Source organism: Carassius carassius, chromosome 34 (assembly GCF_963082965.1).
Source record: "Carassius carassius chromosome 34, fCarCar2.1, whole genome shotgun sequence".
Taxonomy (NCBI): Eukaryota; Metazoa; Chordata; class Actinopteri; order Cypriniformes; family Cyprinidae; genus Carassius; species Carassius carassius.
Window position 1 is genome coordinate 23797632 of NC_081788.1, and position 66750 is coordinate 23864381.

Below are 66750 nucleotides of genomic sequence, written 5' to 3' on the forward strand. Positions count from 1 at the left end.
TGCTTCAAAATGTTCAGTGGTACTTTACAGTATCTTGTGTGACCCAAAGACAAACCTGCTCCGCATGAATGTGACCAATTATGTTCTCATACAGTATGTTGCACTTGAAAAAGTACCCAAAATGATGAGATGGATCTACGTGTATGTAGGCGTGGACTCTGTCTAAAAAAAAAAAAAAAAAACAGAAGAAGAAAAAAAAGAGTTTATTTGGGGATTACTCCTTTTCAAGCCTTTTAGTTAATAACAGTATTGTTCCAGTTATGATAGTGGTTATATTTCTGCTCAAACTACAGCAATTAATACTCCAGTAATTATACTCCAGTTATGATATTTCATCGTTTAGCTTTATATAACTGCGTATGTTTGTATGTATGGCACAAGTCTGTATGTATGTGTATTTGTTTGTTTGTTTGCCGTTGTTAAATTCCGTGTCTATGTTCTCATTGGTTCCACACGTGCCCCTCTCTCTGTTATCTGTGTTAGAGTGTGATGTGTACGTTAAATTAAAATAAAATGAAAATTAAATAACAGAATATATATCAGCAGCATAAATAAAACAAAAACATAACAATTGGAGGAAAATACTACTAACAATACTTGCTGGAAATGACGGAGGAAAGAGGCAACGGTGCAAGAGCATTGTCTCGACTTTGAGCTTCTCACCTATTCCTGAAAACACGACATATCCCACTGTTCAAAAAGAAAGGAAAGACATTTTCAGGATTTAGGAAATATCAGTTCATTTTTTAGGATGTCTTATGTCAGTAAAACAGATCAGCAAGACGTAAATCTGTCAGAAAATAAATGCTTAGAAAGTGTTTGTTGGGAAATATAAATTACTTTCCCAGCAGTCAGAACGGGTGTCTATGTGCTTAAAATGGGTCTATAAAATGTTCAGATACATAGGCAAAGATTTTTGATCAGATACATGTGGAACTCTTTAATCTTTTAAAATCATTAGAACATCTGCATGATTTACCCTAAGTTTGTTTATGCCTCACACTGACTGCATTATTCCAGCTCTTTCTCGAGTCATATGGAACAGTGCACATATTCTGCCAGATTCTTGTCAAGCTTGAAGGTAAACTAACTTTTTTTATTACTTCTCGGTTTAAAAACAAGAATATTGTAAATGGGTTAAAACTGTTCTGGAACATTTGCTTTTTTAACTTTAACTATTATAATCAGGTTATGATTATGATAATTAAATCAAATATAATTTACAAAGAAAACTTGGCCATGGAGAGCTAATTACTTCCATTATTACCAACCTGCTAAACGACAGAGAGAAAAGGAAAGTAATAAAAGTATTAGGTAGAACTACTGAATAAACTGGTAAATGACATAATGATTTATTAACCCTTTAAGTGCCATCCCCCATTTTTGAATATAGATGTGAAAGTACAATATTAAAACATATAATTCATGGATGCTTTGGAATACAGACCTAAAGTTCGACTCTCTTTTAAGAAGTCAATCTGCAGATTATTGTAGCTCAATTGGTAGAGCACTGTGCTATCAAGCACAAGTTTTGGGGGTTCGATTCCCCGGGAACACATGATATGTAAAAATTGATAGCCTGAATGCACTGTAAGTGGCTTTGGATAAAAGCGTCTGCTAAATGCATAAATTTAATTTAATTTCAAAATATTAAAGTATCAAAAAATATACCAGAAACAGCCACCGGGTGCCATCAAAGCTCCGTTTAAATTTTTTCTGTCTCGTCTAAATATCTATATAACTTCTATCACGAAATAGGCCAAATATGGAATCTTGAGACTCTGACCTTTCCGATGATATGTATTTTGTCACGATTATAAAAAGTTTTGATTCTAAAAGACATACATTTTGTAATATGACACCTACTCCTCCCACTAAGTGGAAGGAAACTGCCAAAATATAATAAAGTACCATTTCCATAGTAACCCAATGTCTGATTTCAAAATGGTTTCCACAGGAGGAATTTTGAGGTTTTAGGTTTTCAAATGATATGTAAGTCATGAGTATTATTGAGATTTTTGACAGAGAAAACAGACAATGAAGAAAAGAGCGCCAACAGGTCCACCGGTGGGCCGGTGGCACTTAAGAGGTTAAACGTTTACCAACAGTTTTAGTTTTTGTCTTCGTTCTACTTCTGTATCGACATTAAACTTTTACAACAATGATTTTTATTTTGACATCAAACTCCGGAAGTTTTCTCCGGTAGTCCTCGCTGAGTGGAAAGAGTTGTATCAAGCGGCAACCATAGACTGTAAAGAGTTGTATCCACTGATTTGCTCATGGCGTCATTAAGTGAAGCCGCTGCGCCGCCATATTGGTAATCCCTAGTGTGCGTAAATGTTCCATTGAATTAATAGGAAATTGTATGATTCTAATGAGAAAACATCACCTAACAAGTCAGCGTTTATAAATATGAAGTATCTCTGTACATTATTACAATGCAAACACCCTAGGCATGTAAATGGTTATTTTTTTAAAGGTCGCGAATTTCCCCTACTTATTAAAAAGCTACGTTCATTACAGTAGTGAGCATCATGAACATGATAAACAAAAGACAGACATGACCTCAACATATAAAACAAACGACAAAGTGCTCTTTCTGAAATCTGAATTTATTCAGAGAAATAACTGACCATATACAGTACGGATTTAAAGACATAAAGCTTTATTTCCCAGATAGTAAGTTAAGCTTTTCAGTTATAGAGCAATATTAACAACATTATTATATTATCCACTGTAATATATTCAAATCCATTTCCGATACTAATACTCATGTTTAACAATTCCTGAAAAATTATCTTCATCAAGAAAAAGGCTATATTTTGTGTTGGATCAGTTACCTGTGTAGTCAGTGAGCAGCACACACACCCACCTAAATTATTTGAATATATCGCTTATACTGCCCAAAAGACCGTAAACACTGCAGATAACATCTGAAGTAAAGATGAATTTACATACACATAACATAAAAACGAATCCCATTTGACTGATTTGTTCAAATACAGTTATTTTAGGACAGCGGTTTGAATGTAACTCAATGGTGCTCTCTGCTGGTAGGGATTAGTAAGATGGCGGATCGAACACTTCCGGTGGCTTCACTGTCTGTTGGCAGTTTAGAACGCGATGAGCAATTCAGTCATAGATCGTTGGTTGTATCTGTCTCTGTGCATATATTTAAAAAAAAACGGTCTTTTTTTTGGTCGTGAATTGCATTTGTTGTCTTTGGTGTGAACATGAATGTACCGCTTATATTTCGAGTCAAGTGACAATTTTTAGGTAACTTAAGTTACATGATAATTGTTTTTATTTTGGCTTACTATATGTTTCCCATATACATTTGTCAGCTGATTGATCGTTGGTCGTTCTTAACGATAAAATCACTCTGATAACAGCAGTTTCAGATAAAATATCATACAGTTGACACTATAAAATTATAATAAATTAATACACCGTTGTCTTTAAAAAGTCATCTCGCAGTCGGCATACATCTGCGCATTTTTCTCACTAAATAACGTGTAGAGGTCTATATGTCAAGTATTTAGTGAAAATTCGCATTTAAAATACTCACACAGTAACAGTAGGCTGCAATAATATGAGAGCTTTATTCAACCAGTCCCACAGGTTCAGACTCTTCTGAATGTCATGGAGAACTTTGTGGTTTACATTCCCAAGGAAGCATGTGTCAAATGAAAAACATGCCTCTGCAGTCCCTGTCCAGCTCCACATCCAGGAAGATCAGTGTCCCTCCGTCTCAACATGGATCAGAGAAAACAATCCAAACAGTACAGTACCTATGAATCTGTATAAAAACAAATCGTTCACGACTTTAAAAGTGATTAAGTAATGCTTTAAATCTTTCAAAACCTTTGTGAACTTTGAATGTTTATTAATAATAAATTTTGCCTTTGAATTCACAGGAAGAGGAGACAACATCAGAGTCCAGGTCACGGAGTAGCACACCTAAATCTCCTGAGGGTCTGCTCAGGAGACGTCTACATCCCTGCCCAGTGTCCTCCAGCACTCCCAGATCAACATCACATCTTCTAGCATCTCAGAACAGCCCCAAGAAGCAGCAGGAGGATAAAGAGAGACATCTGACGATGACAATGAGCGTTCAGAGAGTGCATTGCTCCCCAGGGCTGAGAGCTGTCTTGCGTTTGATTTTGAACAGTTGGCCCAGGAGGAGAGAATCAACCACTTACGAGCTCGGCTGAGACAGAAGGAAGCTGCACTCAGCATCTTCAACTTGAAGCCGACGGATCAGATTTAGAGGATCCGACTGTGCCAAAGATGTCTGTTCAGGAGTTATAAAAGTTCCTTGTGCATCATATTATTTGAGCAGCAGAAGAATGTCATAAAGCTTAAAGGAACAGTTCACTCAAAACTGAAAATTCTGTCATCATTTACTCACCCTGAAGATGTTCAAAATCTGAATGACTTTCTTCCTTCCGCTGAACACAAAAGAAGATATTTTTCTTTTGTTTTCAGCTGCAGAAGAAATTTATGCAGGTTTGAGACAACTTGAGGGTGATTAAATGATGACAATTTTCATTTTGGGGTGAACGATCCCTTTAAGATGAATAAGTTTGTTAATTCAGTTGTTCATTATTTGACAGCACAGATATTGTCATTTAATTAAAATATAAATGCAAAATAATAATTTTCACACCATAAGAGACACATTTACGAATATTATCTGTTTGTGCAATAAATACGGTGAATAATTTGTGAATAGCAATGTTTGATTTAGCTGCTAATAATTCATTCTCGGTTCAAATAAGAGGTTTTATGTCATACTGAGCATTAGTCATTTCATTATGTAAATCAACTGCTGTACATCGGACCTCCAGTTAATAATGTACCCACACATCTGACTGTTAACATAGCGTTTTGTCTTTATTTTATCTGTAAGTGTGTTCTACTTGATTGGCTCTGAATGCATTCCTACATCTATCTTTGTTTCATTTATCATTCCAGCTGAAGCCTACACACTCCAAAATCACTTCACCGGCTTCTTGCTGAGATATACTCATGATAACTTCTTCCTCTATTGTCGTCACTCTTAAGATGGATTTCAATGTCATGCTGCAGAAAATCTCGAAACCGACGTTATAAGATAATGATGACAGTTCAAAGCTGTATATGCTTGTACACAATAAATTAATAATATCTGTCAGATAAATTCATCCCTTTTAGCATACTGAGCTATAAAGGCTCAAATGGATAACATTAGGATATCAGTTTTGGTTTGTTGTTGTTTATTATTCAGATTTCTTTTGTAGTTTCATGCGTCTCCTATAAAAGACAAGATTGGCGATTAGGAGCTGTCTGTGAAGAGGAAGGCTAGGATGTGTGTGTGTGTGTGTGTGTGTGTGCAGTTGGTCCGTCCCCTCCTGGTCCTCCTATAAGAGCACACCCGAGTAGGAACGTCAGTAGCTCTTTAGAGAGACCAAACTATAAAAAAAAAAAAATAAGACATGCCATCAGACGGAATGGCAACCAGTCATGCCAGACGGCTTCAGATTCTTAGAGGATTCCTGCTGAAGGTAAGACTCCACATGCACTTGTATAGAAAAATGGTATTGTAGTGGGAGGCATCAGGATCAGGGTTTCATATAAAGGATCACTACACCTGTTGCACATTATCTTGGTGTAGAATTATGGGAAAAGGGCCACTTCATGCTGTTTTTTACTTTATTTTGGGGCATTTAGACTCAATGCTCCATAAAAGTCAGTCAACAAAACTTTCCTTTTTTGTTAAATGACTAGTTTCCATGGATGAGTCAAATTACCTTTTTGTGCCTAACAATTACTGCCCCCAATGCAGGTTTGCATGTCAGGGAGCTATTATGACGTCAATTTGTCGTGTGGGATGTAGATGCAGTTTATGCTTTTGCAAAAGGTCATTTTCTGAGTCAGCAGTTTTTTGTCTTAAAATAAAGGTCCTTTAGACCCTGAACATCAATGGAACCTTTCCACTGCGCGAAATGTTCTTTATATTATTGAAAAAATCTGCAGAAAAAAGCAACGTTCTAAAGAATCACTGCAAAAACACTCTTTTGGAACCTTTATTTTTAAGAGTGTAAGGCAACATGTAATCTGTATTCAAAGCATCGTGCAGGGCAAAGCCATCTGGACTTTTCATACATGCATTCAGATCAGTGAGGTTTGCAAAACAAAATGTATTCAGAGCGTCATTCGTCAAGCACTGTATCCGTTGCTTTGACAGGAGTGTAACTGTCCGATAAGATGCAGGTGGCTGAGAGTTTGTTTCTGGTGAAGCAGGTGCCCAGCTGGCGAAGTGTGTGTGTCTTCTGTTCCCTGTACTGCGTCCTGATCCTGCCAGATGCCGGCGAGGCTGCCAAAGCACGCTGTGGACGAGAACTAGTTGCTGACCTGGAGTTTGTGTGTGGGGACCGTGGCTTTTACAGAGGTGAGAGTCACTTACAAACTTCATCTTACACGTCTAAAATCCAGTGTTTGTAGAAACAATTCTGGTTTCAAAGATGTGTGTGTTGATTGTGTGAGTCAAACCCTGACATGGTTACTTATCATGTACCGTTGGGGGGAACACAGTGACTTGTCTCTAAATCATTAAGCTCACTCATAACATTATATTCATAACACTTAATATCAGTGTATTAAAAGTGGCCTTGTCCTGAAGATACAAGACTGTTATCTGTTATCATTATGGTGTTGATGCAAATCAACCAACCAGTAGCAAACAGTTATCATCTGTAGTTGTAGGTTGTATGAAGTTATAGTTTTTGATATGAAACATTTAATAAATGACGTAAGTTACCACCCCAACATGTACTCTTGATTTGTGGGTGTAGATATCAACTTTTTTTTCTGCTAACTGAGGTCCTTTCACCCTGTTCCGTATCCAAGGCCACCTTGACACTTTTCTCTCCCATTTTCTCACTCCTTTTCTCAAAAGGAACATTATGACATGGCCTTACAATATCTTATTTCAGCAATTTGACAAAAAAAAAAAAAAAATCCTAATAGTGGGTTACATGAACTATATACAGCCCACTCAAGTTTTTTTAACTGATTAAAAATCAGTTAATTAAAAATAGTAAAACTGTCCACTATTATTACAATTTATAATAGCTGTTTTCTATTTAAAAATATTTTAAAATGCAATTAATTCCTTTTTATTTTTATAAATATTTTTATTTATTTATATATATATATATATATATATATATATATATATATATATATATATATATATATATATATCCTGATTATTTATATTTATTATTTTCTTGATATATTTATGTAAAAGTCTTAACTCACTTTTGAATCTTTACTGAATAAAAGTAACAATTTCTATATAAAAAAAACTTACTGACCTCAATTTTTTTACCTTTTGTTTGTTCAATTGTAGATTTATTAAGTGCATTATTTATTTTTAGAGAATACAAGGTACAATTTGTCTTGCACGACCACAGTTTTGGCAGTTTGATAGTTGCAGCTAACTCACATTAATGTAACTTGCATTAAAAGCATTTTGCTTTGTGTCTGTAAGGTAAACCTGGAGCAGCCCGCAGCGGCGGTCCTCGCTCTCGTGGGAAAGGGATCGTAGAGCAGTGTTGTGTGCGTGGATGTGACCTCCAGCATCTGGAGTTGTACTGTGCAAAATCCAAGAGGGTGCGGCGTGATGTCCCTGCTTCTCTGCAACAGACTCTGGTGAGACTTCAGTTCTACAGATACACATACAGATCCCATATAGCTGATTTGGCCTTTGTAAAGCATAGAGGAATAATGAAAAATGAAAGTCATCATTTACTCTCTAACCTATTGGACTTTTTTCTGTATTTTTTTTCATTCACGCACCTAACTACAGTTAATGGGAGTTGGATCTTCAAAAAGGAAGTACCAAATTATATTGAATTTTTTTGTATCCTTGTATAAAAACCTTTTATGTTTTATGGAAGAAAAAATATTAACATGTCCAATAGTTCCAGAAAGTAAAACCTTGCAGCTTTGAAACCCAGCAAATTACATGAAAATTATGCCCACTCTGCTTTTCTGTTTGTTGCAGGACGATCAGTTTTGGCTGGTGTTTCAGAGGCAATACCAGAAGCAAGCAGAGATGAACAGAGATGAGGAAGCTGCTTCTCAAAGACTTAGAGAGCGAATGCTTTACCGATGGCACTCCAAAGATTCAGTATTACTAACCAACCAACCCACCTCAACCCAACAGCATCTTTCCACTGAGACAGTGACATCAGGACCAACATTTATCCACCACATACGATAATCATGGCTCTTTTTGGATCTGCGTGGACCCAATGAATCACCTTCCTTTTCTAAAAAAAGACTATTCTGTCCTTGCTGACGTATAAACTGAGAACTATGTAAGAGAAAGTATAGAGGACAAAATGCCAAAGCCACTCATGCCATGAAAGTGAAGAGTAGGGTGTTTGTGATCGCTCATGGCTTGTATTAATTTCACTAAACACATGCTGAATTCAAAATGAATTGTATTTTTCCATTCAATTTTGTTTTCAGCTTCCCTCCGAGCATTGACTTCAGTTCTCCGATGCATTTGAATAAACAAGTTCAAAGTAATTTAAGGACAAAAGTTGAAAGTGTTTAGATGCTATACTGCTATATGCTACATTGATGGCTGAGGGAAGTCTTTTTGAATGTAAATGTGATGTTCTTCAATGAAAGATTACTGATATTAGCAAATATATTTTCTTATGTTTTTTACATTTAATTTATGTTCTCTGTGGTTGGGATTTTCTGATACTTGTGTAATATGTATCTACAAGCAGATTTGCACACAGACAGATTCCAAATCTTCTAGTGAGAGCTGTAGGATCCTGAAAGTCGCATGTTTCTAAGAATTTTTTGGGATTATTAGAAATCCCAATGACCTCTAAGGCAAAAACATTAGTCTGTTTAAGTTGAATAAATAATATCACCACAGCCTTGGTGTGTTATCACTATCTAAACATGGAATAAGTTTCTTTTTGGTATGCATTGGTGAAGTTTGGTGTTATGACTTGGATGATCTTCACAAAGGTCTTTAGAGTGCACGAGTGCAACACACAGCAACGATGAAAGAGTTAAAGGACCAAGGACAGAGAGAAAAAAACTGTTCAAAGATGTTTAAACCACAAAAAGAACTACTGTAGTGTTGCTTGTGTTTGCATGTTTGTTGGCTAAGTAATATTAAGGGGATTCAAAGCTTTTTTTTACAAAAACATATTCCATCACAATTCACAACCTACAGCTAAATTTGCCATAGGCTACTTTTGCAAACAAGGCAAAATATGTAATATTAGAATATTTACAATAAAGTTGTATGGGATTTAAATCCCATAAAGTTGCTGTATAGTAAAGTATTAATTAAGTCTAAAATTGATCTACATACTTCAGAAAACTTTAATGGAGATCAACTTTTGTGAAGTCATATGTATTTATATAAAATTTTAGCACACCTTGCTCGAGGTCCTGTAATGTAACACTGCAGAGATAAAGTTAGTCATGTATCGTTCTCTGTGAGGTTTGTCCAGCTGAAAACACTTCTCGCCCCTCTCTGCCCTTGAGCTGTGACAAAGAGTAGAAGCCCAAGAGGCTAAACTCAATAGAACGCTCCATAGCAACAGTTGTCCCCATGACGTGACGGCGCGGCCGCCATTATGGACTGAAAACTGAAGGAAACGCCAGAATAATAATCAAATAATGGGAGTCAATGGCACTGAAAAACTCAACATAACAAAAACTTAACAGAACTAAATTTTTTCTGGCCGTCATATCTAAATATGAAAACTATTTAAAATACATTAATGAGGATGACCAACGTTAAATGACGTTAAATGAGAGAAAATAAAATAAACGTCTATGTGTTGGTTATGCATGGCCTAATTAGCAATGTCATTTAGCAGGGAGAAAAGTGATGCACTTGACACTACAATTCCAGTTGTGTCTGCCAACACAAGGTTAAGAATATGTGCATAACACCAAACATGGACTTGTGCTGGTGCCTCTTGTTTGAGAAGTGCAGAAAATCCCTTGTACTGCCCTTGCATGTTTGCAGCCCCATCTGTTGAGTTGCCAATGCATTTCTTGATGTCAATGCCAATTTTTTCCAAAAGTTTTTTCAGCAAAACAACAAGATTTTCTACAGTAGAGGACTGACAGTCGATTACTGCAATTAGTTTCTCATTGATGACATTGGTCAAATATCTGAGTACAATTGCACATTGATTCTTCGATGTCAAATCTTGTGTTGTGTCCAATTGTACTGAATACATTCCAGCTTCCTTAACTTCTTCAGCAATGCTTTGTTGGATTAAGAGACTGATAACACTAATGACTTGGTTTACTGTTGTCTTTGACAGCAAAGTCACAAGGGATCCTCTTCCTTTACGTCCACCTTCATGCAGCTTTTTACTTTTTTCAATGCATTCACTGACATGTCCTTGCAGACAGGCATCATATTTGCTCAGCAGCAGTATTAATTCTAAAAAATTTCCATTATCTAAAGTCAAGTGTTCTAAGGAATAAGCACTCTCGTGTTCATCACCACACTAAGGTCACGCTTACCAATGACCTTGATGACATTAATCACACGTTCCATGACCTGACGCTTCTTCCTTACTTGATCTCGATGTGCTGATATCTCCCTTGTTTGCCCTGAGAAAATAGGCCTCTGCACTCTCTCTGTGGATTTTGCTCCCTTCATGCTCAGCAATCCTTTGATGAACATGCTTCCATGCACTCATTCCACCTTTGATAAATTAACTATCACTAGCTGAGGGTTTGGCAAATGCCAGACAAATGGACCAGTATAAAGAGTGTGACTCTTCACAGTATGTCAGCCACTTCCTGTTTATTTTGTCTTTGCTGTAGAAGATGTTAGGAATGGCCTGTTTTGGGCTTTGCTGTGGATGGTAGCGGAAGAAATGGTCTAAATCCTTAGGCTGGGGCCGTACAAAATAATTAAAGGCTTTCTCTTGAATGGTACCCTCACTTCCCTTTTCCTTCTCTTCATTTTCCCTAAGATCTCTCTGTCTTTCCCTTCCACCAGGATCATCAGCCTCGACCATTGCACCACAGCTAGTGCTAGGTTGACTGTCTCCACCTTCATTTGATTAAAAAAAAGAAGGACAATTTTTTTAAACCTCACAAAAGGGCAGACGTAATTTTCTAAATTGTCTAATAAAATGTTATTGCATAATTTTTTTTGTTGATGTCTGCACTATCACTACTGTCTCCCTGCTCCCATACCATATAAAATGTTAATATTTGTCTGTTAAATTACTAATGTAACTTTACACTAAATAATATTAATCTCCTTTAGCATACAGTTTTAGCATACAGTTTTTTGAGTGACGATAGTAGGCTAATAAGGGCTTACTACCGCTTACATTTGCTAGCAGTTCAATACTAAGTTAACGAAGAAAAAAGTACTGTATTTACAGATGAAACTGACCTGCACTTGAAGCCCTGAACAGGTCAGTAATTTTGCAACATTTTGCTGCTTCTTCTTGTAGTGCTTTTTTCTTCTTTGTTCTTTCCCTCTCTGCTCCACCTGGCCGTTTTCTCTCCATCATCGCGTGCTGCTCGCATTTTCTGTTTAACCGTTTGGCTGAGGCGTAAATTCGAATCGTAGCCTTGCCAGTCAAGACTAAAAGATTCATGATTTTATTTATTATTATTAATTGTATTGAATGACGAATCTGAAAATGATCTCTGTTAAAGGTAGTAATATATATATATATATATATATAAAAGCGCTGGCTGGCAGCAGGCCAATTTAGTCGCCAGGCCACCGGGAAATCTCCCGGTGCTCCCGATGGCCAGTCCTACAAACGCATGAAAGTGTGGGAGGAGGTCAGTGAGGACAGGAGACACAGACGTATTGCTCAAAAAGGAGAAACACGGTGGTGGTCCAAAGACCAAGCACTACGCAAAGTTTTTGGACATTTTGGAAATCCTGAGGGGGCACTTTTCATTGACCTTGTTACCACCATGGCGAAGATGGAGAAAGACAACACAATGCAGCCGATTGTGAGAGTGAAAGCCAGAGGTTACATGGAGGCATTACTCAGATATGAAACCATACTCACTGCGCAGATTTTCCTTCGAATATTTGCTCAAACTACACCACTGTCAAAGTACCTTCAGACGAGTGGCATGGACTTGCTAACTGCTCAACGCATGGTAATGGGAACTGAAGACAACTTGAAAAGGTTCGGCCGGGATTTTTAAGGTGTTTAAAACGCAGCAGATACATTTGTACAGTGGGCAAACAGCAATCTACAGGAGCAGGATTATTGGGACTTTGGAGTTCAAACTGCCCTCCCAGAAAAAAGGCAAAGAAAAAAGAAAGCCATGCCAGGTGAATTGGCAGAGGATGAGCCACTTTCAGATTCTTTGAAAGAATACGGAGTCAAAGTCCACAGCGTCATCATGGACACTGTCCAAGAAAGCATCTACCACCGATACACAGCAAGTGCAGGTCTGTGTTCAGATTTTGCTTGCATGGATCCTAAACATTTTGCTGAAATACAAAAAAATGGGCTCCCAAATTCTGCTCTAGTGGAACTTAGCAAATTTTGATCAACTTTGATGATCGTGCCACAGTGGAGACATTGCAGACAGAGCTGACAAATTTGGCAACACATTGGGAAAGGCTGAAGATGTCTACTTTGGATAGCTATAGTGTAAAGACAGTGAAGGAGCTCTCAGGAGAAGATGCCAACCTTACAGGTGCTGATGAGGACTTGGAGTTGGTGAGCACAGTTTGTTCAACTCTCAAAAACTGTGCAATATGTTGCCATATCCTGCTGTCTAAATACAACCTTCTCACTGATGCCTATCATGTCATTGGACTGGGTTACAAATTTTTGTTGACATTGTCTGTGACACAAGTAGCCTTCTCCACACTGAAGCTTGTGAAGAACAGACTTAGGACCTCTATTAATCAGGAACACCTTGAGGCCTTCATGTTAATGTCAACAGAGAGGGAGATACTTGTTGGAATTGACATTGACAAGATTATTGATAAAGTTGCTGAGAGCAGCGAAGTCTTATGCAACCTGCTGACCTTCAAAGCAAACATTTTTGTTTAACCTCTCTTCTGCAGTTTATACACATTTAAGAGTGAGAATTAGAGAGGTAGTAACAGCTTTGGACTTCTAGAGTAAATGCTTGTAAAACGTTATGTGCAGACCCATTTGATATTAGGACTGCTTTTCTTCTAGGTTGGTTGTTTATGTTTTTATGTTATAGTCATACTGTGAAATAAATGTAATTTAGGGAAAAAATAGGGTTGTCCGTGTCCCAGTCCGGCCCTGCTAATTACCCTTAGGAAAATAGTATTTTGGGACAAAATATTACTATGGAAGTACTATAAGACTACTATAGAAATACTATAGCGGCTCTAGGATATTATAGAGGTATTACAGAACATAACATACTTCTGTGATGTTCTGTAATACCTCTATAATATTTTAAAGCTGCTATAGTATTCCTATAGTCTTATCATACTTCTGTAGTATGTCCCAGATTACTATAGGCCTAGTATTCCTATAAGATTACTATAATATTTTGATTCCTATATAATATAAGATTCCTATAGCACTTTTTTGTAAGGGTATGTCCCCCACCGAATCGGCTTCATTAGCCTACCACTTACGGTTTGCAAAGATACAATTATAAAATTATTGCAAACCTTTAATCTATCAATATTTATGTTCTATTATGCATTTTCCTTGTTATATGAATAACAGAAATTCATGAAATAATATATATAGGCAGACACACAGTAATAAGATTTATTCAAATGTTGATTTTGACATTAGTGAACATCACCATCACCATATATATGATTTGGAAAAATAAATAAATAAAATTATAAATGAGCATTTCTAAAGACAGTTCACCTTTAACAAGAATATCACAAAAATCTTAACAACTTGTTTTTCAACATCTTCAGTGAAAGTGCACACAGTGAACGTTTCAATGGCAAGAACAAAAACAATCTGTGAATGTCCTATTACAGGCGAAAAGGTACAGAAAAAAGATGTGCAATCTAGCAAGTGCACACATGAACTATAAACAGTACTAAAATGGAAGCGGTGCTATAAGATCTCAGTAATTAATCAGACACCACCATCTATTGTGTGTGCATTTGTGTATGAGAAGTTTGTTTGTATTTTTTTTTCTTTTTGTGAGAGAAGAGGCATTGACATAGAATGGAAGCATTAGTCAAAAAGGTGTATAATCTAGCAAATGCACACATGAACAAAAAAGAACTCTGACTATCTTTCGGAAACTAGTTTACTACTAGCCAGCTACTTGTTAGCCAGCTACTAGCCAGTTCAAGTTTTGTATAGATTTCTAAAAACGAACAGCAAAACCTCTACACTCAAACTGGCGCTAACGATTTCAGCAGCTTTCAGTCCATCTACAGTTACCCATAACACAACAGAGTTTCACCTCTTGGGCTTCTATACTCTTTGGCTGTGTTAAGAGGACTGCTAGAGTTCATCTGGAGACAAATTGGAGCTTTCTAAGACACAGCACAGTTACACACACACACACACACACACACACACACACACACACACACACACACACACAACACAATTTCCACACTTGGTCTGCTCTTTAAGGAAAATTGGCATACAGTCTGTTTATTTTATTTATGTATGAAGTTGTAAATCAAAGAGATTTTCATAATCTGATGAGGGCTCTTGCATCATTTACATCATTATGATTATGAAATCATTAAAAGTTTGGGAATAGTAAGATTATATTTTTGCTGTTGCTGTTTTTATTTTTTTTAAGGAGACCCATTTATGACCAGTAATTTTGTTAAATATTTGTACAATTTAAAATAACTGTTTTCTATAGTAATATATATATATATATATATATATATATATATATATATATATATATATATATATATATATATATACACATACATTTTAAATGTCATTTATTCCTTTGATGGGTGAGCAGAATTGTCAGCAGCCATTACTCCAGTCATTAGTGTCACATTATCCTTCACAAATCAGTCTAATCTGCTGATTTGGTGGCAAGCAAACATTAGCAATGTTGAAACAATTGTGCTGCTTAATATTTTTGTGGAAATCGTGATTAATTTTTTTCAAGATTCTTTGAGAAATAAAAAGTTCAAAAGAACAACATTTATTTGAAAAATAATCTAACATTAGAAATACCTTTTCTATCACTTTTGATGAATTTAATGCATCACTGGTGAAAAAAAAGTATTAATTTCTTTAAACAAACAAACTCACTGACCCCTTTTGAACTGAACGTCACAAATGTGTTTCCATTTTTCAGTTTTTGCAGTCTCAGTATCACCTTTTTTCAGATGTGAGAGATGGAGATGGTTCATAATGCTGAAACAAACTTACAGCTGCTTGGGTCTCAGATAAGAAATACAGCCGACATCACAATACTCTACTTTTCCTTCTGCGTCAGAGTCTGATAATACGGCTCACTCCCCCGTTCTGGAGATGAACCAAATCTCCTGGGCACTGTGGTCAGGATAAACATGCCCTTTTAGCTCTGAAAAAAAGAAAGACCAGGCAACATTGTCCATTTTTGTTGCTCTACATTGCTATCAGAAACATATTTAATTATTATTAGCATTGTTGAAATGGTATTGAAGAAAGAAAATCTAGCTGAATAAAATGTTCATTGCTAATTATTCTTTGAGAAAACACTTCAGACATAACATTTCAGACAATTTTTTTTTTCCGGAACGTTTGAATGAATTAGCATTTTAATCATCTATTCATATTCACCTTTCAGCTCCACGGGACAAGGAAATGCATGTAAACAGGCAAAACTGACTGAAGAATCTTGACCTTGTTAGCAAATCAAAAGGAAAAGTGACCTCACATCCTTCTAATGTGCCAACAACCACTGTGGGAAGCAAAACGTGCAGTTAATTAAATGAGAAAAAGTGAATAAAGTGTTATATATGGAAAACATGTTTAGAATGTCATGAGTAAACAGAACATATTAAGTTGAGCTAATTTGATTGTTTTGAGTGAATGCAATGAATGACAAGAATTACAGCCTCCAGCCTTCATGCGGGAACTGAAAACTAACATGGCCTACTTTTATAACATATTTTATCTGTTAAAGAGAATTTGGACATTTGATTTTCCGTAATTCAGTCAGATTTCTATTAAGGATCCATGTACATAAAAAAATCAACATGTTAGCAAACATCTGTGTAAATATTGACCAATTAGCAGTGGGAAGAAACCAAAGCAAGATCACCAGACAGAAGAGCCAAACGGTATTGATGCTTTCAATTTGGAATTATATCTGCGTAAAGAAAAAAAAAACTTTATATTATCCTTCTCATTTCAAACAATACAATTATATTAGCAATAACCAACAGGATAATAGGCAATATTGTATTCTGATTATTAATAAACAAAAATCTTTGCCAATGCTGTCCACTTATTTGAAAGGTTATTCATATACACCGGCGGTGCCCTGGGGGGGTCAAAAAACACCTTGACCCCCCATTTGACCCCCTTATTTTAAAAAATATATATATCTGGGATAAAGATTACAAAATGTTTCTCTTCAAACTATGCAGAACAATAATAAATAATATTTATTTCGACATTTATTATTACACTGAACCGAGAACCGTTTCTGTCAGACGCGTCCGATTCGAGAACCGAGGAGCTGATGATACTGCGCATGCGTGATTCAGCGTGAAGCAGAATGACACACAGCGCGTCTGAAGGCTTATCAAGGGCAATCACGCTAATGACATTACATCGAGCGCAAAATAACCGGTGAACCGTTTTTTTCAACCGGTTTATTGAATCGAACTGTCCGAAAGAACCGGTTCGCCGAAAAGAACCGAGCTTCACATCACTACTGGTGATCCGAAAACCGATGCAACCGGTTCTTGACTCCCTAGCCGGCATTTCAACGTTGATTGAAGGTTGAAACAACATTGGTACCATGGTTGAATCAACGTTGAATTACCTTTCGATTTTGCAAATTGGATCAACGTTGATATTGTAATGTTGATTCACTGTTGTATCAACGTTGTTTCAGCGTTAAAACAACAACTGACCTTATTTCAAACATATTTCAACGTTGAAAGTTGCATGGGCAGACTGTTTTTCAACCGTTCAGCTTTAAACGTTGTATCAACGTTGTTTCAGCGTTAAAACAACAACTGACCTTATTTCAAACATATTTCAACGTTGAAGGTTGGTCATGTGCCGGCTGGGATCGAGAACAATCTCATGTTCGTTATCTGGCTCGGCTCGGTGTTCATCTTCAGTTCTCTCTTCACAGCAGTTCAGTCAGTGTACTGTTTGAGTAAATGTATTACTCTGGGATATTGCTTTATTTTAACTCACGTGCAGAGAGGGGGGTGGGGGTTGTGGGGCGGGGTGTCGTTGGGTGCTTGAGCACCTGCCCCTTTGCCCCTTAAGTGCCCAAAAAAGTTTGTCAAAGCAAAATTTACTCGATTTTTTTTTTTTTGTAATAACGTTCCCTTTTGTGAATGCCTGCCCACGCCCAATCTTAATATTAGTACAATTTATGAATAATAATTTAGCCGTAAATAAAATGACCCACATGGTGACCTTTCACCTGACGACGACGACCGCGACGACCTCATCAGATCAGAATCCTCAGGCCGCACGCGCCTTTTTTAATTACTAGAGGATATTTTCAACAACGCGGCAGCTGGTAAGTGATGTTTCATTCTCAGCGAAGTGATTTTGATGTTTATTTACTTATTATTATTTTACAAGAACGATGTGATGTGAGAACATGCAGATATGTTGTTTATATTGCTGTGTGTAGCCTGTAGTGTAGAAGTAACGTTAGCGTGCTGTTTGAGGGAGAAAAGTTTCACAGGCATCGAAGGTTCTGGTCTTTTTTATATTATTTGACTAAACTATTATTATATTACAGTACTTATTTACTTTTTAACACTTAGAGTGCCTTAAAACTAATTATCACAACACTGGTAAGGCTTATTCAGATTTGTAAATTTAATGTGTCTGGCTTCTGGTGTCATCCAGTGGACAGTGGAACAATAACAGGTTAACCATAAATGAACATATTTGTGTGCTGTCATCTGGGCCATATTCCTCAAAAACAAATAGTCACCCAAAAGAAAATTTCCTCCCATTCTAAAGCCAAAACATATTGTGAAAGTTTGACCCATATGTGGACCAATCATGTCATATCTAGGCCAAATGTGACAGCTATCAGCCACATCTGGCCCAAAAGTTCTTGCTATCTGAGCAGCCATTTTTAGCTATACAAAACGGCTAATTTTGCTGCTTGATATTACAAACTGGTATGTCTTACCATATTATTTTAATGTATTATCTTAATTATGAACACATTGGTTTGTAGTACAAACAGTTTTACAGTTTACTGCCCTTCATTATTCTTCTGCAGCTGCTAATGAACCGGGGGTCTCACACATTTAGAGAAAACATTATACTTCTGTGTCGAAAAATAAGATGGATACTGGGTTGTGACTAGAAGGGATACAGCAAAAACTGGAAGCTAACAATAAATTCAATAAATTTTCTACCTATTAGATTAGTTTTATTGGCGTTTAACCCTAAACCTGCCCCTTACAATAATGCAAAAATAGTCATTGTTGTGCAGTGTGAGAAACATTAAGCTATATTGATGTGCGCATGCAGTTTTTGCATGCAATGCCAGCACAAACCGCTGAGATACGGCCTAAAATTAAACTGACAGTGGACACACCTTTAGAAGGTTTACTAAAGAATCTGGGTAAGAATGTCACTTTTTTTTTACTAAAATTCTGTAAAGAGCTAGAATGAAACATTTAAAGGAAGGTTTACACAAAACTAAAATTCTGTCATCATTTACTCATCTCATTCCAAACCGTTATGCTGTTTTCTCAGAACACAAAAGGAAATTTTTTTATGTATTTTTTACATACACAATCCCCTTTTCAACATACCTGTACATATTACCAGCAAATCATGCACTATAAGATATTCCAAGTCATAGTTTAACATTTTGAGAAGAAAATCAGAGGAATGAGTGAATCATTATTCACTGAAACATTTCAGCCTGGCACTCAAAGCTATGACATGGCTTCAGATAACTTAGAATTTAGTGCAAGAGTCATATGGACTATTTTTTATTATACGTTTATGACAATTTTATGGTGCTTTTAGTTATTTTTGGCAACAATGAATGGTTCTTTGAATGGAAAAAGGAAGCATGTACACTTTAGTAAAAAAAAAGTTCTCATTTTGTATAAATTTGTATAAATCTCAATTTTGAAAAAAAAAAAAAAACAGCAAGTGGATTTGGAACAACCTCTCCTCAGGTTTGTCAGATCTCTTCCTAAAGCCTAACTTGTGTGGAATATTCCTGGGGGAATCTGAATCATTCATCTCCGACGTTCGTCATAGCACCTTTCTCTAATTGACCAAGAAGGGGGTGGAGGCCACAGCAGACACAAGCATCTCTTTTTCTCGCTCCTTCTCTTCTTTCGCGGCTCTATAGGCCTTCGTTCTTATACTGTGGAGCGATGAGGCTGTCGCTCCTCTATTCATTGGAGGAATAATTCATCCATAAAAAGAGAGAGATAAAAAAGACATCACAACAGTGTTTCGCCACAAAAAAAAAAATTAATGAAACTTTCTGTTCTACATTCATTCATCACAAATAAATGCATTTATGTAACAATATCATGTTATGCATAGAAATAGAATGCATGCAGAATCTCGGCCATTAAAGATGTACTTTACATCATGCATTCGTTATTTATTTTTCATTACATGACAAGAAATCTGTTGCATGAATGAAAGCTCTTTATAAGACTTGAATGCACAAAACTCGCTCTATTTCTGATAGCCACCGTTGCAACCAATTTATTTCTGAGACGCAGTTACAGAGACCGACACACGATGGCAGTCACATTACATGTTCCACACAGACAGTCACCGAGGACATGTGAGCGAGACTTGAATAATCCTCTTTCAGTTTGACCCCTTGTTCATTAAAGGTATAGTTCACCCAAAAATAAAAAAATTCTCTCATTCATTACTATCCCTTTAACGCTCCCCCTGAGTCCCATCTTGGCTGGCAGGTGGTGCCAATCCATTATCTTAATGCCATGCTGTTTCATCAAAGGTAGCCTGTACTGTCCCAGGTCACTGAGCAAAATAAAATACCCTTAGATGGACCCCTTGATGGATATTACGACAAACATAAGCACTGCAGATCGGTGGTCCATCAAAGCATATGTGACATTCACTTGGCATGCAGCTGCTTAGAATAACATTTGATAATTATACAGCGTATAAGTCATTTATTTGATAACTCAAATGTTAAAAAAGAACTTAAGTTTGGAATGAGGGATGAGGGCCATGAACGGAAGAGGTTAACAATAAGTTTTTGTGCAATTGAATGCCTAAAATTTCATCAGTCAAGACTAGATCAAAAGTTGATGATTTGAATGTTATAAATAGCTAATAAATGCTATCACATGGATACAATTATAGCCCAAATCTCCATGCATGGCAAGAAATGTGCATCTTTTCACAGAGCTAACTGTCAGGATGACAAAGCAAATCAACCCAGATTTTGTGTTCTGACCCTTGTACAACCCAAAGTTGTCCTTGACAGGTAGTTTGTCCTTCAAAGGCTTCTTTTGATTGCTTATTTAACCCCTAATGGGGCGTGCAGTTGTGCATGAGGCCTGCCAGAGGCAATTCACCCTCTGTACTGGCGGTTAGACCTCTAAACCAGTAGAGGGTGCCGGAGAGAAAGCGAAAAAGTCTGTCAATGTGCATCAGCGCTGTTTTTTTTAAAGACTATACAAACATTCAACAAAAACACATACAAAGACGAAACATAGACAGGGACATTCACAGACACACCCACTCGCCCACACATTCACGTTGAGGTGACTGTCGTTTGGTTCTGCTCAAAAGTGATGGGCGGCAGTTCTTGAGTGAATGTTTAAATCCATAGACAGTTCTTTTCATTGCTTTAGAGTTCCTTCATGTGCCGTCCCTTGTGCTTTTCCTGTGCATCTTGTTTTTGTCGGGCTGGAAGAGACTGTAAACTTTCATTCGTAACAAATCACAAAAGGTAAATACATAGGTACACATAGACATTTACAGTCAGCTGGATGTGTTGTGCTTTGACAGTGTGCAAAATTACGGCACCACCAACTGTAACAAACACCAGGATGCTATTACACGTTTAACATGTAATAAACAATAACACTATAATATGGCATGAGCTCCTGTGGCATAGTCACAACACAGTACGATTTCACATTAGTGACGTGTAGACCAGAAAAAGGGGAAGATTCTTTGTGCATCATAATCCGGGCTTGTGATCACACTTGCTTCTTTCTCATCACAAAAGAATGTGACACTTAGCTGTACAATAGATTATTATGCTTTTTCTCACACATTAATATGGAACGTCATCATCATCATCATTCTTAGACTGAGCATTATTGCATTTCTTTATCATTATTACTCCATTATTTTTGTATTACTTAGCAGAGAATTAACACGTGTGTGCTTGTGGGTTAGTCACTGCAAGGGGCTCCTTGCTGTGTCAGTGTGTGCCAGTACTCCACTTTCTTTCCTTTGAATTTCAGACACTCAAACCAGTGTTTCAGTCTCTCTCCTTTTGCGTTAACCCCCAATTCAACGCCACCTGAGAAAGAGAGAACAATAGGATACCAAATGAAAAATAGCAGGGCTGCATGATTGACCCCAAAAAAACAAAAAACAAACAAAAAACAATGAATAATGAATAATTACACTAAAGTTTAAGTTTGGGGTTGTTTTTTTATGTTTTTTAAAGGAATCTTGTATAAATCTCATTATTCAAATATGCTGGTTTGCTGCTCAAGAAACATTTCTTATTATTATCAATGTTGAAAAGTTGTGCCGCTTTTGTTTTGCTTTTGAAAGTCCTTTTCAAGCCGAAGGGCTAACTCATCTAATCTGCGGTCTATTATGCATCAAACTAAGATTGCTGTAAAGACACAAACATGGATTTTATCATGTTTATAAATGAAACATGGCTAGAAGCCAGCTGCAGTGCACCAGTTCTCAATGAAACAACCCCTCTTAACTGTAATTTATGAGTGTCTACAGGACTGTTTGGAGAGAGTTCACAAAAATGTTTTTGATTTTTGACTGTTTTGCTATTGCAGGGGATTTTAATATTTACATAGATAACGAAGAAAACAAAAGAAAGAAATTATAACCGTTTTAAACACTTCTGACCTGATTCAGCATGTGCATGAATCTGCACATAATAAGGAACATACTCTAGATTTAATCATCAGTAGAGGTCTAAACATTTCATCCACTGTTATTAAGGATCTAGCACTATCTGATCACATCTGTATTTTCTTTGATATATTGATCTCTGCTACCACTGTATCTAGACCTGTCTCTGTCAGAAAAAGATGCATTAACAAGAACACTAGTGTGCTATTTATAGAGGCTATATCTTTAACACCAAGCATTTCTGCAGACTCTGTTGATATTCTCCTTGATTCCTTCAACTAAAAAGTTAAGAATGTTTTTGATGATATTGCTCCTGTAATAGTCAGCAAGAAGACTGGCAGACAGAAATCAGCTTGGAGAAAATCAACAGCAGTACAGAGTATGAAAAAATAGAAAAAAATGAAAATAAAAAGCTGAGCGCATGTGGCGGAAGACGAAACTTGAAATTCACTATAGCATCTGTAAAGACAGGCTTCATGCTTTTAATGTGGAACTAGCCACAGCTAGACACAGTTTCTTCTCAAACCTTATAAACAGTAACTTAAACAACACTCTTTTTGCTACTGTTGAGAGACTGACATTGCAAGAATTAGATGTTTTGTTTCCAGCCAAGACTTGGAGAAACTTGTTCATGCCTTTATCACCAGCAGGGTGCACTATTGTAATGGGCTCCTCACCGGCCTTCCCAAAAAGACAATTAGACAGCTGCATCATCCAGAACGCTGCTGCCAAGATTCTGACTAGAACCAGAAAATCTGAGCATATCACACCAGTCCTCAGGTCCTTACACTGGCTTCCAGTTACATTTAGGATTGATTTTAAACTACTTTTATTCTTTTATAAATCACTCAATGACCTAGGACCGAAATATATTGCAGATATGCTCACTGAATATAAACCCAACAGACCACTCAGATCATTAGAGAAGGGGAATCTGCTTTTAGTTATTATGCAGTTGGAATCAGAAGAGATCAGATATGCTACAACATTAGCCACATTTAATCTAGACTCAAAACTCATTTGTTTAGCTGTGCATTTATTGAATGAGCACTGTGCGATTTCCGAACTGATTGCACTGTATTTTATGAATTTCACTGTATTTTATGCAACCTGAAATGATTGCACTTAAATTAATTTTAAATACATTTTTTAATCATTTTAAAAGTTTTTAAATTCCATGTTTTATTTTTATATAAAGAAAAATTATATAAAAGATATCTTACTGACCCCAAACTTTTGAACAAGGCAACTGCATGCTATAATTGGTCTAATCTATTCTATATTATACTGTTCATATTTTACCCTAACTAGTAATTAGATGCTTATTTATCTATAAGGGTAATAAAACTGGGTGGAGAGTGATGAGCACACAACCTGTTTTACCTGATTGTCTATATTCACACATAAATCTGTTTTGAATCTTGTGTTCACATGGACAGTTTTAACTTTCCCCACAGACACTGTAACTGGAACAGCACATTAATATTTAATAAATGAGGTAAGAATTATGGTTGGATGTTTAAGTAACTCAACATTACATTCTAGTAAATGCTATATGCTTTTCAAAATTATAAGTGTAAAACATTGCTTAAACAGGTTTATATATATATATATAATACAGTATGTATTTGACTGTGGCTTCTGAAGTTGAGTTGTTCTAGACACGTTTATACGCGTGTCCCCGTTAGTCTAACATCTGAGTTTGTTCTGAATAATGAAAGTGCATGTGAATATGTTGGTGAACACAAGCTGCATTTCATTTCATCAGGCCCCTCACGTACTGAGATTCTGTCCCGCTTCGATCACTCCTACACAAACACACACACACACACCTCACATCAATACCGCATGCTCATGGCCACAAGCAAGCCATGACAAATGAACCCTACGCATGACATCCCTGCCATAGGGAATGAAAAAAAAAAGAAAGGAAATAGACAGGGAGTGGGTGAAAGAAAGCGAGTTGGAAAGATCCAAGAAAATGTTAAATAAATCCTAAGCTTCATTGCACTTGTCAATCCAAGACCTGCATCCTCCGTGTGCCTATACACCTGGATGTCTCTCACAAGCCTCTCTGTTCATTCACTTCGCGTCATGTATTTACACTTCTTTGTTGATGCCCCACTTAATCCGTTCTTCAGCCATCCCCTCTAAATCAGTAACACTGACATCAATTACTCTCTGTCCTGATCGTTACAGAGCGCTCTTGTCATTCAACCATAAATAAACATGTCATTCCACAAAGCTCAAGAGCCTTTCTGTTCTAGTCTCTTCCTCTGTTTCTTTTTATTAAGGGACTGCTGAGCCAAAAATGAAAATTCTTTCATTTACAGGTGCATCTCAATAAATTAGAATGTGGTGGAAAAGTTCATTTCAGTAATTCAACTGTAATTGTGAAAGTTTGTGTATTAAATGCATTCAATGCACATAGACCTACTTAGTTTAAGTCTTTGGTTCTTTTAATTGTGATGATTTTGGCTCACATTTAACAAAAACCCACCAATTCACTATCTCAAAAAATTATAATATGGTGACATGCCAATCAGCTAATCAACTCAAAACACCTGCAAAGGTTTCCTGAGCCTTCAAAATGATCTCTCAGTTTTGTTCACTAGGCTACTCATTAATGGGGAAGACTGCTGATCTGACAGTTGTCCAGAAGATAATCATAGACACCCTTCACAAGGAGGGTAAAACACAAACTTTCATTGGCAAAGAAGCTGGCTGTTCACAGAGTGCTGTATCCAAGCATGTTAACAGAAGGTTGAGTGGAAGAAAAAAGTGTGGAAGAAAAAGATGCACAACAAACCGAGAGAACTGCAGCCTTTTGAGGACTGTCAAGCAAAATCAATTCAAGAACTTGAGTGAACTTCACAAGGAATGGACTGAGGCTGGGGTCAAGACATCAAGTGCCATCACACACAGATGTGTCAAGGAATTTACTGAACCACAGACAACGTCAGAGGCGTCTTATCTGGGCTAAGGAGCACTTCATTTTGGAGCACTTCATTTTGGAGCACTTCATGCTTCCTTCTGCTGACCAGCTTTTTGAAGATGCTGATTTCACTTTCAAGCAGGATTTGGCACCTGCCCACACTGCCAAAAGCACCAAAAGTTGGTTAAATGACCATGGTGTTGGTGTGCTTGACTGGCCAGCAAGAGAATCTAGAGAATCTATGGGGTATTGTCAAGAGGAAAATCAGAAACGAGACCAAAAAATGCAGATGAGCTGAAGGCCATTGTCAAAGAAACCTGTACTTCCATACCACCTCACCAGTGCCACAAACTGATCACCTCCATGCCACGCCGAATTGAGGCAGTAATTAAAGCAAAAGGAGCCCCTACCAAGTATTGAGTACATGTACAGTAAATGAACATACTTTCCAGAAGGCCAACAATTCACTAAAAATATTTTTTTTATTGGTCTAATGAAGTATTCTAATTTGTTGAGAATTGGTGGGTTTTTGTTAAATGTGAGCCAAAATCATCGCAATTAAAAGAACCAAAGACTTCAGCTACTTCAGTCTATGTGCAATTAATTTATTTAATACACGGGTTTCACAATTTGAGTTGATTTACTGAAATAAATGAACTTTTCCACGACATTCAAATTTATTGAGAGGCACCTGTACTCACCCACATCTTTCAAAACCTGTATGATATTTTTTCTTCTGTGGAGCACAAAAAGCTGTTATTTAAAGCAGAATATCCAAGCTGCTCTTTCATTAAAAGTGAACAGTGACCACAGCTGTCGAGTGACACTTTCAGTGATTAACGACTTAAATTTCAGTCTGTTCCTCACACAGAGTTATCATGTACATTTTCACATTGGACTACTTTATGACCCTTTTGTGATGCTTTTTTGTAATTTTTGGAGCTTGACACCCCTGGACCTCCCCGATTTCATTGTATGCAAAGCACAAATTATGGACATACTAAACTTCTCCTTTGGCGCTCCAAGGAAAGAAAAAGTCATATAGATTTGGAATTACATGAGAATTAGCAAATGATGAGATTTTTTGGTGCACTACCCTTTATATAAACTTTTTCTGCTCAGGAAATGAGACATGCAAGTAACATTCACTTCAACATTCTACAAGAACAAAGCATCAAAACAAAACATCTTAAAGGAAAGATCCATGTCAAAATAAGTTAAGCTCTATCTGCAGCAGCTTTGGCATGCTGACAATACCAAAAACAGTAATTTGATTTGTCGCTCAGTTTGCATTTACATTGGAAGTCTATACAGCAAAGCATTCTGCAGAAATGTTCAAATCAAATTACTCTTATAGGTATATTCTATAACTCTATTTTTATACTTTAACTTAATTTTGCTGCAAAGTTGTGTGTGTATATATACATATACAGTGAGTATAGAAAATAATCACCCCACTTTAAAATAATCACATTTTGTGAACGATATAACACCAACTTGTCTATATATATATATATACATCAGAATCACTGAGTTCAGGGATCACCTCCTTGTGTCAGTATTTTATTGAACCACCTTTTTCTTTAATTACAGCCTTTAGTCTGTTTGGGATATGTCTCTACTAACTTTGCACATTTAGTCTTCGCAATATTTGCCAAGTTCAGTTCAATTTGACGGTGAGTGTTCGTGGACTGCAGTCTTCCACAGATTTTCAGTGGGGCTGTGGGCTCTGACTAGGCCATGCAAGGACATTCACTTTTTTCTGCTTCAACCACTGTGTGCTCAGTTTTGCTGTGTGCTTGGGGTCATTTTCATGTTTTGAAGGTAAATCTTCCCACTGACAACTTTCTGGCAGAGGGCAGCAGATTTTCCTCAAGAAATCGAAGGTATTTTCCCCCATCCATATTTCCTTCTACCCTGACAAGTGCTCCAGTCCCTGCTCCAGAGAATCACCCCCATAACAGGATATTACTGTATCCATGCTTTACTGGAGGAATGCTGTTATTTGCATGGTGAGGTGTATTGGATTTCCACCAGACATATCGTTTGGTGTTGAGGCTGAATAATACAATTTTAGTCTCATCTGCCTCAGAATCTAAAAGGTGTGTTTTGGCAATGCTCAGTTGTGACTACATGTGGCCTTTCTTGAGGAGTGGCTTTTTTCTTCCCTCTCATACAAGCCACATTTGTGAAGAATTTGTGATATTGTTGTCATATGCACACAGTGACCACTCTTTGCCCAACTGCTTCAGAGTTCCTGTAGGCCTCTCTGACTAGTTTCCTCCTGGCCCTTTCATTCAGTTTGGAGCGGCGTCCTTATTCAGGGAGGGTTTGTGTTGTACCAAATACCTCCCAATTCTTAATAACAGACTTCACTGTGCTTCTAGGCATTGATAAAGCCTTTGAATTTTTTTTTTTGTATCCATCTCCCTGACTTGTGCCTGTCCAAATCTTTATCCTGGAGATCTTTTGATGGGTGCCCATAGTTGATTGTTTGCTCAGTTGAATCACCAAGGACTGAAATGCTCCAGGAAAGCTATTTTCATGCTGAGCTAATCAAAATAACACAGCTGATCACAGTTGCAAGTCAAATGGCTTTATGTGCCATTGAGAAGGTAATTAGCTACAGCAGATTGGGTTTAGAACTGATCGAGTTTCAAACTCAGTGATTCTGTTATCTTTTCTGATATGTTGGTGTTATATCTTTCACATGGATGTTATAAGTTGCACTGAGTAAATACAGCTGGATAAAAAAAAACTGTCCGGTCTTCATTTCAGGTTGCAAAGTAACGAAATGTGATTTTTAACGGGGTGATTATTTTCTATACCCATTGTATACACACACACACACACACATTTATAAATAAACAAATAATACATAAATAGAGAATATAACTAAGTACAGTAAATACAAAATAACTTGTAAGGTAAACCTTCATTCATTCTTTCTTATAAAAATGTGTGTTATCTGAATGGTAAAGCTGATCGTCCTTTTAGCATTTTCTTCATGTAGACAATTGTTTTACCATTGTTATCAAGTGGCTTTAATTTTCAAACAATGTGTACTTTCATGTTTGGTGAAGTGCTTTGCACCATAGACTTGCTCGTAAAACTCACCTATGAAGTCATTGCTCATGCCCAGGTCGTAGTCCCAGACTGAGATCTCCAGGGTTTTCTTGGCCAGCTGATCATGCGGGACTTCATAGGTAAACTCCTGGGTTGTAGAGGACATACATGAGTTTTGATAGAGGGACAAAAACAACGTTTATATTTACACTGAGTGAAGGTGTGGTCACACTCAGCTTTGAGCATGCAAAGTTATAACCATGAGAAAAGGATGTCATATTCATTGGGCTTCTGTTTTTAAGTAAAGCATAAAAAAATAAATAAATAAAAGAATACAAATTGCTGTATTTATCTATCACCTACTTCACTTTCCCGCAAATTGCAAACCAAACTGTTATTCATTTTGATCCAAGATCAATCTGTGACTACACAAATTAAAAGTTCATCAAACTTGAATTTAGTTTGCAGCAAAGAATGAAACTTCCTGATTTGTTTGCTTTCTGCTCACACACATTTACATGAATAGGAATGGATTTGAACAGAGCAGAAAGTCTAAAGGGCTGCATGACTGTGGCAGTAACCGAATTATGTATTTTTCCCTGATATTTTATTTCAAATATTACTTTAGATTAAAAAAAGATAATCAAGACTGCTTTAAACTCCCTTATAAAGCCTATAGCCTCATTTAAATGCCATTGGTTTGCCATTGCATTTGTCTGTGACTGGTTACAGTTCTCAACCACTGAAAAAAAAACTGTAAAAGAAATTTTAGTGCAAGCAGAGGTAAACAAAGAAATCAGCATTTTTCAATTTTAATAAAGTGCGAGAACCTTACTCTTAATTAATTGTGCCGTTTCATGTGACCACACCTTTAATGGAAATAGCTGACCTCGTTAAACTCTGGGTTTAATGTCTTCTTCTTCACTGAGGTTTTGTATTTGGACTTTTTCCCCATGTTAGGCTGCAAAACACTGATAAAGAGAAATAGCCAGAAATTAATCATTCCTCTGCAGTGAATATGTGACAACTTCTGAAACATCAAAGCAAATCATTAACCCGGTTTGTCTCAACCTCACAAAACATCCATGACACGATCAAGACAGAAAAACACAGCACATTTTAGGGCATGACAAATTCTAGAGAGAGAACAGAGAGAGAGACCTTATAGTGAGGTGGTGGTGGGATGGGGTGTTGTGCTGGGTGATTCGATTCATTCAATCTATTACAGACTGAGAGATGATAATCTCTAACTGAGGATGGATGGAATGAATGGATTGAGGGTGTTGGAGGACAGAGGTCCTCCAGAGCTCATGGAGTCATCAGTGGATTACCAATCAGGACTCATCATTTATTATTCATGAGATATCTCAACCTACACAACATGTTACAGAGGAGAGAGCTGGAGAGACATGTGTGATGTGAAAAAACGCATGGGGATATGATGCAAGAGACATAATGCCATCTACATGGATCCATGAAGAGTTGTGAAACCTGCTTCTGTGCCCGAAGCAGTTACACAGCACACAGTTAAATATGTTTTAATAACACAGAGGTTGAACAACACTAAATTCACTATAAATGAATCATGCCAGTGTATATTTGCACATGACATCTGCGTTGTTTAAGGCTGATTAAGTACAAGAATTAAACAAAACTACTACCTGCAGTTCAGACACATAAATTAGCTCTTAAAATGATTAAAGCACATATAACTAGACCATATATCTGAATGTTGCTTTGCTGCTTTTCACCAACATTTGATGAGTATCAGCTGCTATGATCTATATATATATATATATATGTGTGTGTGTGTGTGTGACCCTGGACCACAAAACCGGTCTTAAGTCACTAGGGTATATTTTTAGCAATAGCCCAAAAACATACTGTATGGGTCAAAATCATCGTTTTTTATGCCAAAAATAAAGTAAAGATCATGTTCCATGAAGATATTTTGTAAATTTCCTACAGTAAATATATAAAAAATTAATTTTTTATTAGTAATATTCATTGCTAAGAATTTATTTGAACAACTTTGAAGGCAATTTTCTCAGTATTTAGATTTTTTTGCATCCTCAGATTCCGGATTTTCAAATAGTTGGATCTCGGGCAAATATTGTTCAATCCTAATAAACCATACATGATTTATTCAGATGATGTATAAATCTCAATTTTGAAAAAACTTACACTTAAGACTGGTTTAGTGGTCCAGGGTCACATATACATACATACATAGATAGATAAAATCAGTTGGTCTAATATAACCAAACTTTATGAATGAGTAATTTGCTGAATTCAGAACTGTTTACTACTTACTATTTTACTAAGTATGCTGTTTCAGTGATTCAATCAACTGAATCATTCAAAAACACTGATTCATTCAAATTAATACTGATTCATTCATTTAATAGACAAACTGAAATTCTGAATTTGAAAAACATGCAGCCAAAGATAAATTAAGGGAAACAGAAAATAGTTAAAGTCCTACAGCGTCTTTTTGAGATGTTGCGTATGCACGGTCTAAACAAAACGAAGACAACTTGTTATTCCCAAGACATATCAGAGATTTGTATAAAAGAACAAATCATTCATAAAACACTATACCAAAAACAACTGTGATGAACACACAACGGTTCTGTAACTATTGTGCCTTAAATTACTTTCTTATCAGCTTATTTATTGAACAGGTGTATGAAGGCAATATCACACTTGCAATCATGCTGTTGGTTTCCATTAAATGTCAACTGGATAATACTGACAGATTATCATTTAACAGCACAGCATGTGTTCGGTGCAAAAAAATGATTTACCACTGGATGATAACCACTGAACTAATAACTCGCTATATGAAAATAATAATAGATGCTTGAGTGACAATTCAATATAAAATCAGCCAATCTTTAGATATTAATTGACTGAATTGCTGGTACATGTTTGGACATTAATCAGAAATTAATCAATAACTTTAAAAAAATGACATTTAGTCAGAATATTAATGATGTTTTATTTTTGTGTGACAAGCTTTATGTCACTGACAGGATTATTTTGCATTTCTAATGGCTTTTTAATGTGATCCTATTAATATTTTTTGACAAAAATGGATGGGGAAGTATTATCAGACTTTGAAAGTTACAGGGCAGATAAACTTGATTTAAATGGCAAAACACAGTGATGCTAAGCATGCTAATATTAGATGCTATCTCATTAAGAATGAGGCACATAATGTCCTTCTCAAGAAGAGCTGCAGGAAATTTCATTCTTGATACCATGGGGCTGAATTCAGATCTAACCCTAAGGAGACAAGTCTCGTCATCTGGGTAATTAAAAGAATAACTGTCGTCTTGGAATAGCCTGTCTACAATGACAACTGTCAGTCCTGAATGAAAGAAGAAATTTGGCATGGTCAAAATGTTTATGCATGCAATGAGACATTCTTGGAAATCATTGTGTAGCGAGGGCAAATTCAGATGAATAAGAATGACTTTTTTTAGTATGTTAACCCCCAGTCTATTATTTAACCCTAATCTTACAGACCTTTGTTATTTCTTGCAGAAAGTTCACTTCATAACAGGCATAGTAAAACAAGACAAAAAAAACTTTTTACATAATATTTACATATATTAAAGCTGAAGTGTGCCATTTGTAATTAGTGCAAGCAGCATTAAATTAGTGTGTGATTTATCATTCCTTTACCTCAAACAGTAGCAAAGCTGAAAGTCGTGGGTTTAATTCCAAGGTGAATGCTTGAACTTATAAGTACACCATGAATGCAACGCAAACCGTTTTGCATTTGCCAAATGTGAAAGTAATTTCTGTGCCATCAAATTAAAATGTGTATGTGTGCCTAACAGTTTTATATATATATATTTTTATATATTTTAAAGTGTAATTTATTCCTGCAATGTCAAGTTTAATTTTCAGCATTAATACTCCAGACTTCGGTGTCACATGATCCTTTAAAAATCATTCTGATATGCTGATTTGCTGCTCAGGAAACATTTCTTATTATTATTAATGTTGAAAACAGTTGTGCTGCTTGATATTTCTTCAGGTTCAAAAGAACAGCATTTATTTGAAAAGATTTTTCATAGCAATGTAAAACTCTTTACTGTCGGTTACGATCAGTGCATCCTTGCTGAATAAAATGTATTCATTTCTTAAAAATAAAATAAATGTAAATTAATTCTTACTGACCAAACCTTTGAACATCTTCAATTAATGAGTCAATATGACAGTCCTGTCTCTAACTCACACCACTGTTTGAGCCAAAGTTGCTTTGTTGGGAAGCTCAAATCACTGAAACAAACAGACAAATGCTCTGAAAGCACCATAGAGTTCCAGTTTTGACATGTTTCCTGGAATTCAAACACTATAGTTAGACTCTGCACTGAAAAAGGGGAAAGTATTTTAACATCAAGAAAATACACAATTCAGTTTTAATGTGCACCTGCATCCATGTATCCTTGAATTAGTCACTAATTACATTTTAACTTAATCGTTTTTGCAATTAGTGAAAAATGCACATTTAAGACATCTGTGCACGATGCCAAACGTCTGAATAAACTTTTGAATGCGAGACTAAATGTCTTGTCATTGCAACAAGTTCATATGAAAGCGGAACTATTGAAATTGTGTCCTGTGTAATGACATTAATTAGAGCATGGGCAATAATATCTGCATTCCCTTGTCTGTCCTAATTATGTGGTGATGCCAAGGGCCAGATGAAAATAGAGCTGGACTCCACGGGGTCTTATTCATAATCATTACATACACATTACACACACAATCTGAAAAGTGGGGGCATATCTAAATCTCATCAGCCTCTCTAAATACACATTAGAAATATCATTGGTTTTAAATGCCTAGTTGCCACGGATACACTCATGTGAGAAAGTACTTGAAAGCATAAACTAAACTTTCCAGAAACAGCATTGTTGTGACATATGATATGAACATTTAAAAAAAATGCATACTTCTGTCAAACACGATTTTTCTTCTCTGCTGTTTTTCATGTCTTCGCTCCTCAGGAAGTGTACTTTCTGTCAGCGGCTCAGAGCAACGGTCCCAGTCATACTTAAGTCATGAATATTAATTGTTATGTGATGTTCACCCTAACTGATTTGCTAAAAGTCAGACATTTGTGAATGCTAGCTTCAGCTGGATTAATGCATTTGTGTTTTTGTTCAGTATCAAAACAACTGATTGGCTTCTGGAACTGAACTGACCTGATTTACTTGTCTTAATATACATTCCAGTTCTTACTGTTTATAAGGGTGTGCACAAATCATAGAATATTCGATCTGAAATTATTATTCGGAAAGTAAAAACACAATTTAAATTTTACTACCTGTTGCTTTGCTGGCCGTAAAATGCATGAAATCCATGATGAATCCTGAGCAAGCAAACTAAAAGCCAGTTATAACTAAATGCACAGGGTAGCACAGATAGTTAACAAGTTAATTGTATTTGATCACAAAATGTCATTGTCTGCCTATTATTGTTTTTTCTCAACATTACCATGATGTGAGACAATAATAACAGAGGCCAACTCGAGTGTAATGTATGTTCTGTACTTTAATTGGCATGGTCTGCTTTGTTTCCATTCGGTCTGCTTGAGCTTGAATGCTTTTCTGTTATATATATTTGTTGCAGCCTTGCTGAAAACATTGTTGCGTAATGCGTATGATGTTCTATGAACTTTATACACTGTAGTACATTTTTGTGTATGATGCCTAATCATAAGCTTGTTCAGAACAAGTCTTTCCCGCTAAACGTCATTTAAATAAACAAATATTTGAATATTAGTTTTTTTTATGAGCACAAATATTCTAATACAATATTTCAGAAAAATCCCTAATTATTTATTGGTGCATGTTTTTCAAAAGAAAAAAACATCTTTAAATGCTTCTGAAAACATCCTTCCATTTTGGCTACTTTCACCAAACTAATCATTTCCAAAAAACTGTCATGAAGAGATCATGATCTAATCAAGTCCTAAACAGCGCTATTTATTATTATAGTTCATAATTATATTTTTTTTTTTTCATTTTTATTTTAGTTAAAGTTTTAGTAATTTTGTTCTGTTTTTGTCACCTTTTAGTAGTTTTTTTTTCAGTTTTAGTTTAACTTATTTTAGTACATCAAGTTAAACTAAATGAAAATTACAAAAGATGCCTTGCAAACTACTTAAAATAAGAATTTGTTTATATTTTATTCAGTTAACGTTTACTTCAAATAACAGTTTTTAATGGTTTTAATTTTCAGTTTGAGTTTTAGTTAACTAATACTAAAAGGTAAAGCGGTTTCATCTCATTGAATATCCTGTGTCCTTAATGAATACGTAAAATGGTTTGCAAATGTGTTTCATCAACGTTTAAGTCATTAAGTCACTCTTTTTATCTTTGCAGCCCAAGAAAATAAACCTATTTAAAAGTATTACAATTATCAGGTAACCTGAATTTAGAAATTTGTAAAAGTATTTGCCTATGCACACACATGATCTCTGTTGAAAATAATCAACTAATCACTGATTGAATGGAAAGGCTATGTCTAGAAATTATTTGCTTGGATAATTAAATTTGAGATGTTTCGAACACAGCTGATGTGTAGATTCCTTTCCTGAATATCTCTGAAAATGCCTGGAGCCTTGCCTTAGCAACACACTGATTAAATGGATTTCCTTCAACCTGGATATGGTGATTAGATTCACATACAGGAGAGAAGAGATAGAGAGTTGTTGGTAAACTTCCCTGCATAAGCTTCTTCGGTCAAAACCAGACACTTGCCTGAGAAAAACATCTCAACAGAAAAAAACTAAACAATAAAACATGTGAATGTCACTAGCTGCCCCTAACAAAATCTAGAGATTTAGTTTCTCTTCCCCCCCCTATGGAACGACTACTGTATTGATTGGCCCCCAGTTTCCCTCCACAGTTAATCCCTACTTGTGTCCAGTTTCATGTTTCCACTATTACAGACTAAGCCCTCCCAGGACTCAACAAACATGGCCAATGTTACTACAGAGAGAGAGAGAGAGAGAGAGAGAGAGAGAGAGTTACTAGCTGACTGACACAGAGGATTTTACTTTTAATTAAAAAAATGTTTTAACAGTCATTCATTGTAATTAGTTTTTAAAAAATTCGTCACATTTATAAATAGAAAAAAATTGAAATGCATAAAAATAAAATAGAAATACAAAGAACTGTTTAGCCCTGTTTCAAAAATGTGTATACATATCATTTATATTTAAATGTAACAAACACTCGTTTTTTTATAAATTTTTTTTACATTATTGATGCATTCCAGTTATTTCACATTATTATTATTATCATTATTTTTTGGAATCCAATAAATAATTACAACTAAAGCCTTTCTTACTATTAAAAAGACAAGAGTGACTGATGCAGAAAATCCAATCTACTAAAATGAGTTTGCTGCTTCAATAGATTCCAGCTAAATCCAGCCATAACTGAATCAACCTCAGCGGACAAAAAAGCCAAATAACATCTCCAGAGGTCACAATAAACAAACAATCCCAGCATCCAAACAAGCCTCTGCCATGCTTTTATACGAGTCATGAGAGATGCAGTCAAAATTTCCCTCTTATCCTTAACTATATTGACGAGTCTAAAGCAGCTGTCACACACACATGCACAAGCACACTCCCAGCAGTCTATCCCGCTGTATAAAAACAGTCCAACAATAGATTTCCACTGCTCCAGTGAGCCCATCAGTGCCTGTAACTGGCACGATAAACAAGGAAATCCTATCTCCTCAGAGCAGATAGCGGAAAAAACTCCTCTCCATCACACAACACATCAAAATTAATTCCCAATAAGAATGAACAGGACCCCATTGACAGGAAGAGAGTGGTCCAAGATTTATTCATGCTTATCAAACTTGAGAGGAGAGAGAGCATGAGGAATGGATAGAGTTGAGAAGAAGAGGTATAGGAAATGATAAAAGAGCATGTGATAGGAAACGGAGGGCAGGAAGCCAAAGCTGAGAGTGCGAGATTTTTTTCAGTTTGTTTTCTGACTTGCCTCTTGACTCTATGCATCTCTATGCCCCATTAATTCCCTATGCCTCTAAATAAAATCTCCTCATGTCTTCTTGTGTGGGTGGACTTTAAATTATTCTGCACAAGAACCCACGGGGGGATAAATTATAATCAACCGGATGTACAGAGAGAAATAAATCACCCTGAAATGAAATCCATGATGCTAACTAGGAGGAGGGCGATGCCAATGAATTGAGTCATAAAGCAGTTACATGTACTTACGTTCGCCTGACGCTGTGCTATGCAATGATTCGAGGGGAGGACGAAACAAAATTATGCTTGTTAAAACTCGCTTTTTTGATTGTAATAAATGTGAAAATTAAATAAAAGCTGTGAAAATGATAATCATGCCCACCATTGACTCACTACAGGAGCCCTGGGGATTGTACTTGTCTGCTAATTTACTTTAACTCTCTTTGAGGTACTGATTACAACATTAGCTCCACTCGTGTGTCTATGCTTGTGCAATGCCAAAAACTCAGACTTGACATGAATAGGCATTCATTTGACCCCATTCGCTTCTTTTATCAGTTCCTGTCACTTTGGCACTGTCCACTCTGTCCACTTTGTAAAAAAAAAAAAAGTGAAAGAAGACTCACATTTTGACAAAGGGGTCCGAGTAGCCATTTGAATCCATGGCGGCAAGGTGAGCACAGCGAATAATTCCCACAATCAGAGAACTCTTCTCTGTGATGTACATCAGAGAGACCAGGATACGACCACGCTAGAGAAACAGAGAAAGAAAGACAGACAAGCTTGTTTCCACAGATCAATATTCAGACCAACAATACATTAACTAGTATATGTCAGTACGGCACAATGGGGCTAAACATCCCCTTAAGAACAATGTGATTTTTCATCTAGTCCAAAATAAACATGACTGAAAAATATCGATTCTTATTGCATACAGAAGGGGTAATAAAATTTGCATTAAATTTTTTTTTAGTATATTATATATATAGCAGTAACAATATTAGTACAGGCAAAAAATAGTGTGTTGTATCAAAATATACAAATAAAGTTTGGGATCAGACAGAGTTTTTAGCTATTTTATTTAACAAGTGTGCACTGAATTGATCAAAAGTGACATTTATAATGTATAACATTCTATTAAAAAAAAAAAAAAAAACCTTTTTCCACAAAAATATTAAGCAAGACAACTGTTTTCAGTTTTGATAATAATAAGAAATGATTTTTTGAGCATCTGAATTTCTAAAAGGTAAAACGGCTGCTGAAAAATCATCATTATTGTAAATCGTTATATTTCACAATATTGCTGTTTATACTGTATTTTTGATCATATAAATGCAGCTTTGGTGAGCATACAGTAACAGTGACTTTTGAAAGGTAGTGTGAGTATATACTTAAAACTCCATGAGCAAAGGATGTTTTTCTGTTCATTTATTTCAGAATGTCATGAAAATGACTTTTACTTACAGAACACTATATACAATAATAGTACAGGTAAATATTCATGATCATTTTAGAGATTCTCATTAGTGACATCTGAAAAATATTTAAAACATATTTCAAATGTACACTGAACAAAATTATAAACTATTATAAATTTTTTTTTTGGACAGTTTATCAGTCCAAAGTGAAAAACAAGTGATCAGGAAAGTGCTTTTCTTTCTAATTAGTGTTTTGAGAGAATAAAAATCAGGTCCTTTTATCCTGGGGGCTTTGTCCTGATTGTAACCTGAATGTGAGAGTTCTATGTTCGGGACTGTTTCAGTGTAAATGGGGAGTTTCCAGAGGTCTCAAATATGGGATGGAAAGTATTGGATCTTTACCTCCTCTTCTGCAACAGGAGCCCCATGATCCACTGCCTGGCTGTTACCCTCCCGGGTCTGTAAGAACATAGAAAGGTTATTAATAATACAGCAAATGCCCAAACACTAAATTATGCATCGTACAAATTCCAACAGACATAACTTCACAATGGTCACAATGACTCACACACACACACACGTTTGTTTTTGTGAAAAGTGGGTTCATCCCATAGGCGTAATGGTTTTTATACTGTACCAACTGTATATTCTATGGCCCTACACCAACCCTACACCTAACCCTAACCCTCACAGGAAACTTGGTGCATTTTTACTTTCTCAAAAAAACTCATTCTGTATGATTTATAAGAGTTTTGAAAAATGGGGACATGGGTTATGTCCTCATAAGTCACCCTCTCCTTGTAATACCTGTGTCATACCCATGTCATTATACAGAGTTGTGTCCTGATATGTCACAAAAACAAGAGCACACGCAAGCACGCACACACACACACAGACCTGTGCAATTCTCTCAAGGCCCATGTAGTATTTCTTGCTCTCTCCCTCCTTCAGTTTCTTGAGGGCCACCCTGACTTCACCTATGAACTCATTCCGTCCTAAACGATCCATATCACACACACACAGCCTGCAAGAGAGAGAGAGAAAGATTGCACTCAAAACTCTTCAGCTCAACTCTCAAGACAGAACGTGTAAGGTGTGATAGAATGAAAGAAAGAAGAAAAAGAAGTCAAAAGAAGCTGAGGCTCGAGTATATACATATACTCTAACTGTATCTAAGTTGCAATCTGTACAATTCATAATGATTTAAGACATGATTACAACAAAAACCTCAACAACAATAAAAAACATCTTTGTAATGTCTTTTTGGATGCACATGTAAAAATAAAAACAGTGCAGCGAGTGTATCCCGATTCATGAATGAATAGTTCATCAGAGTCTCTTTGATTCATTTCAGTTGACTACTGAATTTACACTTATGAGCCACTTTTGATGAATTAATCAACTAATGAGTCAAAATTCTCCACAACTACAGAGCAATTTTTTAAATCATTCAAAAGAACAAATAATTCATAAGTCTTTGATTCATTACTCATCAGATACTAGGAAAAATGAACACTTATGTTAATTTTTTTTCAGTTATATAACTAAATAACTAATATAACTAACTTGATTGATTGGCCAATAGAAAGATGGAAGGATGGATGGCCAGAATGATGGATGGATGAACTGACTGACAGAATGATGGATGGATGGATTGACTGGCAGAACGATGGATAAATTGACCGGCAGAATGATGGAAGGATGAATTGATTGATTGACCAATAGAACGATGGATAGCTAGAATAATGGATAGATTGACCAACAGAATGGTGGGTGGATGGATAGATTGATTTAATGATAGAATGATGGTGGAAGGATTGATCAACAGAACTATGGACTGATGTATGGATAGTTAGAATGATGGATAGACTGACTGACAGAATGGTGAAAGGATGGATGGACTGATGGACCAATAGAATGATGGATGGATGGATGGATGGCTAGAATGATGGATATACTGACCAGCAGAACAATGAATGGATTGACCGACAGAACAATGGATGGACAGATAGTCAATTATTTAGAAATATCAGTGACAAAATTACTTCTGAAATTTAACTGAGCCAATCTGAAAGACTAGATTACTGTATACATAAAATGTGTCACAATATTAATTTTGACAAAACAAATGATACTGTATATGAGTTGATGTCTTACAATCTAAATGCATCTTAATTATTTAGAATACATGGTTACTGCAAAAAAAATAAAAAATAAATCTAAATAAAAACCTTGCCTTGTCTTCTAGGATGCACATGTAAAAACAAATAAACAGAGCAGCCAGTAAAGTCTGGTTCATAAAGAAATAATTCACAAGTCTATTTGATTCATTAAAGCTGAGTACTAAAGTGAAAATTATGTGTTTAATAAATGGTTGGATGGATGGAAAAAGCCCAATTTAATGAGTCAAAAGACTTCACTTGTTTTTAATCATTGACTCAATCTGAATGCTTAGTGAATTAACATGACACATCATCAATTTAATTCATGTCTGACTTGAAACAAACCTCTATCAAAGTGTTTTCTGTCCTTAATCCTCTATGGACGGCATTATGAAATATAATGATAAACTTAAATCAGCATAATTGCTGACTGACTTCAACTCAGTTGCATAAAGTTAAAGTTACATGTTACAAGCTATAGTTTTTTTTTTAAGTCAGTTTTTTTAAATAATATATTTTATATATAATTATATATATATTATAAATGAATAAAGATTTAAATATGCTGTTATAAATATATACATATGCCATATACATTTTTTATATCAATACAGTATATTAATTTTAAATACTATGGGTTAATTTGCTGCTTCTCCACCTTAGTTATTGAAACCTGCAAAACCCATTATCGGTCAACCTCTAGTATTGACACTGAGAAAGAAGGAGATTAAGGGAAGGAAACAACCAGAATGAGAAAAGAGGAATTTAAGCAAAGTGCACAATGTAAGAGAAGACAGATGGTTTTTACGTCAGCGACGGAAAAAAAACAAAATTGTGGAAAGAATATATGAGGCAGAAAATCCTGGATGAGAAGACAAATACCCAAATGTAGGAGAGGAAGAACTGAAGTGTTAATGTGGGTGACAAAAAAGAGCGAGAGTGCAAGAGGCTGCACGTAAGCAGATGACACTGACATCATGATCTTGTTGGCTTCTTGCTTCCTTCTAGGGCTTGATTAGTCATTCCTTCCAGCCAGGTGTGTACACATGCTCACATAAAAATATGCACGAACAGGAGGTGGATAACAGGTGCTCTCCACTTCCTGTAACCTGTAGTTCTTCCTGAAGCTGCTATTTATTACTTGTGGGGTTGAGCTTTTCCTTGTTAATGTCAGTCACAGTGATTATGCCGAGAGTTTGCATGCATACAGAAGTCACCAGCATGCAGAACATACGAAAGACAGGTACTTTCAGTGTTAATTCAGTATCGAACTTGACAGTCAGATGAGTCATGGGCAGACCTACGCAGAACCTGTGCCCACAGGATTTCACAAAAAAGCTCAACAGGTTTTTGCAGAATTTGACTCCTCTTCATTCTGAATTTTTCACACATTTATTAAGTGGTTCATATGCTAATTTGATTAATGATTTCAGCTACCAATAAGAGTGCAGTACACTTAACTTCATTTAACACATCTTACAATTTCTAAAGCTGCCCCACACGATGCTGCAACAATGGATGGATGGATTGATGGATGAATGGATGGATGGGTTGATGGATGGCTAGAATGATAGAATGGTGGATAGATTGACCAATGATGGATGGATGGACTGACTGACCAGCCAACAGAACGATGGATGGATGGATGTATAGCAAGAATTATGGATAGATTTACCAAAGGATGGATGGATGGATGGATAGATGAATGGCTAGAATGAGGATGGATGAATTGACTGACTGATAGAATGATGGATGGACGGATTGACCGAAAGAACGATGGATGGATGAATTGATTGATTGATTGACCAACAGAATGGTGGATGGATGGATTGATTGACTGATAGAACGATGGTGGAATGATTAATCAACAGAACTATGGATGGATGGATGGATAGTTATAATGATGGATAAACTGACTGACAGAATGATGAAAGGATGGCTGGACTGATGGACCGATAGAATGATGGATGGGTGGCTAGAATGATGGATATACTGACGGGCAGAACAATGGATGGATGGATAGATTGAGCAATAGATGGAGTGACCAACAGAATGATGAATGGATGGATGGATGGATGGACTGACTGACCAGCCGACAGAATGATGGATGAATGGATAGCAAGAATTATGGATAGATTTACTAACAGAATGATAGAAGGATGGATTGATTGATTGGCCAATAGAAAGATGGAAGGATGGATGGCCAGAATGATGGATGGATGAACTGACTGACAGAATGATGGATGAATTGATTGATTGACCAATAGAACGATGGATAGCTAGAATAATGGATAGATTGACCAACAGAATGGTGGGTGGATGGATAGATTGATTTAATGATAGAATGATGGTGGAAGGATTGATCAACAGAACTATGGACTGATGTATGGATAGTTAGAATGATGGATAGACTGACAGAATGGTGAAAGGATGGATGGACTGATGGACCGATAGAATGATGGATGGATGGATGGATGGATGGATGGCTAGAATGATGGATATACTGACCAGCAGAACAATGGATGAATGGATTGACCGACAGAACAATGGATGGACAGATAGAATGATAAATATGATAATTATATATATTTTTTTCATATGTATTTGGTTTATTTTGAGTATTTGTATATGTGTGTATGTATGTGTAGTATTTGTGAAGCACTACAGAAGTCTGAATTAATTGCCCCAAGGGAATAAATAAAGCTCTAAACTAAAACAATGAATAGACAGAATGATAGCTAGAATGATAGAATGATGGATAGACTGACCATGAATCAGTTCACTATCCAGAACTGTCAAATGTTGAAAAGCTGACACAACTGTATATTAAACATCAAACTCCTGATTGGCTGTAATCATTGCATCATGCATTTTCGCTCTTGTGAGAGCAGAAAACATGACTCTGTAAAGTGTCACATCTGGTTAGGGCACAGAGTCAGGGTGATTTTTAAATGTGGCAAAACAAATTTGTCTGCTAGACTCCTATAAGAAAACACACTGCCTACTAATGAACAATGAACAAACATACTGTATGCTTCAGTGAAACCTATTATGATGACATGAAAGTGACGTGACATTCAGCCAAGTATGGTGACCCATACTCAGAATTCGTGCTCTGCATTTAACCCATCCAAAGTGCACACACACAGAGCAGTGAACACACACACACACTGTGAACACACACCCGGAGCAGTGGGCAGCCATTTATGCTGCGGCGCCCGGGAAGCAGTTGGGGGTTCGGTGCCTTGCTCAAGGGCACCTAAGTCATGGTATTGAAGGTGGAGAGAGAACTGTACATGCACTCCCCCCACCTACAATTCCTGCCAGCCCGAGACTCAAACTCACAACCTTTCGATTGCAAGTCCGACTCTCTAACCATTAGGCCACGACTTCCCCAATAGCACTATTGATAACACAGTCATTCTTCAGAAAATGTTTCCTGCCAATAGCCTGCCACCAGCAGTCATTGTTCTCATGAGGGAAATGACATCCACATGACAAAAGACAAGCTAATGATAAAAAAGACAGAAGGCCATACGTGAGGAAATATAGTAAATGCCAAACTACTAGCTTTGGATCAGATCTCCAAAATCTTCCATTACAATGTTTGGGATTTTATACATAAAATATGAATTCTTCTCGCCTCACCCTTCACTGAACTACTGCAGTTGGGTTTGAGATTGGCCAGCTGTCACAGCCCAGATATAGTCACTGTGACAAGGTGCTGACACTGCCTGTGGTGACATACTCCATCTACGCCCTGGGCTCCAACAACCTGCTCTTCTGGATGATGGTCACAGAGCGTAACAGAGCGGAGAGAATCATCGAATCAAACTCATCCTTTGGGATTCCAAAGTGGCGAGAATCCATGTTCACCACAAGAAACACTTTTGGCAGGATGTATGCAGCTTATTGTTTTTCTTAATCTACGAAAGATGTTTCTGTGTTAAACAATTTCACAATTTCTAAAATAACTTTGAATACTGCAGAGGCAAAAATCTCTGGATTGAAGCACTGAGGTAAACCGGGGTTCAGTTAAAAACTCTTTCAGCATGAAACTCAATTTTTTTATGGTCACAACCTTAAAGTGGAATAAGTAAAGCAAGCGGCTTCGCTCTTTCTTCATCTTTCCTTCTCTCTCATCCCACGAGAGCTCCTGCTAGGTTTGTTTCCCAGCTGTGGATCACAAGGGTTTCTATTACATTTCTAGAGAAATTGCCCCATCTCGTCCTGTCCTCTGAGTTTTATTGCTTAAATTGAAGCATACCTCTACACAGAAGGTTAGACCACATTGTGGGTGTTACCTTAAGGTTATTGTGTGTTATTGCACCACAGAGACGTCCACTACACACTGTCGAAGACACACACTCATACACACATGCCCACACACAATGTGCTCCGAGTGGCAATCTGCTTCTGGAGAGTTGACTTGACCTGAAAGTAATAAAAATTCACACATGCACACACACAAATGACTCACGCGTCCTCATTGTCATTAATACGTCGGACGGAGACACTCACAGGGTTTTACAGAGAGCCATATGTTCAAAGGTGAATTGGAAGTGCAAGTAGAGCCAAAAATACTTGAAGCTGGTGAGGATAATGGGAAACAGGGGTGGTACAGTACCTGAGGGTTTTGGTGGTCATGTCAGCAGCCGTTATGCCGTGATAGATGAGGGTTTCGTTCCACACTGGATTCAGTGTGTTCTTTAAAGTCTTGGTGCGCAATTTATTTGCCTGAAAAAGAGATGGAGAGTATATTGAGACTGATAACGGAGTTAATTTATACACACACTAGGTCAAAACAAAGGTGCTCACGCAAAAAATTCTGCTGGCTTTGCAACAGCTGTGCACGCACATAAATTTATTCTTACCATCAGTCTAATGTTGATGAACCCAGATTATTGTAAATGAGGTAGCGTGCACTTCAGTTAGTCATTAGCATAAGACACGCACAAATCCCCTCCATATAAGGGCTTCCACACAACCTCTCCTTTCCATTCATCACTCTCCGAAAACGCTCTCTAAAGATCATTTACAGCTGAGCACATACAGCAATAATTTCTGCCTTTTCAGGCAAAGTGTATCCCAGACTGAGCTGCAATGGACATCATTTTTATTACTCTTGGATGTAACAATTGAAGTAAGATTTATTGTGGGGTAGCTAATGAATTTTCTATATATATATATATATATATATATAAAACACTGCTGAAAAGACCAACCTAAACCAAAATTCCAGACTGTTTGAGCTTGTTAGCGCTGGTTTGGTTCTGTTATGTTTACTTGCAGTGCTGTTCATCAAAAAAAAAATGTATATATATATATATATATATATATATACTTATTTTCAGTGCAGGTGAGGTTGAAACACTTTCTCACACATTATTCCATTAAAATGGTGCTTTAATTTATCACCATATACCTAGTGTAATGTTTCCATGACTTTCATGCAATGTCATCATAGAAGCACCATAAGCTTATTACTGGGACAGTCCCCCTGGAGCAACATGGGGTTAAGTGCTCGCTCAAGGACATGATGGTGATGGTCAAGCTACCCCGCGGTTACCAGCCTGAGACTTAACCACAACACCACACCACACCACCCCAGTACATCCTAAATGAAGAAACTGAGCTCTAAACTCGCCACTAAACCAGAAGCTCAATCATCCCCAAAATAAACATTTTCACATTTCACCACCTAAGAGCATTTGGGGGAACAATTAACACTCCGCAAGCTCCATCTGTGCAGAAATTACCATCACTGTAAATAGCTTCTCAATTTAAAGAATCTGTTAGAATCAGATGCTGCTCAGATGTTGTTGTTGTTGTTGGTTAAAGGTACAATTTGTAAGATATTTGCAGTAAAATATCCAAAAACCACTAGGCTTGTTATATATTTTGTCCAGCTGATTACTGACAAAATCTCTAATGTTTTCAACTACTTGTAAATCATGAGAAAATTCCCATTCTAAACAGTGACACGGGGCAGTGCAGTCGCCTGTCAATGACGTTAGTGACCCTTTGTTACCACCTTTACTGACGTAGAAACCATATGACAACAGTGTCCTGGACAAATGCGGAAGTAGCTTTGCGATAAACTTCAACTAGAAAGAGATGCCGATCTTGCTTGTGTTTTACTTGACAGGTGAGTTGTTTCAATTCATATCTTTACAGAAAATGTATGATATTATAACGATCAACAAGACTAGTATTATGGGGCATACACCCGCCAAACACAGGGCATCGCATCTCTAGACCCGCGCGAGGATACGTCTGATCCATAGTCTGATTGCGTCTTTGCATTGACTTTGTATGTAATCTACTCGCGCAAATCGTTGAACTCGCATTAAATCCATGGTTTATCTTCCCGTCTGATTGATGGCCATCAGCTGTTGGGTAGAAGACAACAAATCCCATCATTCCATGCTCCTTCTTAGCGTCATCAAACCACGCGATTGTTATTGTTTTGGTAGTGCACCCTCTAGTGACAGGTCTTACAACCTGTACCTTAAGGCCAGCAACTGGAAGGCTGGTCATCACCACTGTGCCCTTGAACACAGAACTTTATCCCAGGTTGCCCTAGAATTTTAATTTTGTATTTTTATCTTGAATGAGCATCACTGAAATATCTACAGTACAGACCAAAAGTTTGGACACACCTTCTCATTCAAAGAGTTTTCTTTATTTTCATGACTATGAAAATTGTAGAGTCACACTGAAGACATCAAGGGCTATTTGACCAAGAAGGAGAGTGATGGGGTGCTGCACCAGATGAGCTGGCCTCCACAGTCACCGGACCTGAACCCAATCGAGATGGTTTAGGGGTGAGCTGGACCACAGACAGAAGGCAAAAGGGCCAACAAGTGCTAAGCATCTCTCGGGGAACTCCTTCAAGACTGTTGGAAGACCATTTCAGGTGACTACCTCTTGAAGCTCATCAAGAGAATGCCAAGAGTGTGCAAAGCAGTAATCAAAGCAAAAGGTGGCTACTTTGAAGAACCTACAATATGACATATTTTCAGTTGTTTCACACTTTTTTGTTATGTATATAATTCCATATATAATTCCACATGTGTTAATTCATAGTTAATTCATTTTGATGCCTTCAGTGTGAATCTACAATATTCATAGTCATGAAAATAAAGAAAACTCTTTGAATGAGAAGGTGTCCAAACTTTTGGTCTGTACTGTATAAATATGGATTTGCACACAACTGCACATTAAACATCAATATCGATACTGCACCACATTTTTCTGTTTAATGATGACTTTTTTTGGCAGGGCGATCTTACCACATCATGAGAATGGCTCAAATGTACATATAATAAATAAAAAATACATCACATATAAATATAGAAACAAATATTTAGAAATGTAATATAATCAAAATATGTAATATAAGTTAAGGAATAATTATAAAAGAAAATGCTGGGTGAAAAAATATTTACAGCTGCTGTAGTAATAATTAAATTTTGTACCACGTGTTTAACCAAAAGTAAATAAATAAAATCTGAAATTATATTTAATTATGACAAGGACACAAAAAAACTTAGGATGAAATTATAGAAGCAGAGATATAAGTATCCAGCTGCACCTAACAGAGTACATTAATAGTTTGAGACAGTGGTGTCATGTACTTTTTGCAGTCCTGGCTCATTTTGTAGCCAAGGTGAGATACAGTAAGATGCAGAGAGAGAGAGAGAAAACTTAGTTTGTTATGTAAGTGTAAGACTCAGCTGGACTCTCCAAATTTAGATAAGTGAAAGTGCCAGTGTTTCAGAACTTATTTTACCTGCAATCATTTTAAGAAATAGGATTTCAAATCTACTTGGACCAAAAATCTGAGGGGACACTAGAATGAGCATGATGCATCTGGGTAGAGATGACAGTTGGAGAGATGAAGAGGAGAGTCAGTCATTGAGGACAGGAGAGGAAACATCATTTATCTCTTCTCCCTCAGGTGAAAGGCAGACATCTGCTCACCTCATTTGAAGAGGAGAGAGAGAGACAGAGAGAGAGGACGGGAGGCTTTCCCCAGCTCACCTCCCCTCTGTCACAAACACAATCATCATTACCCCTTCTGTTTCTTACCCTAAAATCTGTTCCCCCTAATACTCACACACACACACACACTTGTTTACCTAGCTTTTGAAATGAGCATATAATGAGCAAAAATAAATTTCTATTGTTTTTATATTTAAACTAATTTTATATTTAACTAAATTAATTATAAAATTAACCCAAACCCTAAAATAAGCATATTCTCTTTTCACAGAGCGATTGAACAATAGTTTGAGCGATATACACTAACATTTAGAGCGATAGGCAGAATGGCAGACAGATAGATGGACAAACGAATAAGACAGACTGATATTTTTAAAGCATTTTCAATATATTAACATTATTTACTTTTATTAATATTACATATTTTTTGTATGCATATGTTACTAATATATGAACTTTAGTTTTCTCTACAAAGCAGGTGATTTTATGTTTTACTATCCTTGTGGGTAAAAGCATCATAACCATGAAGACAATTTTAAAAGAAACTTCCAAAAATGTATGTTATTAATTAATTTGTATTGTTACTGTAAGTAAAAAAGGTGTTCCATCTAAATTTGACCAGTTAAACAGTCAAAAATTCTGTCATCTTTCATGCACCCCCACATTTCCCCTGTAGAATAAAATGTAAAAATTGCACTTTTCCTGACAAAAACAAACAAACAAAGCATGTAGATAAGTGCTTTTTCACCCTGTAGTCATGTCACACCCTGTCTAGGGTACAGAGTGAGCCAGTACCAACACTGGTACCCCCTGAAAAAACGGTGCCGCTGCTTGTGGGGACGTTTGCTCCTCTCAATGTAGGCCAAATCTGACCACCCACAACACTCACACACAAAACCACAGCTTACCATCACCCCGTCTGTTTCTTCCCTAAAATTCTGCTCCCACCCCATACTCTCACACTCTCAACTCCCCAAACTGGGCAATTACCCTGCAACAGCTCGTTTAGCAAATTAGTGTTAAATCAAAGAAACGCTTCAGCTGTAAAGACCCAAACACAACCTCCCAAACCGCAGCCTCTCTCGTGCTCGCTCTCCTGACAGAGCAAGTCCACGTCATTCATTGCCTGAAGAACATGTTGCTTCTCTGCATATTTCATTTCATCTCTCTCTCTTGCTCTGTTCTACTCTCTGCACTGCTGCATTCAAAGCTGGAACCAGCCAAGCCTGGCTATCCTCTCTCTCGCCCCCTACGGATGCTCAGCAAATGAATAAACACACTTATTCCAACAGACATTAGCAAAAAATAAATGTGATAATTCATTAAATCAGCACCAACTGAGCAAATGGCCACTAGGACTTGAAATGCACCATTTAAACCACAACTGATTTAATTGACAGGCACACATTTTACGGTACAGTGATGGCATCAGATGGTAAGACTATACTATTTTTCTATACTATACTGTAAAAAAATCTACAATTACCCCTACTAGCTTTTCAGCTATTTTTTATTTTGCATCTTTGCCTGTAACAGCATATGGTTTCACCTATCCCTGTCCTCCTGCCAAATCGGTGCTATTGCATTTTCTTCTAAATATTTTATTCTCATCTTCCACTTCTCCTTTTTCCTTTTTCTCTCCCTCTCCTTTTCGTCCCTCCATCTGGCCCAGGGCAGTGAGATTCCCAGAGCAGCAGCTCGGAAGAGTGTGTGTGTGACTCAGATATCTCATTCTCCATGCTGTGTGATGATGACTCGACTAAGAAGGGGCCATTCTCCAGTCCTTCAGTCTCTCCCTCCCTCTCGATTTTTTCCTTATGCTTCCTGTACTTTTTATGGGATGCTGATGGAGTTTCTGCACAAGAGGAAGGGATAGTTCAAGCAAGAATTGACTCATGCCATGTTGTCCCAAAGCTGTGCGACTTTCTTTCGTCTTAGAAACATAAAACAATATGTTCTGATAAGTGTTCATGTTACCATTATCCAAACAGTGAAAGGGGACTAGCTATTGTAGCATTTATTAATATTTTGAATTAGGTTTTATTTTTATATTTTCAGTTTTCATTTTTGTCTAGCTTTTAGCCATTTTGTAATGTGCTATTGTCATTTAAAAATATATATTTTTTTTTTTTATTTTATAAAGCTTAAATTGTATTTTAGTTTTAGTTTCACAAATTGTAGTATTTCAAACATATTTCAGTTAGTTTTCATTGCAACATTTCAAATGTTTTATTTAATATAATTTTTTAATTCCTGTTTTTTTTAAATTACTGAAAACATTTAAGCTTTAGTTAACAACACTGGGTTAAGGTATTTTTTAAATTATAAAAGTAGCCAATATGATTTGTAAGCTAAACTTCTATTATTCTGAAGCAATATGATGCTATAAGCGAGGAACCTATTAAAATGTAATATGTGACTACTGAAAATCTTGCACAGCAGTTATGGTCACTATTCACTTTCATTGTATGGACAAGTGTTGTCTAGGCTTTTTAATATTTACATTTCTAAAATTTTGAAAAAAATTTATATTTTCAGTTTTCATTTTAGTTTGTTTTAGTAATTTTATTATTTTTTTAACATTTCTAAATTTTCTAAATTATTTCAGTTTTGTAGTCATTTTAGTACTTTACCTTAAAATGTCTTGAGAAATAACTGAAATAGATTTTAGTAAAAGTTTTCATATATTTTATTTTTATTTTTTAAATACAGAGTACGCTTTAGTGCTTTAGTTTTAGGTTCACAATGCTGGGACAAGCCCTATTAAGTATCATAACAACTATGTAACCCTAACCCTTAATTACTGAAAAAGTTCTAGGCACTTGGTCAAACCCTTTTAAAATCATAAAAGTAGCCCACATGACTTGTACACTATACTGCAAGCGGAACAGATTTTAAAAATAATATGTGACCACTGAAAATCTTTCTTAGCAGTTATGGTTACCATTCACTTCCACTGTACAAACAAAAAGCTCGTTTTATCTTTCACAAAAAAAGAAGGAATGTCATATGAGGTTGAGTAAAAGAAAAAAAAATATATATATTTTTTACGTTGAACTATTCCCTTAATAATTGCATATGGATGCATATGAAACCATTAACTGTATAAAAGGACAAAAGGAGAGAGAGTGTTATAAATGGGTTCTTTTAATACCTGCACGCCCACGTTCGTCTATAGGTGGGCATCTCTGGCTCGTAAACCTTTTAAAAGCCCGGAGGTGTCTGTATAACCCTGGCGGTCGATATTTACCAGGCTGGCGTGCACAAGATGTGATGCTTCTCGTTCTCTCTTTCCCTCTCGTACATATACGCTCCTGTGTTGACGTGAGTCGTGTAACAATCAGTGCTGTTTCCATGACAACCACCTGCTGCTGTCCCCCCCTCATCTGTCTCTCTCTTTTTTCCATCCCTCCCTCCCATCCTGCACTCAACGTTGTGTTGGTATTCCAAGGTCAAAGTGGGTCATGTGGCGATAGACAGAGAGATAGCGGCAGAGATTTGGAAGAGAGTGCGGGAGGACAGAGAACAGTAAAAACCGCTGGAGAGATGACATGACGCTTCTGGCTGTTCCTGTCTCAGGCTGTCCTGCTTTGAACAGATTAGAGTGCCGTGCATTCGTCTCAGGCGATGAAAATGAAAGGAAATGAAAGAGAGAATAATTCAGTGCTGAAGCACTCACTGAATCCACCCATTTCCACCACATGTTCTCCACACGAACAGCTTCAGTGCTCAAGGGTGGCACTGCCAGTGATGCATGCTCATATCGCACCTGTGTGTTTTGTGCAACGCACGTTTTGACATGTGTGTGCGTGCGTGTCGGGGAATCGCAACTTGTGCTGATGGTGCAGCAAGAGATGAATCATGCTGTGTGCATGTGAGAAGGTTGCAGTGACCTTGCTGGCTCCAGGCAGGAGGTGGAGTTTCACATATGGATCTGCCAGTCCATTGGAGTCCATGGCCTTCAACCCCTGTGGGCACAAACAAACACACAAAACCATACAGACATTATGTCACATAAGATGCACACACATGTCTGGGGTGAGAGGTTGATGGATCATATCTTTACAGTGATACACACACTTTAAGGCACATGGTCCTCTGTATGGACCAGAGGCGAATCCTCAAACGCTGACATGGGTTACATTACAGTCAAGACTTAGAAAAAAAATTTAGAAAAACAATTTTGTTTGTTTGTTTGTTTGTTGTTTGCTTGCTTAAAATTGCAAGCACATTTTATGTTAGGTAAATTATCTGTTTAAATACATGATGCTTCTTGCTTTTGCTGGTCCGTTTAAGTGGTGTTGGGTAGAGAAATTCAAAGAAGACATTTTATTGGACAATATTTTGTAAAGTGAGTTCAGGATGAGTCATCAATATTAAAAAGACCCATGTATTTATAGTAAATGAAATTAAAAAATAATGACATTAAATACTTATAGCATATTCAAAAAGTTTTGTGCAATTTGTAAATATTTCAATTTTAAAAAGTTTAAAACACTAATCAAAGATAAACTAAAAGGCACAAAATGTCAGTTTTGTTAAAAGGGTGTTCAGGCACTTTGGGGGGGAATTTGTAATATGAAAGTCACATTGAAACGGTCTTAGAAACGTTAAAATTTTTCCTTTTATGTACAGCTTTTCTACTTTTGTCCCCAGACCAAGACACTTAATCTCAAAATATGAAAACCCACGATAAACACATTCATTATTACATTCTACAACTCCTTTTTTTCTCCCAAAAGCAAATTTAGCATTGTGAAGAAAAATTGTATATAATTTGTCATTTCCAAACTAGCTGTAACTCTGTCAAATCATGCAAAAAGAGTAAAAATATAACTTTATTTTATCTGCGCTACATAAGACTCTAGCTATCTAGCAAGACAGCAGTCTGTTGTTTTATTTTTCAAATATTTCATCACAGATTATTATTTAACAATGCATCATTTTAGATTAGGTGGAAATATTCGTTAGTTTAGGAAAAAAATTTAAATGTCAACTATCGGACATTATCAGTAGAGGAGCAATAGTGTGGAAAGCATGCTTTAAAAGTATTTATTTTCTAAAACTGCACAAGCCCAAAAATGTCTATAGTTTTAGAAACACCCAGTAGTGTTTGTGTGAGTGTAAACCTACCTTGGCCTTGTGGATGGTGCAGTGCAAGCAATTATTTTCTTGGTCAAATAGCAGGCTGAACTCCAGAGTTCCCAGGTAGGCTGAAAGAAATAATGTAATAACTTAATGACTCGCATGCACGTTAGTAAAAATAGCAGCCAATAACAACCCAAATGACTTAGCCGGGAATCAGTCTTGCCTGCAACGACCTGATCAGGACTGTGCACATACAGAGGGCTTGTAGTGTTTATGCATCATTACAGAGTCTAATGAAGTATTTAACACTCTGATCGCGTACCTCAGTTATCACACGCATTCGCACCAATCCAGCAAACACCACACAAAGCAATCAATACCGAACAGTATGAGACTCAGGTCCAGGCCAATGGGAAGCACTCATGCCTCATTGGCTGCTTAGTGGTGAATTAAATAAGTCAATCAAACAAAAGGAATCCAGAACAGGAAATATGTGAGGAGTTATGTAATAGAGAAGCATGTTTTTACAGTATGGGAAGATTGGGCTGATGTGGTTAAAGAATTGGGCTTGTAATGACAAAGGTTGTAGGTTCAAAGCCCCAAAGGACTTATTTTAGTTCATCACCATTGCGTCCTTGAGAAAAGCACTTAACCCCAGGTTGTACCAGAGGGATGTCAGTGAATTTGTGAAAAACACATCAGCAGAACGATTACTTAAAAGGAAGAGCAGAGCATAAACACATGTGTAAGCTACCCAAAGGGAACCAAACATGAAAAAATAGTCACTAGCCGCGAGACAAACTCACTGTCATCGTCATCCGAGTCGACAAACTCTCCGTTCTCTTCTTGCTCTCTTTCCCTCTTATGGTCTTTCTCTCCATTCCTGTCTTCGTCCTTGTCTTTGTCCTTTAGAACCTTTTTCTCCCGGGGTGGAGGGGGGGTGATGGGGTAGTCGTGGAAACGAGGGAAAAAGTCAGAGATCTGTGGGATGGGGAGGATGGGGCCGGGGCACACATTGATGGCAAAGTGCTCCTGCATGGAGATCTTGACTGGGGAGGGAGGAGGAGGCACAGCAGGGCTGGGGGGACCCGCAGCGAAGGGAGGGGTGGAGGGAGAGGGGGAGGAAGAGGAGGATGGAGGCAGGGGGAGATGGGAGGAAGGGTTACTGGGAGGGAAATGGGAATGGGGCGGAGGTGGTTTGGAAACGCTCATCAGGGCCACTGGAAAGAACTGTGAAGAGAAAGAAAGGACTTTTTAAAACAACATAACTGTAACATATTTTTTTAAATGTGCTTTATTATTAAATAATGAAATGAAATGTATTGAAATTAAAACAAGATAACATTGTCCCATAAACTGCAATCAAAAATCATCATATTAATGTGTTTTTTTGTTTGTTTGGTCTAGTTCTTCTTAAAAAAAAAAGATCCTTAAAACTTACTTGAAAAACTAAATTTTGTAAGATAATGGATTTATTTTCAGGTAATTTTTTTATTGTATTAATTTTTACGTTTATTTTAAGTTCAAGTTTTTTCATGTTTATTTTTCTTAACACATTAACACATACATTAATAATAATAATAATAATAATAATAATAATAATAATAAAAAAATAAGTGACCTCCCTAAAAAAAAAAAAATTAAATTTAAATTACCCCAAAATTGTCAATTTCCTTATACTTTCACTGTGGAAAAAAGCAGCTTGGACAGTCTGCTAAATGTCTTCTTTTATGTCCTGTAAAAATAATAATAATAATAATAATTTCCAATTTTTGGAAATACATGAGTAAATCATTTTTGAAGTATGCCTTTAATTAAAAATCTCTTATCTTACACAATTTCAACCAATTTGGTGGTGCCAGTTTTTGTCCGGAGCGAAACTAAAACAAAAGTTTGATGTGACAAGTGAAACAGAAGAATTCCCCACAGCCTCTGATCCAGACAGATAAAGATGTGTGACAGACTTTCTGCAGATAATATCTTTCATTACCAGTAATGTGGCTGTTTTGATTACACTACCTCCCTAAGGACAGGGATATAGTCTGTTTCATACGCGTCCTCTTCTGTGCGTTCTATCTCTGTCTCACACATTCTCTTTCAACCTGTTTTTCACATCTTTCCCTGTAGTTCGTAAGATTCTTGTCTCGTGAACTAGACTGTCTAACAAGCCAAAAATAGAATATGCATGAAAATGTGAAAATTGTCACTATGAGTCGAAACAAAGTTCTCAATATTTGTTTTGTTTTGTGCGCCTTTAGAAATGGTGCAAAAATTAATGTTACCTAAAAGTCTAAAATATCAAACACGCAACATGTTGCCTGATTTTAGTTCGCCTCTTCCATAATTTGACTAAAAATAAAATGTTGCATGAAAAGCATCTTTCAAAAACATCACAATCAACAGTAATATCTGCAGATGTGTGGAAAGACAGTTATTTCAACACTTTCATTCATACACACAAAGAGGCTACTGTTATGCAAAAACACTGTCATGCACACAAAGGCTGTCAGGATGAATAACATACACGTTGGCAAAGCACAGACACTGCACATGCAGAATTGTGTATCAGAAGTGCAAATAAACAGCTATTAGTAGGCTACACAATCATTAAACACGACTTGAAATGTGTTCACTCATGAAGAAATACACCTGCAGGCAACATGCATGTGGACACAGATACACTCACACTAACAGGTGGTCAAGCTGATACATAAACCTACATTATCAAGTGGACAAAACAAAATAGGCACTCAGACAGATATATATACACACACACACACACACACACTCTCTCTCACCCACCCAATGATAGTCTTCATCTGTTCATGCACTCCATCTTGTCCTCACTCATGGTCTCTCTCACACACTGAAGAGAAACCACCGTCGTTTAGTATCAATATATCCTCCCTCGTTCTCTCTCTCTCTCTCTCTCTCTCTAGCTCTCTCTTAACTCGTTTCTCGCTCTGACTCAGTTGTGACGTTTTCTTGAAATTCTCTGCGCACCGCGCTCACTGGTCTGTCACGCTCACCGTGTACTGCTGAGATTAAACAATGAGGGAGAGAACACTGAAAAGGAACAGAAAGAGAGAAAGAGAGACGGAGGACATACGAGAAACTGAATAGCCATAGTGAGTTGGTAAAAAGATGAGAGGAAGAAAGAACTGCAGAGAGAAGTTATAGTATGTACAGAACACCGGGGCTAGTTGTCACGTAAATATTTTTGAAGTCACTTTCTGTATAGATATATTTAAAGGAATAGTTCATGTTTATAAGATTCATTTACTCACTCTTGTGTTGTTCTACATCTGTATGATTTTCTTTTTTGTGTGTGAAACACAAACGATATGATGAAATTGAATGAGGACTGGCGCTGTCAACGTCCAAAATGACAACTGTCACTACATAGAGCCTACCATAAAAGCAGTCCATACGAATCATGCACAATATTCCAAGTCTCCAGAAGCCTCGTGGTAGCTTTGTGTAAGGAACAAATTAAAATGTAAGCTATTCGCCGAAAATCCTGCACTAGCTCTCCTATAGCGTTGATTCGCTTCGTGAACGAGTCGTTCTTTTGAATCAAATTTTTTAAGGTGAATTGGTTGACCCAGTTCAGAAAATAGGACTAAATGATTTGTTCAAACGAATCGAACTGATTCAGAACCTGTTCGAACCTGCAGTTTTTATAGCTTATTAAATGCTAGCGGTAAATCGATTATGAAACACAAAATATTTAATGACATGTAGCTTATGTTTGTCAGTGTGATTTCACTGTGTTTACTTCTTTAAACAACACCTACTGTATGATGATATTATAACATTATTATATAAATTATTTTATTATTAGATTTTAAATTATTATATTATACATTTTAGCCTGCAGGATAAAATTCACACACACACACACACACACACACACACACACACACACACACACACAAAATCTATTCTAATTTTGAACTAGGTATTTAAAAACCAACATTCAAAAATTATTCATATAGAAATTCATATTTCTGATATTTCATATTTAGAATTAATCATTAACCCAGTTTAGGTCTACATCATCAAAACATTTTGTATGCTGTTAAAGAAAGAGGAGAAAGATGTTTAGTCAGGAAAAAAGTATCTATTCTAAAAAAAAAAAAAAAAAAAAATGCACAAAACCCTCCGTCATCAAAGCTTTACTGCTGCATTGGCTATGGAAACAATGGATACAAAAAAATGCATCATGGGAGCATGTATGTGACCTTGTATGTGAGATATGCTAGAGATATACTCATATTTTACTGTTCTGCCTCCTCAGGAGTTCTGTCAGAAAAATGTGTGTCATTAAAATCATTTTCAATTTTAAAAATATTCCTGTTGTCACATAGTAAGCTCACTTTCTACACAAAACAAAGTGTTTTATTTGATAAATTATTTGTATTACTGTGTTTAACCATATATTTCACAACTGGTCTTTTATCTTGTTACTTGAGATTCTGAATATACAAATATGGTTCCAAAAGGGGGGGGGGGGGTATTAATAGACTTAATATGGTGTTTCATAATACACTTGCATCTGTCTTTACAGATAGAGAGTGTGAATTACAAATTTATTTAAGTCCCAGATGTGGCATATCTTGGCTCAGTTTAGTAGGAATCCTGCTGAGGTGCAAAAATGAACTTTGTAGGGTTCTGTATACCTCGAAAGACAAACTCACACAGGAAGAGAGGGACAATGAGAGACGATGCTACACCAAAAAAATAAAATAATAATAAAACCTGGTTATTCTACAAAAAAACACTGGTTAAACCTTTGTTTTTCACTTTTGGCATAGTCGCTAATTAGTGCTCAGCCAAAATCAAATCATTAATGTGTATGCAAAAATAATTAGCCATTAGAAAAACACTCAATCCTGCTTTTGCGATGAAAGTGGTGAGGTGAAGGTCACCTTGTCACATAAAGGTCAACCGTCATAATTTTAGTATAATTGTGCAATAGGCTACGTCTCATGGCGCAGGAACCACACAGCATTCAAATGTATTTCTTAAATCCCTAGCAAAAGTATGACTCATAGCTAAAATCCCACACCGCACTGAGAAATGCACGTACATAAATACAAAATAATACAGTGTGTTAATAATAAATTATGTATGAAAATCTATTTATGCTGCCCGACATAAAACAAACACAATGAAGGATGGGCCTGCTGAAGCAAAGCGATTGCCTCTCATTTAAAATATATTTATCTGCTTGTCTTTTATATTCTGAAATATTCATATTCATCAATGATGATGATGCATATTCATCAGTATTCGTGAGCATGCTAGATAGAGCCATATACGCATAAACATGGAGATGGTTCAATGGCTCTCCCTCACTTTTTAGAAAGTAATAATCAGTGGCTGTTAAACCAGTACAAATAACCTGTCATCCTCCATTACAAATGCTTTGGCCGACCTAGTCTCTACCCTAGCATGGTACACCGAAAGAATTCACCTTGATTTAAATGCACAAACTGAAAAAGGTTCTCACACAGATATATTTATCTCTCGGCTCTCTAAATACACTGGGAATAGATGGATGTTCTTGCCCTTGCACATATGTCTCTGTCCTCAAACGTGCAGCTTGCCTGTTCTCTTCTTGGGTAGTTGATCCTAAAAAAAGGATCAAATCTTTTATTCCAAGAAAAAACGATTCCACTCTAACATTCTTGACTTTCATGACTAATAGGCTGTTCATTTTCAATTACCCAACTATTATACATTCTAGAAAAGCCTTAATAGCTAGTAGCAGTGGTTTTGATTCATCCCAGTGATTTTGTTCACAAGCCACTACTTGTTTAGGTTTTAAAATCTCAAAACAGAGTATTTTCTGAAAACAGAGAGCACTGTGTAAATGGTGTTGTGCTTAGTTCACACCTGCACTGTCCCATTAGTTTTCCGTTTTTCATATTGAGGTATCCACCTCCGTCATCATTCACCTTCACATACTGATAACACGTCACAGTGCCTGTCGATTTGAGTTTGAATGTCTGCTCTCTCCGTTTTGCTCTTTTTCTCTTTCATAATAGACAGGCAGGTCCTATTAGCCCTCTGCCAGTCTCATCTGTAGTCCTGACAGCCAGTAAGCACTGCTGTGCCAAATTCTCTCTCTCCTCAGTTCAAGTCATGTGACTTTTCTGTTCAGTTGTGGGGGAGATGAGCTAGATTCCAGTCACCCAAATGCCTCACTAAACACACCACCGCCGCTCTCTGAAAAGCTGAAAGCGTGATGTGGGATGCAACAACAGTCAGTACTCATCAACAGCATTTTCAAATGGAAGCATAAGTGGTTTGTTGATGATGCATCGCACACATCTTGAAAAACTTCAAAGAAGGGTTGTAATAGAATGGTCAAGTCATGATTTGGTTTTTAAGGGTTTGAACTATGTGGCTGTGAGGTATATGGCAATATTTTATGTAACTGATATTAGAAAACATTTACTTTTTCATAATACATATTTTGCATGTAGTTTTATGAACTTTTGAGAAATGAGAGACTATACATGGAATACTTCTATGTGTATATATATATATATATATATATATATATATATATATATAATCCATGCTTCAAACATCATAACTCTACTGCCATACTGATTTTAACAGTATGGCAGTTAAACAATTATAAATATTAAATTGGTCAATGTAACTTTTTCAAATGAAGAGTAAGAAAACAAGACTAATCCAATGAAAAAAGAGTTTATTCATTCAGACAGACGGCAAATGATTAATTCTTGAAGATGCTGCAAGTTTGTATTTACAAAGAACAAACCTATCATTATTTTAATAGAACATGTTTTTATAATAATGTATTATTTGGACAGATTCATTCATCCAGAATTTGGAAGATATTTTGCTCATACCGCAGGACTTTTCATGGTCGAAGAAAATAAATCACAGAGCAACAAGTTTCTTTCACGGCTTTGAAGTTACGTAAGTCTCACGTAGCTGTGTGCAGTTATGCAGTATTTATTACAATGCATACTCTGTCTGTCTGTCTGTGAACTCTTCTCTCAGGGGTTTAAATTAGTCCCTCTCCAGGGATAATCCTGAGCTGGGGACTAACCAAGCCCAGCACTCACAGCATGGCCAACTCAGCCGCTTCACATTTCCAAATGACCCAATTTATCTCTCCTCTTCATCTTTACCCTCTCCCCCTTGCTGCATTTTCTCTCTCTTATACATCATCCTCTTTTCAAACCTTTTGTCCTTCACTTGTTTTCACTTATTATTCCTTCATTCTCCTCCTGTTACTCCCTAATGGGGCCTTGCTTTTCATATTGTTGACATGTCATGTTAGTTTTGCTGGAGAAACTGACATGGCTATGATTGATAGCATACTGCCCCTTCTTTATAATAAATATATATATATATATATATATATATATATATATATATATATATATATATATACAGTACAGACCAAAAGTTTGGACACACCTTCTCATTCAAAGAGTTTTCTTTATTTTCATGACTATGAATATTGTAGATTCACACTGAAGGCATCAAAACTATGAATTAACACATGTGGAATAATATATGGAATTATATACATAACAAAAAAGTGTGAAACAACTGAAAATATGTCATATTGTAGGTTCTTCAAAGTAGCCACCTTTTGCTTTGATTACTGCTTTGCACACTCTTGGCATTCTCTTGATGAGCTTCAAGAGGTATTCACCTGAAATGGTCTTCCAACAGTCTTGAAGGAGTTCCCCGAGAGATGCTTAGCACTTGTTGGCCCTTTTGCCTTCTGTCTGCGGTCCAGCTCAGCCCTAAACCATCTCGATTGGGTTCAGGTCCGGTGACTGTGGAGGCCAGGTCATCTGGTGCAGCACCCCATCACTCTCCTTCTTGGTCAAATAGCCCTTGATGTCTTCAGTGTGACTCTACAATTTTCATAGTCATGAAAATAAAGAAAACTCTTTGAATGAGAAGGTGTGTCCAAACTTTTGGTCTGTACTGTATATATATATATATATATATATATATATATATATATATATATATATATATATATATATATATATATATATATATATAGATATATAATATACAACCATAGAGAAAAATGCACACAGTATGTAGACATACAGTCTACAGGTTAGCCCCTTTTCAACATAAAGGAATATATAGAGAAATTAAGCACACCAGATATTACCTCTAGGGCAAGACAATAGACTGGATTTGAAGGTTACTGTTGTATAAAGAAAAGATAAAAATGCAAATATTAAGAGAAAAAGACAAGAGGAGGGAAGGAAAGAGAGATAAAAATTAATAACATAAATAGAGACATAAATCAATGCTACCAACAGGTTCACTAAAAAAAAAAATTACGCAAAAACAACAACAACTGGATGGAAATGTGAGAATGTGTGCAAAAACTAGAACAGTAGAATTCAGGCAGTCATTAAGGAGACAATTACAAAAATATTCTAGTTCATAATACCTTGAATCACTATTTAATATACCAATGCACTTATATCAAAATTCTGGCTCATACTGATAAGCCTGTAATTATTTCCATGTCATTTTAATGGTAGAGAATCGATAAACAGCTTAAAATTCCACATTACTTCACAATACTTAAAATTAAAATCAGTTGTTTTAAATACTAGAAATTCATTCAGGAATCACAACATTATAATGTACAGTATAACAAGAATATAATTTTTTTAAGAGCTGCTAAAGGTTACATTTAACAGTGTTACTACTTATTATTAACTTTTTGGTGATTTACGGTTAAGTATAGTTGAGCGTTACATGACAACAAAGTTAATCTAAATGAAAAAAGAAGAGAAAATTATCATGCACAATTAAATATTAGCCAATAGAAAAAATATATAAAAATGGTAATCATTCATTATCATGGTATTTACTGTATCACTACAGTATCTGATATCACCAACATTCATCGACAGTATTTTCCCAGTATGCTTTTGTAAAGGACATGTGAGAAAGTAAATATAAGTTTCTTATGCTCCCCGAGGCTGCATTTATTTGATCAAAAATACAGTAAAAACAGTAATATTGTTAAATATTGTGTTTTCTATTTCAATATATTTTAAAATGTAATTTAGTTCTGTGATGGCAAAGATACATTTTCAGAAGACATTACTCCAGTCTGCATGGTCACATACTCAGAGAAATAATACAATGTGTATGACAGTGGTCTGTTTTTGGAGTGTGCGAGTGCTGGATCTATTCATGCATCCCTCCCAGTGTGAGACCAAGTCGACGCACTACCAGCATGACACATCTTATCTTTCGATGTGTCTAGCAATTTTAAAGCCATGTTTAAAGAAGCAGAATGCTCCCATTATGTGCTTATGCAGAATCATTAGTCATTCCGCAACATCACACCTAAACCCTAATCTATAACAGTCCCAGCTCAAAAACATACCATGCATTACCCCCAGCCCGCAGGGATGAAAACACTGCTACCCACTGCATGCTGAAATTTAAACATTCTCACGTACTGCACAGTGTCAATTTTGCTATTTCTTGTATGCAATGTTTGCAGAATGAATCCACATGCCACACATTCTCAGACCCACTTAACTGTACACTGTCATTTCACTGAATATGGAGTTTATGTATTGGCATTGGCAGCAGGAGTTTAATTCGCTGACTCTGGTTATGTTTCTCAGTTTTAAATGGTCCATGTCTATTGGGAGCTCACACTAGAATAACATTATTGCTTGACTTGCCTTTTGGTTGTTTCAGAGAAAGAAAAAAAAAAAGTTGCGAGGGAAATTTGCAATGCAAAATCAGCCCTTTTTAAAGCACAGTAAGCACAATTGAGCGTGATAGACTATGACGGCATATCCCAGCCGGCACACTCACCTCAACATTCACCAAGCAGCGATTAGGAGAGAAAATTGAAAAAAGGTGAACCTCTTTCTTTTGACAAATGCCATCAAGGACAGCAGGCAAGAAAGGAGGCCAAGAAAACTTCAATAATGACTCTTGCTCTCTTGTTTCAGGCCTGAACGTTGACAGACAGCATTGCAGTCGATGTCTGATAAAGCTAATTTACTAAGACACTATCAAGCTTTCTTATGCTAATTATAACTTATGATATATCATAATAGAAGTAAATAAGCTTTTGAAAATGGTTGGCATTGTGTAAGCATGCATAATATTGAAATAATGTGAACCAATGACCTTTTCTAAGAGTCTTGAATACATTAAAACCAACTGGCATAAGTATGCTGAGGGGAATTATGCATAACATACAGTAGGTTAGAGCACATTACTTTGCATGCATTCACATATTTTGTAAACATTCTCGTAGCCCTTTCCTAGCCTTGGAGCTAAAGAAACACACAGAAGAGGTGTCTGTGTTTTTTTATTTAGCTGCAAGCATGAATCTGAGATTTAATTATGCTACTTTTTATTATAAAGCTTAATTATGGACTTTAAATTTACCCCGGTTGTAATACAATCCTTTTTTATTTTTTATTATAATGTTTAATGATTATCTTCGATACATAGACTGGTAACGATATGAGACTCTGTCCTAGGGTTAAGCTCTCTGGTTTAATTAAAACTCCATGCAATGATGTGGCCAAACAGTTCCTAAATACATGATCCAGATCTTTGTCTTTATGACAGCCGTTCATTAGGACCTTATTATGTGCAAAAGTTTGAGCTTATTTATGTCACAGTTTGGAGCTGTTATTACATTCATGAACCTTGCAATCAGCTGTCACTGCTGTGTTCCGAGTCTGTTCACACTTTATGAACAAAGTTAGAATCAATCTCTCAGACAAATTTGCCTGATCTCCGGCTGACTGGGTCAAATGCTGAATCAGTACACAGACACAATGCAAAGGGGAGACCAGAGCTAGCCATCACACTTTTTACCCAAGATCAATTTCCGTATAGACGCATACATTAAATTCTTGGCTACAAAAAGGCTATTGATCATCACTATTATTGGCCAGGAAAAAGAAAACAGTTAATTTAACACTATTGGTCTTTTGTGACAACATGCCCCAATAGCTGGCAATGTTGTCACACTATATGCTGTAAACTTTCAACTAAACAGTAAAACAAATTCAGAAAACATTACGTAAGACTTAACATTTAGACAATAAGCCACCTTAGAATTACAAGGTTCTATCTGCGTTCTGAGAAGTTTTGAGATATTGCGCTTATATACTTTGTGTGTGTATATATATATATATAATCCCTAAATACACAATTTAAAAACATAACATAATGTAAATAAGCTGTCACAGAAAAAGAATATGTGAATAACAGATCACCAAGGTGACAAAATAACCTTACTAAAAATGATAAGAAAAATAACAAGAGACAGTTATTACAAATACTGTTGTCATGGTTAACAGAATATTAAAATTAGTTTTCATTGAAATGAAGCAGAAATATTAAAAATTTCGCCTTGGCAACTAGCTGAAAAAAAAAGCTAAAATTGAAATTAAATCTAAACCGAAATATATATAGAAAATGACAAAAGCACATAAAAAAAGACCAAAATGAAAACTGAAAATAAAAAGCTAAATCAAAATGTGAACAAATACTATAAATAAACTTAAAAAAATAAAAAATAATATTAGATATAAAATAAAACAAATGACCTCTGACTTTTGACATAAAAATGTGTAATTACTGAGACATAGCCCTGTGTGACAACTAACCCCTGTAGTTTTATATCCATACTGGTATCTGCTAAATACATGTAAAAATTATGTCAACATAGGTTTTTTTTATTCGTTGCCCTCTTCAATTTCAAATTGCCCTCTCCAATTTTAACTTTTTTTTTTAAAGTTATGCAAGATTCAGCTACATATTTAAGTCAGTTTAAAATAATGTAAATTGAAATGATACAGCCAATATGTGTTACAGATTACTCGGGAGGCTGAGGAGTAACAGACAGAAGGGTTTATTAATAGACACAAGCAGAGGAGCAGGTAGTGTTGGGTAGAGTGATGAATGGATCCGTGAGAGCTGGGTGAAGACGTCAGAGGAGGGAGGTGAACCACACACACGCACACTGGGGATCTTGATCTTCGGAGAATCGCTGGAGAGAGGCAAGTAGAGAAAGAGTTAGTCCTTTGAGTTAGCATACAGGTAAGACCTTGACGCAAACAAGACCGGACGCTGATTGAGTGCGTGTGTGTGGTATTTATGGTGCCGAGGTGATTGGGTAATGATGAGGGTCAGGTGGAAGTGCTCCGTACTCAGGTGAGGGCGTGCGTTGTGAATGAGTGAGGAACCTGGCTTGTTTGTAACAGTACCCCCCTCCCCACGGCCCGCTCCTGAGGGCCGAGGACCCGACGATGTGGTGGACGTCCTCTCCCCCTGGGAGCTGGTCGGTCAGGATGATTGGAGTGGAAGGTGTCGAGTAAGTTAGGATCCAGGATATCGTTGCGTGGGACCCAGGAACATTCCTCTGGACCGTATCCTTCCCAGTCCACTAGATATTCCAGTTGTCCACCACGCCGCCGGGAGTCCAGGATGTCACTAACTTCATAGGCCATGCCGTCGTCTAGGAGGAGTGGAGGGGGGGCCTCGGTTTCGCCAGGTTCTGTGGAGAGAGAGACCGAAGGATGGTGAGGTTTAAGGAAAGACACATGGAAGGTGGGGTGAATCCGGTACTCAGGGGGTAATTGGAGTTTGTAAGTGACCGGATTGATCTGCTGGAGGATGGTAAATGGGCCAATGAATCTGGGACTTCGCTTGCAGCAGGTCAGGCACAGGCGGATGTCCCGGGTTGACAGCCAGACCTTCTGACCGGGTTGGTACATTGGGGCCTCAGATCGGCTGTCGTTCTGCGTCTGCATAAGGCCCGCTGGAGTTGGTGGTGTGCCGCGTCCCAGACCCTCTCGCTCTCCCGGAACCAGTAGTCGATGGCGGGGACATCCGAGGGTTCACCTTACCAGGGGAAGAGTGGAGGTTGGTAGCCGAACCAGAACTCCTGGAACGAGTTCCTTTGGGTGGGCCGAGTACGCACAAAACTCCCTTCGTCAACCTATCACCGGACTCACTCCATTCCAGTGTGTACTCGGCCCACCCAAGGAACTGGTTCCAGGAGTTCTGGTGGCCATGACAGAAGGTACGGAGGAAGCGTCCAATCTCCTGGACCTTCCTCTCTGTCTGCCCATTCGACTGGGGATGGTATCCGGAGGACAGGCTGATGGCCACACCTAGGAGTGAGTGGAAAGCCTTCAATACCCGGGAGATGAACTGGGGACCTCGGTCCGAGACGATATCCTCTGGGATGCCGAAGTACCTGAAGACATGGTTAAATAACAGCTTAGCCGTTTCCATGGCCGTGGGAAGACCCTTGAGGGGAGAAGACGACAGGATTTAGAAAATCTATCCACTATGACAAGAATGCAGGTATTATTATCTGAAGGAGGAAGACCGGTGATGAAATCCACCCCTCGGTGTGACCATGGGCGATTGGGAACGGGCAGAGTATGGAGCTTGCCTGATGGAAGATGGCGAGGGCCAGGGGCGTCGCACCCGTGGGGGATGTGGGTGTTTTAACACCCACACTTTTCTCGGTGAGAGGGTTCAACACCCGCACGTTTTCTGCAGTTTATCCGAAGTTTTGCACAAATGCATTACTACAGTCGCTCCTCCGTTTCTCTTGCCGCTCTGTGTCTACGTCTGCGCTCGCTGCGGCTGCCTCCTCTCCCCCTCCCTCTCAAGCATGATACCGGCTTTG

The 66750-nt window shown here is 36.9% G+C and overlaps 3 protein-coding genes across 8 annotated transcripts in view; 2 read left to right on the forward strand and 1 right to left on the reverse strand.

Annotated features, from left to right (window-relative positions):
* LOC132114796 (plasma membrane calcium-transporting ATPase 3-like) overlaps positions 1 to 519 on the forward strand; it is a 32585-nt gene extending 32066 nt beyond the window's left edge. For all 4 annotated transcript variants that reach the window (XM_059523123.1, XM_059523125.1, XM_059523124.1 and 1 more), the window contains one exon: positions 1 to 519. This exon is cut by the window's left edge and continues 492 nt beyond it. The gene's annotated coding sequence lies outside the window, so the exon portion shown is untranslated.
* Positions 520 to 5455: 4936 nt separating this feature from the next.
* Positions 5456 to 9120, forward strand: LOC132115239 (insulin-like growth factor I). Of its 2 annotated transcripts, none has more exons than XM_059523626.1 (4): positions 5456 to 5546; positions 6286 to 6433; positions 7538 to 7698; positions 8054 to 9119. In XM_059523626.1, exons 1-4 carry the CDS (start codon positions 5478 to 5480, stop codon positions 8270 to 8272), a joined length of 597 nt encoding a protein of 198 aa, XP_059379609.1. In that variant the 5' UTR covers positions 5456 to 5477; the 3' UTR covers positions 8273 to 9119. The 2 variants fall into 2 exon arrangements, with proteins under 2 accessions (XP_059379609.1, XP_059379608.1); XM_059523625.1 differs by having other exon boundaries at positions 5459 to 5546; positions 6283 to 6433; positions 8054 to 9120.
* Positions 9121 to 19707: 10587 nt separating this feature from the next.
* LOC132114799 (double C2-like domain-containing protein beta) lies at positions 19708 to 56039 on the reverse strand. 2 transcript variants are annotated; one of them, XM_059523131.1, is made up of 11 exons: positions 55820 to 56039; positions 53828 to 54251; positions 53067 to 53146; positions 51827 to 51901; positions 44554 to 44663; positions 38662 to 38788; positions 38167 to 38223; positions 36973 to 37097; positions 29207 to 29288; positions 28369 to 28465; positions 19708 to 21732 (listed from the first exon to the last, which is right to left on the reverse strand). In XM_059523131.1, the coding sequence occupies exons 1-11, from the start codon at positions 55838 to 55840 to the stop codon at positions 21602 to 21604; spliced, it is 1329 nt and encodes a 442-aa protein (XP_059379114.1). In that variant the 5' UTR covers positions 55841 to 56039; the 3' UTR covers positions 19708 to 21601. The 2 variants fall into 2 exon arrangements, with proteins under 2 accessions (XP_059379114.1, XP_059379115.1); XM_059523132.1 differs by having other exon boundaries at positions 55824 to 56037.
* Between the last annotated feature and the right edge of the window lie 10711 nt (positions 56040 to 66750).

Excerpts from the sequence above, each read along its gene's own strand:
- LOC132115239 (XM_059523625.1), top strand. The coding sequence starts at position 5,478 with ATGCCATCAGACGGAATGGCAACCAGTCATGCCAGACGGCTTCAGATT. Across the intron at positions 5,547-6,282 it reads TTAGAGGATTCCTGCTGAAG|CAGGTGCCCAGCTGGCGAAG; the intron begins GTAAGACTCCAC and ends TTTCTGGTGAAG. Across the intron at positions 7,699-8,053 it reads CTTCTCTGCAACAGACTCTG|GACGATCAGTTTTGGCTGGT; the intron begins GTGAGACTTCAG and ends TGTTTGTTGCAG.
- LOC132114799 (XM_059523131.1), bottom strand. The coding sequence starts at position 55,840 with ATGAAGACTATCATTGGGTGG. Across the intron at positions 38,789-44,553 it reads ATGACCACCAAAACCCTCAG|GCTGTGTGTGTGTGATATGG; the intron begins GTACTGTACCAC and ends TCTCTCTTGCAG. Across the intron at positions 29,289-36,972 it reads TCGGACCCCTTTGTCAAAAT|TGTTTTGCAGCCTAACATGG; the intron begins GTGAGTCTTCTT and ends TCTCTTTATCAG.